At 30.0% G+C, this 72,089-nt stretch overlaps 3 protein-coding genes and 1 pseudogene across 3 annotated transcripts in view; 1 reads left to right on the forward strand and 3 right to left on the reverse strand.

Moving 5' to 3' along the window:
- Window positions 1-8,149: 8,149 nt before the first annotated feature.
- On the reverse strand, window positions 8,150-11,963 carry LOC100248236 (LEAF RUST 10 DISEASE-RESISTANCE LOCUS RECEPTOR-LIKE PROTEIN KINASE-like 2.1). The gene is made up of 6 exons (XM_002272095.5): window positions 11,182-11,963; window positions 11,049-11,096; window positions 10,901-10,924; window positions 10,451-10,504; window positions 9,961-9,981; window positions 8,150-9,450 (listed from the first exon to the last, which is right to left on the reverse strand). Exons 1-6 carry the CDS (start codon window positions 11,912-11,914, stop codon window positions 8,327-8,329), a joined length of 2,004 nt encoding a protein of 667 aa, XP_002272131.3. The 5' UTR covers window positions 11,915-11,963; the 3' UTR covers window positions 8,150-8,326.
- Window positions 11,964-13,323: 1,360 nt separating this feature from the next.
- LOC100243119 (rust resistance kinase Lr10-like) lies at window positions 13,324-16,982 on the forward strand. The gene is made up of 3 exons (XM_010648309.3): window positions 13,324-14,133; window positions 15,576-15,602; window positions 15,715-16,982. Exons 1-3 carry the CDS (start codon window positions 13,461-13,463, stop codon window positions 16,824-16,826), a joined length of 1,812 nt encoding a protein of 603 aa, XP_010646611.1. The 5' UTR covers window positions 13,324-13,460; the 3' UTR covers window positions 16,827-16,982.
- Window positions 16,983-22,496: 5,514 nt separating this feature from the next.
- Window positions 22,497-29,681, reverse strand: LOC132255332 (rust resistance kinase Lr10-like; annotated as a pseudogene).
- A 42,007-nt stretch (window positions 29,682-71,688) lies between these two features.
- Window positions 71,689-72,089, reverse strand: part of LOC100853615 (LEAF RUST 10 DISEASE-RESISTANCE LOCUS RECEPTOR-LIKE PROTEIN KINASE-like 2.1) — a 3,687-nt gene continuing 3,286 nt past the window's right edge. Inside the window, exon 6 of the mRNA XM_019218257.2 lies at window positions 71,689-72,089. This exon is cut by the window's right edge and continues 900 nt beyond it. Within this exon, the coding sequence (XP_019073802.1) occupies window positions 71,866-72,089 (224 nt within the window). The 3' untranslated portion in view covers window positions 71,689-71,865.

Below are 72,089 nucleotides of genomic sequence, written 5' to 3' on the forward strand. Positions count from 1 at the left end.
CAACTTAATCTATCTAGGTCAATGCATTAACGATGCCATGGATTATTTTGAAGGTGTAAAATTTTATTTTTTATCCTTTCCTCTATAACGATGCCACTCTTTTGATTCCAAGACAAAAGGCAGTTGATGTAATTTAGGGTTTGGGGTTTGTTCTCCAATACTGAGATCTCTAGTCAATCAAGTATATTGAAATCTCTAATCAATCAAGTAAAAGCAGGATGATTAAGCCGTTGCAATGCCTCCCACTTTTCCACCATGGTAGTGTTCTTTTCCTAAGGCAAAGACATGATATTTTATTTTCTTAAATATGGATATAATTTTATTTTCTAGCATGCTTCTTTCTCATGAATTTATTTATTTATTTATTTTTAAGTTGATGCCACTAGGACTGACATTATAATTAAATATAAGAAATATGTCCAGCAAGAGTATAGTGATTATTTTATGTAATCAACAACCTTGAATATAGCAAATGTTTTGTTTCTCTACATTGATACATAAATATTAGTCTAACAAAATAAATAATTTATTTTTTTATTCTAAAATATTGACAAATAAATAAACATGTCACATGGTGTCGTCATTGTTTTCTCTTGGGGTACATAGCTAACATGATATTTTGTTAATTGTGACTTGCGATCACCAGAGCAAGTAATATAATATTTTATCTATATGAATACAATTTTGTAAGATGACCTATTTTCCTATGCAATTATTTTCTTGCTAGAAACAAACTACTTTTCGTAGTTTTCCCTTTGGAATTCACTTCAGAAAATAAATAAAAAAATAAGAATTTACTTCACAAATCAGAAGATGTACGATGCCTTATTAGCATTCAGCAAACTCCTCCCTACATTTTGTTCCAATGCATCTTGCTTTCTTACTTTTAGGTTCTCCCTTTCGACTCATTTGCCCTACTCCTCCCTGTTGAACAGACTCAATTTTCAGTTTCTTAAGATGACGTCTCTAGAATTGGAATGCAGTATCATGTTGACCCATAGGCTGGCTCAGATTTAGCCTAACCTAACATGTTTGAGACCTAGCATCAAAGCCCAATTGGGTTGAGGAAGCAATTCTAGGCCCAACGCAAAGCTATTTGGGCTATAGCATGAGGAATTATGCCATGGCTAGTGGTGAATATCACTTTTAAAGAGAGACAAAAATGTGTCTCACCTTAATATAAACTAAGTGTACATGGTTACCATAATAAGCCTAACTAATTCCTGAGTACACTAATCCGTGTTTTTCCCCTCTTACTTTCTCTAGATTGCTCAAACATCATTGGATCATCAAACATCATTTTTCCAGATTTGGACCGGATTTGTGAAGAACTGGTTGAAGTTGTAGCTCGACCAGTCCACCTTTTGCTTCTCCTTGCACTTGGATGATGGTTAAACATGGGAAAATACAAGTTTGAATCACAAGTTCAAAATCAATTAAGCTAAATGTTCTATTAGCTAGGTTGTGTTCAAGGCATTGGGGCTCATTAGTGGAAGTTAAGATTCAAAACACCACTCTATAGTTCTTAATTGGTTGTTAAATGCTTTGATCAAATTTCTCCTAGTGTTTGATTTTTCTATAGCATTGAATATCATAGTCAGTATTAAATTATGAGGGTGAATGGGTACATCAACTCAACTTGCCCACAATGTTTGATTTTTCTATAGCATTAATTATCATGGTTAGCATTGAAGTATGAGGGTGACTAGGTGCATCAACTTGTCCACAATGTTTGATTTTTCTATAGATAATGTTCTGTAGCTAGTCAAGCACGAGGAGCTATCTAATTACTAGACATACCCACATGCTTATGAAAGGAGGAGGCCTTGCAAGTTGTTATCCTATTTAATAGGTAAAGGATTAGAATTACTGAAAATAATTGTCTTAAGTATGTGTGTATGTATTTTTTTATCATATTAAATACATGTTTTAGATATTGTTACTAAATATTGGATTAAAACAGGAATTTCCTAAGTAATTAAAATGACTTCTCTTGAACTTGAATTCCCTTCTTTCCCATTTTAGCAAAAAAAAAAAAAAAAGACTCCCTCTTATAGATGATAATTACTGCAACTTGTTAAATTGTTGGAAGATGCATGTTTTAGGGTTTTGCTTTGATATTTTGTTGCTACTAAATAGATTGAACCAATTTAATAGTCTTTTACACTCTCCACCTAAGACAATTATATGTTATTTAATAGGGATTTAGGGTGGAAATTTCATTTCAAAGCATGATGGAAGGTTTTTGTATTTTTTTTTTCAAAGAACTGACATAACTAAAGTTGATCTCAAAAGCAAATCCAAAAATTTATTAAAATCAAATCTGAGATTTAAAGGAGGAAAAAAAATAACAAAGAAAAAAAAACTCATATTTGGTAAAAGTACATAATATAACCATTACTTATGAATTTATGAACCTCCAAGCTAGTTTAATAGGTTCTATCTTATCTATACACCTTTCTCCACGGATTATTAGGTATCAATCAATTCTGTTAGTAGCATGTTACCATTTCTACTTCAAGTCATATTTATGTCTGGACATCTATGGATAGACCTTCTACCAATGCAAAGCAAGTGGCATAGCAAAATTTCTTAGTCATTGTATGACAAATCTTATCATCTTTTTTCAACTCTAATTATGACAATGAATGACATCCAACACTCAGTTTCTCAAAACTTGACTAGTTCCTATGGGGCCAACGAGGAAATAAATTGATTCATGCATCATTTTACATAAGGGACTACAACTTGGAACCATGAGAGATCATTTTTTCTTTTTTTCTTTTTGTAATTATATATCTTTCTTGATGCATCCACCTTCAAACTTTCAAATAATTCTCTTTTTTGTGAGCTTCAATTGGAATTTTGTCTTTGTGGAATTTGCTACTACATTCCTAATGAAACCTAAGTTGGTATCTCCTACGTTGTCCAATTCGAAAAAGGACGCCTTTATTGACTAACGTAAGGCTCTCCAAAATCTGATTTTGATTTTATTTATTTCTTCATGAATCATATGATTAGTTCTTCTTATGAAATTTCTCTTAAGAATAAGGAAACTAGTAACTCTCTAAAGCACCTCATTTCTTAATAAGAAAATTATTGGTAAAAAGGGAAATTGATGTTGTGAGCCTCAATTTCTCAAATGAGATTTGTTTAATTTATCTTAAAGCTAAATAAAATTTAATTTGACTTTGGTTTAAATAGAACTTTATTTTTTATTTTATTTTATTATATTTTAAGACTTTAAGTTTAAAGATAAGAATGACCTTAAAACAAAAAACGAGCCTAAATAGAAGCATATTATATAAAGATCACATTAATCATGAACCATTGATTAAAACATTAGCTAACTACATATTAAAAAAGAATAACAGAAAAGAAAATGATTTTTTTCTTCACTATAATTATGAGATGATTGTGAAATTTACATGTAATTAGGTGAATAATAGCACAACTTGTTCTTGGTAGGTGAAACATTAATGATCGTTGTGCATAGGTTATCAGCTTTAAAATTTCATTGAAATTATTTACTTGGAAAGGGGGTGGTACCACAACTAAACATAACAAAACTATTTATTTAGAAGGGCGGAAGGAAAAACTTTATGGAGAGAAAACCAATCTATGAAAACAATCAATCGAGAGATCTGGATTTAGATTTTGCTTTAATTACTATCTTAACTAGTTAGAGGTTTGAGTGAAAGTTACCACTTATAATCACAAACAAATGATGTACTATATTTTCATCCATGTTGATTGTGAAATAGGATATATGATAACCATAAAATTATGAAAAATTTTATTTTACCAAAATATATTTTCTATTGTAAATTATTGAAAAAGTGGTGTATATATAATTAAAATAACAAGTAATTTTATATTGTAAATTAGATTATAGAAAAAAAAAATTGAACAAAAATTGAAATTTGTAAGTTTTTGCTTATATATTTTTATTATAAATATTTTTCTACTAAAAAATAAAGTTTATAGTAGAAAGTCAAATATTATATAATAATTATTCTTACGATAGTTTAAAAAATGAAATGTAAATTCATGATTGAAAGTGATATTTTGCCACAAATAATTTTGAGGTAAAAAGTGGAGTTCATGGCACAATGTTATATACTATGCAAAAATTATTCTCACCATGTTTTTTACAATAAAAAGTAACTTCTTAGCGATATGTAATATTTTCAAAAGAATTTTGGGAAGTATATTTTAGGAAGGCATCAACAAAGACACATTAAACATTGTGGCGCAGTTAATGTATGTAACAAGAGTATAAACAAAGGTAGAAAAGTTTGATTAATTCTTTTGGTAATTTCTTATTTCACATAGCAAGTAGGCATTGAAAAATTTTCCACAAAATTTATGAGGGAGGAATAATGTCCAAAATGTGTCAATCAAATAGACTAAACACTATGTATATATATATATATATATATATACACACACACAAACACACACATATATATTGTTTTCCATAAGAAAATGGGTGCCATTATTTTTAAAAGAATTATTGAGAAGGACCTTTTGGGAAGGTGTTAATATAGAAAGATTAAAAATTGTGGGATAGTTGATGTATCTTACAAGGATTGAAATGATGGTGGAAAAGCTTGACTGATGGTTAGATGGTTTCTTATTTTCCATGGAAAAACTGGCTTTGAAATTTCCCCACAAAATTTATGAGGGACGAATAATGTCCAAAATCTGCTAATCAAATGGACTAAACATGGTGGAGATAACCAATATATATATGTCATCATTTTCAAAAGGATTATTAAGAAGGACCCAACAAATTCTAGGATACCAACAAATTCTTAACTAAATTCGTATAGATCAAGCTTGACTAATTCTATAATGGTTCTTCTTTTCCATGAAAAGTGGGAGTTATTGTTTTAAAAACAATTAATGGGAAGGCCATAAAAAATATCAAAGATATAGAAGGCAATTTTAAAGTATAGTTAAGGAACAAAGAGATTTACTAATTTATTTTATTATGTTCTTCAATTGTACTATGCATAGAAGAATAAATACATGGAAAAATATATATAGAACACTAATTCTACTATTTTTCTACTTTTATTTTTTTTTCATGGTATCAAAGTCATTTGACTGATATCCTCTATAATTTTTTAACAACATATTTAAGTTTCTTTTCTTCCACTCTCTCCTTTTCAATTAATAGTGTTTCTCATCCCATTTTTATTGAGTTAGATATGAAGGATAAGGTTTCCTTGAAGCATTCATGTATCCAAATACATTCCTTGACATGATATAATATGATGCTTTAGGCGAGCCACGTCATATGACTTTCTTGATACTTAAAAAGCGTCATTGTTTCCTTTTTCCTTATAGTGGTTTCTACAAGTTCTTCGTAGATGTGACTTATTAGCTATTGTTTATGAATTGAAACATACCCATCTAAGCTCATCCAAGACTATAAGGGAGAAAAAAATAACATAACCACAATTTATAACTCAAATAAGTAGGATTATAGTACATTCTTTGTTATCTTAAGAACACTGTATATGAAATTTATTTCTTCCTAAAGATATCATGTAGTTGTGGTTTAATTGAGATGAACTTTATTCTTCCTAAGAGGCTTAGGGTGCGTTTAATAGTGTTTTACTCAAAGTGATTTCTCTAGAAGTGTTTTTATGAGAATCACCCATCAATTGCTTCTCCAGAAAACACTAAAAATGATTTTTTAGATTTTTAAAAAATTTTCATAAATTTTTTCAAACATTTGTTTTTTCTAAAAACACTTTTTACACTGAAAACATTTCCTATAATTAATTACTACCAAATGAATTCTTAGTGTTGTTTTATAGTATATGCTATGACTGAATTATATTGGATATATTGGAATGCTACAAAACGATCTATGTATATGTTCTTATCCTCTTCTATTTTTACCTTATCCCAAATGCAGCGCATTAATAATATTGATTACCATTTATTGAGAAGAGGTTCTGTATGCTGACATTTCTGCAAAATGCATATCAGCTGTTGATCAAGTGGCCTATATTTTTATGAAATGCCTTACTTTCTATCTGCATGTTTACTTGAGGAGGTTCTTCAGGAAGAAGTAGCAGACTGAATACATGATCCTAAGTCAAGAGGGTTCAATGAAACAATCCCAAATTCCTTACTTTCTATCCATTTACTTGAGAAGGCTCTCAAGGAAGAAGTACCAGACTGAATACATGACCCTAATTAAGTTAAAGGGTCGGGTTAAATTAAACAATCCCAATGACATAACATCTGACTTATCAACTCTACGAATGGATCAACAAGTCTATAGAGACTAATTTATGTCAAAATACGAACAAATAAAATGAAATTATGTCAAAATTTCCATTACCATATCAGGGTGCAAAGGAATATGGCATGGGCTAATATCCTCTATCGTAATTTCTCCTTTCAAAATGATATGGAATATTGTGTAGTACGTACCTTTTGTTGGCTTCTTTATGCACTTGATTTCAGGTTCCGTGTCATTACTCATCTCCAGCCCGCCTTTCCCACCTTCTGCTTTGCAATTTCCACACAAAGGTTTTGACCAGTTCATAGAAAATCTAGATTCCCCATATGCTATATTTAATGGGAGTGAAGCGTCGGAAATCTAGCAAGCAAAATAAATTTATAAATAAATTAAAATAGACATTATTCCTCATGCATATGTTTGGAATACAATGCATGGTATTATCGGCATAATTCATATAGTATTATGGCCTTATCACATCTAGGGCATTGCACATTTATGAAGATAAAAGAAATGAAGTCCTCTAAATGTAAGGACCAACTTTCTTTTAGTGCCAAGAAAAATTAGAAAAGTTGTCTTGGTGGTTTTATTTGTAAAGTCATATTCAATAAATAAAGCATCAAAATCGACCAACATTTGTGTTGCTAAGAGGATTTGAACCTGGGACAAAAGACTCAAATTAAATCTATAGCAACCACTAGAGCATGGTACCCCTTATTAGAAAATATGCACCAATATATATATAGGAATACTAAAGATTATTTTATTAAATAAATTAATTTTAATTATTTTATTTTTGCATTTGATATAATTTATTGCCAAAAATATAAAAACATAATTTTCTATCTATTTTATATAATCTATATATTTATTAAAAATAAAAACTATGAATATTAAAAAAAAATTATACATATTTTAGTATTAATTTGATATCATTGAATACATTTAAATTAAAATGGATCATATTTTTAATATTAAATATATTTTAAAATTAAACATGCTATCATAATATTGTTCTAAAATAATACATAATGAAACTTAATAATAAATGTACACTTATAAAATTTATATATATATATATATATATATTTAAAAATAACTTTAAAATGTTACTCCTTATATCATTTTTTTTTAGTTTTTTTTCTGATATTTTTAAAATTTTCATTAATTTTTATGTCATCGATATTTTGTGTCAAAATATCTTTTGATATATCTCCGATATGTTCACAAAATCAAAATACCGATATACCATAATTATTGATATTTTTATCTTTGTGTGCAATGAATTACAAAAATTATTAGAGTGTGAGAGTTGTAGGAGACCATTTTAAAATTTTGAATATTTATTTGCTCCTACAATTTTATGCTTATAATTAATTATAATAATAGACATACCATGGAAAGGTTTAAGCTCTCAAATTGTTGCATCTTTGTTAATTCTCTCTCTATTAAAATGCAACTTTTAATTTGAGAGACTGATTTAAAGTGTGAAGAGTGAGATTAGAGTCCTAATTAAATTTCAACGAGTAGAAATCTAAGAATGGAGAAACCAAAGCATCCATTAATCTAAAGAACCATACATGGAATGGTGCAATCCAATGTCCAAGAATGTTATTGAATTGTAACATTTGGAGGGGGCAAGGATATTTCTCTAACAAAAACTATAAGTAATTACTTACAAAAAAATTGTTGTAATTGGCACTATTGATCCTTGAAAGCCCATATTACTACTGGCAACAAATTCATAACAAAATAGCTTACTTGAACATCTACAACCCCAATAATTATTTTTGTAGAATACCTGGAAAAAAAAAAAATAGAACTTAAAAGGAAATGAAGGATTTTCTTTGATAATTTTAAGGGCAAGCAAGAAGACTTTTCAAATTACATCTAAAATGATATTTTATTACTTGTACATAGCCTCACTTACAAGGAACCAAACTATTGTTTGAAGAAGAAACTTTATCTTATTACATAGACCGATCTCATAGAAACCTTACACATAAGACACAATCACACATTATTATTGGATCACAAAATAAGTAATTAGATGGTGTAGTACTACCTTCCATTTAAGGTAATTGTACCCATGGAATTGGATGATGAAGTTGATGCCTCTACCATGAATTGCTCATGATTATCAATAGACCATAGAGTTGGCTTAGGAGGCATTTTCAAGAGTTCAACCTCTCCTTCAAGCATCTCCAACGCTTGGCTCATTGAAGGACGATCTACAGGCTTCATTTGTATACACCATAGTGCAACTATCACCATTTTCCTTACATACCTTTTTTCATCCTCAGTGGCATCTCCCATTTCCATGTCCTCTTCTTGATCATAATTGTTATAAATCCACGATGTGAAATACATTTGACTTGAATGTTCTGCAAATGTGTTAACATTTTTCCTTTTCCCTACCATTTCCAATAACAACATTCCAAAACTATAAACATCAGCCTTAAATGATACACCTCCAATGTTTTTGTAGAACAATTCAGGAGCAATGTAGCCCAAGGTTCCTCTAGCAGCAGTGATGGATACGATACTATCATTTGTTGAATATAATTTTGCAAGACCAAAATCTGAAACTTTTGGTGTGAAGTCTTCATCAAGAAGAATGTTGTGTGGCTTGATATCAAAATGGAGAATTTGCATGTCACATCCCTGATGTAAGTATTCAATCCCACGTCCCACTCCAAGTGCAATCTTGTATAATCTTTCCCAATTCAAGGGAATGTTGTTTCCTTGGTCAAGAAAAACAAACTTATCAAGAGACCCATTGGACATGAAGTCATATACAAGAGCCCATTTTGATCTCTGTATACAAAATCCAACAAGTCTCACAACATTAACATGATGAATCCTTCCAATTGTAGCAACTTCATTGATGAAATCTTGCCCATTAGCTTTTGACATAACTAACATTTTTACAGCTACAATGCGACCACTTTGGAGTTTTCCTTTGTACACAGAGCCAAAACCTCCTTGACCTAATTTATTCTTAAAATTATGAGTCATCTTTTTTAGCTCCGAATATGAGTATTTGATTGGCTGAAGATTTTTATGGCTATGTAGAAATTCTTCAATACCATCATCCAATGATAAGTGTCTTCGTCGAAACTTGTAGATTAAATAGACAAGCAAACACAAAATACCAGGTATGGCCCTCCCGATGATGATCATGCCTATAAATCACGTGTTAAAAATATCAATAAAAAAAATAAAAATTAGAGGAAGGTGTATCATCATCTACATTCAATTATCAAATCCAAATAAGATTGTTTAAAAAGTCATTTCACCCATATAATTGCTTATTGGTTGACTCAATAGAAAGATGTTTTTAGGTTTCCAATCAATATTGTATGGAATGAAAGAGAAAATTTGTTTAGTTGCTTAAAATTGGGAAATGGAATTGGATGCCCAATTGTCAATTTGGTTGTACTCTAAATAAATTTAAAATTCAATACATAACAAATTTGCAAAAATATATAATTTCATTTGAAATTAAAATTCTGAATTTCATAAAAATGGAATTCCAATTTATATTTGTACAACCAAATATAGAACAACAAAACTAGGCACCTTTACACAATCTTCTTTGAAAAAACTTCTAAAAGACTAAGGCAAAATGAGTTCTAAAAAAAAAACATAGTATCGTTTGCAGCAATCTATTTATTGAGATTTGAAAGACTTACCTATGTATCTTATTATCCAACCTGCAAAAATAAAATTAAAAAAATGATTAAATTAAAAAACAAAAGATTTGCATATATTACATATTAAAGATGAGCAATAGACCAGTATAAGACAGTTATTTTTATTATTATTTATTGATTGAAAAGCAAGAGAGATGGATATACAAGAAAAATTATTACGATTATTATAGCTATTTAAAAATCATCTATACTATTATTAAGTGCGCATATAAATTATGTGTATTATTAATTATCAAGTTGACTAAGAGATTTTCTCCTTCATCTAAACATTTATTATACTAACAGTTAATAATAAAAATAAAGTAGCAGTTTACTTACTTGGATTATCATCAATAAATAAAATAAATTATTCAATCACTACATAAATGAGAATCTCAATTATATATATATAACACATGGGATTATTATTATTATTATTATTATCCAATTTATGAAAATCATATGATAATAGAAACTCTAGAAACCTTACCAAGGTAAAGTGCAGTTTCATAGTGGTAGTAGTAGTTGTATCTTTCTCTTACATCTGCATGATGAAATCAAGTAATTAAATTATGTTAGTGGTAAAAGTTGAAGAATCTTATGCATTTTGTTTTCAAATCCTGCATATTGACCAATTAGATAATGATAATTTATCTTGAAAAAGGAAGAAAATAAAATGGAGAACCCACAATGGTAATCACCAACTAACTAAACCGCATAATTTCACCCACTTGGCTCTCCCTTTTTTTTTTATTTAACTAAAAAGTGATTAATCCTCTGTCTTTTTGAAAAAAATGTCATGACAACAATTCTACTTTTAACAACACTCCTTTATTTATTTCCAAATTGGAAAATCCAGTTTAATGGCATGCTTTATTCAAATTCAATTTTACACTATCAAAGCAATGCTTCATTCAAACAATTGTTAAGTAGGCCTTACCGTTGCTTGAAAAGGTGCTCCGATCTGTTAATTAATAAACAAAAAAAACACAAATTAAATTTAACATGAAAAAGATATAGGACAATAAAAGATAAATTTATCAAGAAATAAAACATAAAAGATAAAAACTTGACTCCCGGAGTCTCACCCCTTAAAGATTCCAAATATTCAGAGAACCTATACCCAAAAGAGTACCCTGCAATATTAAGCCAATTAAGCCTTTTTGTAGGAAGCAAAACAATTAAATAAAATAAAATAAAAAACATTTTTCATACTCATACATTTTACGGTATTTTTGGTCCAATCTAGATCGCAGTATGGCCCTTTCATATGGCATTCGCTTTTGCAACGGAAGGGCAAGAATGAAATATCAAGCCCCTGAAGAAGTATTTCTTGCAAATCTGACCTTGAAAGATTGCCGGGCTTCAAGAATTGAGTAATAATAGTCCTGCTAATGGTGCATGAATACTTAATATCATTCACCAGCAGGGAGTCTCCTCCGCCGACTAGTGCATAAACATATGCTTGTGAGGAAGATGAAGTCACATTGCTTCTGTTGCAAGGAGTGATAGGAATATAGTTGCCATCACTTATTGGCTGCTCGCAGTTCATCAAAACCGTGGTATTGGTCGCTTCATGCGGATTCAAAAAATATGCTCTCTTATCCGAACGGAATATTTCTCTTGTCAAGGAATACAGAGGAGCGGAGAAACAGTTGCCCTTTTCCACCCCTGGATCCACTACCCGAATGGTGTAGTTAACGTAGTTGATATCGGCAACATAGTATTTCCCATGCTCCAGGTTTACCACAGTACGATTGTTTTCGCAGACCAATTCATAGTCAGGATCACCACACCCAGACGGATCACCTTTCAATCGGAAAGGGTTGCTGATTTTTTTAATATCTCCACAAGAAGAAGGCCTGCATGTCTGGTTTCCATTAGCAGCACAAATTGCAAGCAAGAAAGTGTGGAAGACTGTTAATGCCACAACTTTTGTTTCTCTGAGCATCATGACATTTGAGAGAGATACTGAGTTGGAATTCTTCTGCTTTTATGTTGAATTTAAGAGAAAGGAGACTTATTGACCGTCATAATCAAGTGCTTTGATTTTTCTGTATGTGGATAACTGCACATTGAAGTAACGGATAGCCACCCCTTGTTCATGATAAGGTTCACTCTACTGCTTTGCAAGTTGCATTTTGACACCTTCAAGCATTGCCTGTTCAACAGGGAAAGACCTCTAAATATGTCCACATATTGAAAACCAAGAATCACTATATTTGATATAGTAATATTTGAAGTTAATTTCAAAAAATAAAAAATAAAAAGGATCTTATAGCTGAATTAGCAACTTTCCTCGAAGCTTAAATGGACCATAATGTATACCAAATTAACTTTATATAAATATATGAATAATGAATTATGCATTGTATCATGTTAAGTTACCACTTCTCTAAAAATTTGAACCTTCTATAAGTTTTAGATACACAATATATACCAAGTTAGATAAAATTTTCTTTATAGAAATGACTTCGCATTTGATATTAATCATAATTATTAGAATAATCTTTTGTAGTTTTTTATTATTTGTATTTTAAGTTGTATTTCTCATCAAATTCCTACATCATATCAAAATTTGATTTTTTTGAAAACATACAAAAAGAAATTAAGCAAGACAGTACATTTAGATTGAAATTATAATAAATGAAATATTATTAAATTTTAGAATAGGTTCTATGCTTAGGTAAAAATGTTTTTATATTTTTTTGTTGGTCTTGACCATTATGACATTTGAGAAAGATACTAATTTGGAATTCTTCCATTTTAATTTATGTTGAATTTAAGAGAAATGAGTTGCAATTATTCAGCCAACTGGCTAAACCACCTTTTGGTCCCCATTTTGGTGCAATTTGAAATAAGGGTAAAGCATACCAACCTTTGGTTCATGATCAGATTCACTGAATTCCTTTGCAAGTCATGTCTGACAACTTCAGTCATTAAAGACTTTTGGCTGAGAACAACGGGAGACCTCTAAATATGGCAACATAATGAAAATTAAATATCATGATGTATAACCAAAATTAATTAGAAGTTTTAATCAATGTCATCCAACAATCTTTAGTTATTACAGGTTTGTTATTTGAAAATTCAAAATCTTGACTCTAAATGTGTGGATACAAGTGAAGATGGCAAGTAGGAATGGAGTTTCCAAATCTTCTATCACTTGAAAAGTTCAAATCTTGATTCTAAATGCATGAATAAAAAAGTCTAGGTGATGGCAAAGTTATTATCTTCCTAGATCCTCTATCCATTGAGAAGTAAAAATCAATTACATATCATATAGAAAATTATATGTACAAATTAAATGGAATACTTAAATTTGAAAGAGAGAAGATGATTGACTGAAAATGTAACACCACAGTAATTCTCCTTCCTAGAATTCTTCTCTATAAATTTTCAGGCTAATCTCCTCTCAATATTTGTATCCCCCTTTCCACTTTCTTTCCTATCCCTGAGATTTCTGTTCTTGGCAAAAGTCACAACTTCCTTCCATAAAAATGGATCGATCTCTCTCTTTATTTTTGTTCTCGTTTCTGACCTTGTTTGTGGAGATGAGAGGGGGCCGAGGTGAGTGCCCGACATCAAATCGTTGTGGCGACCAGGGTCCACTCATCCAGTTCCCTTTCCGTCTAAAAAGCCAGCCACACCACTGTGGATACCCGGGATTTGTTTTATCTTGCACTGAGAATAATCAGATCATGCTGGAGCTGCCAGATTCGGTAAAGCTCTTGGTGAAGAATATAATCTACAAATCCAGGGAAATCATTGTCCAGAACCCGGATAATTGCCTTGAGAGACAGCTTCGAAACCTTAGTTTAGCTTCGTCCCCCTTCCAGTTCAAATTTGAGGGGGACGTCACCTTCTTCAATTGTTCCTTACTTAAAACGGCAGAATCATTTGCTGCTCACTTCATCCCTTGCCTTTCTATCCCTGGTAACCCAGTTTATGCCGTTGACTCCTTCTATCCTCTCCAAAATATGGACCTATCGTCTTGCCGCAGGCTTTACAACGCTTCAGTTGGATATCATGTCTTTACGGATTATACATTCAATGGAAGTGCGTTTTCTTTGAAGTGGCCGAAATCAATATGTGGAAGCTGCCTACGAGGAGGACACATATGCAGACTGAAAAAGAGTAATAGCAGGGAACCAGAAACTGAATGTATTAAAGGTACTTTATGTATCTCAATTCCCTATTCATCTTCTTTTCATCTTTCATTCCCGCCTCATATCCTCTACAATGATCTAATAAACAAATACTCCATTTTGGAATTAAAAAGCCATTGCAAAGGATATGAGCTGATAAATTCTACTGATCGAGTTTCTAAGCTATGGAAAGTAGAACTAAAATCTTGGATGGAATTTACTTTTTATTGGGATTCTGAAAGTCTGAAAGATAAAAAATAAAAAAGAAAAAAAGAAAAAAAGATCAATTTGATTACAACCAATCAAAGTACTATATGTTTACTTACTATTTACATGAGGATTTTTTTTAAGTTCTAATCATTTTGCCTCTTTCACCGAAATATTTTGTCTATATTAGGTCATAAATTGAAATAATAATTAATTAATGAAAATAATTTTATACATTTTTAAACTATTGTCTTTATGCAAAAATGGTAACAAGAGTAAAGAAATTATCAACCATGAATTTTTGGGCTAAAGTTTTATATTGTTTCTTTTCTTTCTTCAAATTTTTAGAGCCCTGAAAAGTTATAAGGAAATAATTGGACAAAGAGCTAAATGTTTATTTTGGAGTTAATTTTTTGAAAAATTAAAGAAATATAACAACAATGTTAAAAGTTCTTTTGTAATGGATTCTTTTCTAACTACTTATGACAAGTACTTTTTTTTTTTTTTTGTTTCTCCATACTTTTCCAACAATGTGAATGTAAAAATGCAAAGTAATATAATTGATATTCAACTATTCATTTTGGATTTTGGAGATGTTTAAGGAACTAAAAGAAAATTACTAAAGATTGTTTAAAATAGATTATTTTCTCATTTATTGTTTCATATCCAAGTAGAGAATACTAACCTCCTTGGTAATCCATCTTTGTTGCAACTCCCAATAATGACAATTGTGTAAAAATTTTCATAAATATCATTTTCCTAATTTTAATGGGTATCCACATGCATGGATACCTTTGCCCTCTTATCTAACATGAGAAGTTATATGTTAATGGTCAATCAAATTGCCAAGTGTCATAGAATTCACCAATTGGAATCTCACTATATATAATGTCATAGGATAAGAGTAGAGATTTGTTTGAGATAGAGTTTTATTTTTATTTTAGTTTTTTTTATAAAATAAGGTGAATTAGTGTTGAGGGCTTCATTACGACAGTAAGTTATTATGAAACAGAATAGTTTAACTAAGATACATAATAGATATTAGAAGGGTAAGTTTTAATCTCCACTACAAGTTAGAATGGAGTTACCAGTAGAATTGGTACTCAACATGTAGACTATAAGAAAGAGACCCAAAAGATAGGGTTGAAGCCTAGAATAAAATTAAATTAAAATCATATCATATGCATGTAATTTAGCATGATTTTGTTAATTCCAAGAGCACAACAAGATAATTATTATTATTTTTTAAATATTTTACAGGTGTATCAAAGCAAGCAATGGTAACAGGTAATATTTTATTTATGCATTTTTATTATAGAAATAAGGATTCTTAACTTGGTTATTCTATCTATTTATTTAAATAAAAAAAGTTTAAGTTTTCTTCTTTTTATGTTTGTAGGCACAATCTTTGGTTTCTTTCTACTTGTGTTAGTAATTGCTATGTTTTATCGTCTCTATAGCTCAGATAAATTAGAAAGAGAGAATGGAATAAAGGTTAAAAGGTTTCTGGAAGACTATGAAGCTCTCAAGCCCTCAAGATACTCCTATGTTGATATTAAAAGGATTACAAATCAATTCAAAGATAAATTAGGCCAAGGAGGTTATGGAACAGTGTACAAGGGAAAGCTTTCACATGAAGTTTTTGTTGCAGTAAAAATCCTTAATAATTCTCAAGGAAATGGAGAAGAGTTCATTAATGAAGTGGCAACGATGGGTACAATCCACCATGTTAATATAGTTCGCTTAGTCGGATTTTGTGCTGATGGATTTAAACGAGCTCTAATTTATGAGTACTTACCAAATGAGTCATTAGAGAAGTTCATATTTTCAAGAGATGTTAAGAACTATTCACTCAGTTGGAAGAAACTTCAAGAAATTGCTATAGGTATAGCGAAAGGAATTGAGTATCTTCATCAAGGTTGTGATCAAAGAATCATCCATTTTGATATCAAATCTCATAATATTTTACTTGATCACAACTTTAATCCAAAGATTTCTGACTTTGGTTTAGCCAAATTGTGCTCCAAGGAACAAAGTGCGGTCTCTATGACCGTTGCAAGGGGAACAATAGGCTACATTGCTCCAGAAGTGTTGTCTAGGAATTTTGGGAATGTGTCTTATAAGTCAGATGTTTATAGTTTTGGAATGTTGTTACTTGAAATGGTTGGAGGGAGGAAGAACATTGATGTTAGTGTGGAGAGTACTAGCCAAGTATACTTCCCAGAATGGATTTATAATCATTTGGATATAGGGGAAGAATTGTATATTCGGATTGAAGAAAAAGGAGATGTTGAGATTGCAAAGAAATTAGCAATTGTGGGACTCTCATGTATTCAATGGTTTCCAATGGATCGTCCTTCCATGAAAATTGTGGTTCAAATGTTGGAAGGAAGAGGCAAGTTAACCATGCCTCCTAATCCTTTTGCTTCAACAACTCCAACAAAGACAAACTTGGGCAAACCAGGAAGTGTTTTTCAACAAGAGTTAGCAATCATTTCAGAAATAGAGTAAAATAATTGCATCAAATTATTATGAATGTGTAATTTTATAAAAATTCATATTGTAGTTGTTCATCATCGTAGCATTTCTATTTATATTTCTGTTAATTGAACAAATGATTGTACACAATGATTATACCAGTGGCTCAATTGATGTTAGATTCTAGAAGTTCTTGTTCCCATGTAATGTATTTATCATGTATGATATTTTAATGAATATGTCCAAGAATATTCTCACAATCCAAATTATAGTTTAGCTACACACAACTCTAGAGATCACCTTTCAATCAAGAATAACTAATGTCCATCACATTCAAGATAGATAGTATTGCACGAAATAGCAATAGAATAGATCTAGGAAACTTGAAAATAAGTCTCATCCACTATGTCTATATGGAGTTTCTTTTGCTTTTTTTTTTTTTTTTCCTTTTTGCCTTTATCACTTTTTTATTGGATTGAGAAGTAAGACGAATAAGTTATGTAATGACTAAATAAAGTTGCTCCTTGAGCTAGATTATATTACCCAATAACTTGATAAAGTATATAATCTTTTGCTTTGCACTAAGAAGCAAGAGTTTTCAAACAAAAATTTGGCCTTTAATTTATGACTGCAATTTAAAAAAATTAAGCTTAATTCTCTACCATCATTTCCGTACAAAGCAAGTGGCTTTACCTTTAGAAAGGTCTCATATGGATGCATTATCAAAGACAAAGTTCATTAATATTGAAATTTGGGGATGATTGATCATCTCCTTACCTCTATCACAGTTCTAATGCTAATGGAATATCCTCAAAAGGCAAAGGATCAACCTCTTTTTAATGCTAAGAAAATTTATTTAGTGGCTATTTAAAATGAGATATTTAACCAATACAAATTACCAATGGATCATATGTACGGTAGACCATGAAATTAACCAATGAGAAAAAAGGAAAAAAAAAAAGGACTCAATAGATTATGTAATAATAATAATAATAATAATGGACTCAAACTCTCTCAATATATGGTATATATTGTTTAACCTAAACAATAAAAAGTCCAGTGGCTTAGGACGTTGATGCAAACAAGCTTGTCTTAGCCGAGGGGTTTGAGGGTTCCTCCATGTGTTTAAGATCAACTGCATTTAGGGCAAAACATCAAATCAATGGAACAATCTACTCTATCTGATTGGGCCAAGCCCAATGGAAGGTCCATAGGCGGAGCTTGGATCATGTGCTACTCAGGCTGGGTTGGGCTTGATACGGGGTTTGATTCCAACTTTCTATTAGTATACAGGACATAATTTGACCATGAAAGCCCAATAAGATATTTATTTTCCTTGTTTTGTGCTTTTATATTTTTTATAAATGTTTATAGTAATTAATTATACTATAATCATATCAACCATTATAACTATTTTTGTTTTTAAATTTTTTGTCCCACTATTTCAGTATTTCTAATTTTATTTGATAAATTAATTCTTCTTTATCATCTATAAAATCTTTACTTAAACTTATTTCATTATAAGTTTATTTATCTATTTTTCTTCTTGTTTATTTTTAAAACTTTCATGTCCTTATTTATATTTTTCATAAATATAATTGTAATTTAAACAAAAAAAAAAAAAAAACTTAGAGATATACCAAACAAAACATACACTTCTTCAATGGAAAAGTGACACAAAATTAAAATATAAATTCTAAAGAATTAGACTAAATTAAAATAAATTTAGAAAAATTTAATTGATACCAATGACTAATAGTTAAACCACTTAGATAATTTTTTGATAAATTTTATTTTTATAATATAAAAATTATTTATATAATAATGAAAAAAACTTTGGAACGTTTTCTTAGTTCTTTTAGAAAATTTTTTATTGAAAATTATTAAGGTAATAATGAAAACTATAAATTATCATTCTTTCTTTTTCTTCTTTACCCTACTGCAAGTTGCTACCTCCATATCCAGTTAGTCAATTCTTTTGAAGGTTTTTCTTTGCATTTGATAGACTTTAAATTCTTTTGCAACGAGCAATGTGGAATGGGCAAGATGTAGGAAGAGGTCATGACCTTCTCAACTAAGCTTCATCTTTATGGAAGAGTAGGTCATTTCCAGAAAGGGAGAAGGAAATTTTTTTGGTTTTGTCTTTCTTGACTGACCACAAATGCCACCAAATTGAAAAATGAAGTACTATCTTTGATGATGGGTCATATTGAGGCCTTTTTAAAATGTAAAGCTTTGTAGGAAAAGGATAGTGGGGAATTAAGTTAAATTTATCAAAAATTATATTCAAAGCTTAAATCCTGATCTTCCTATGATCAAATAATGTTTAAGGAAAACAATTTTTTTATATTTGATTTCATTATTAAAAAAAATATAAAGAAAATCAAATATAATTAAAATTAATTTAAAAATTATTATATAATTTTAAGTTATTTAATCATTATATAAAAAAAATTGTGTAAAATTAATTTGACCACATAAGGTTTAACCATTTCATGCTTTTTATATAAGGGGATCCTTTAAGTTGTCTTATTTCCATGAAAAGACTATCAATTAAGCTAACTAATCTAAGACTACCTACAAGTGCTCCAAGCTTGAGAATTTTCAGCACAAATACAATTTAATTAAACCTAGAGCTACGTACTTATTAATTGGACCTCCTTGTGAAATACTTAAAACTCTCACTCCCCATTTGCTTGCCAAATTGTAGAATTGAGGGCTTAATAATGGTTCTCTCAAGTCAAAATAGTTTTAATTAAAAATGAAAAGGTCCAACTTACAAAATGATTAAATCATTAATTACCCGAAATGAGGGGATCATTTTTTGGGTAAAGAAGAGGTCCAAAGGGCCCCCCTTTCCTTAGCCTAATCCACTACTCAAAAGGCATGAAGATTGAATCACAATTAAGAGCATAAGAAAATGAGTATTAAAACCTAAGGTTCCAATTCAATATCGCTTAAACCAAAGCTTATAAACAAGTTTGTTCGGACACAATCAAAGAAAAGGATTTTAGGACATTAAAAAACAATTACAAAGTCCCAAAAAAGTAGGCAAATGAATGTGGCAACCCAAGCTCCAGCTGCAACAAGGTTTTCTTCCCTCAGGCTCTCCCAAAGGAGCAATCCATGAACAATTGCAAAATAGCTTTTTATAGGTTCTCCAATGATGACCTAGGTAGTGTACCACATGGAGACATAAAAATAAAATGAGAGATCCAATGGGGTCTTGGGAAAAATATTGCATGTTAGTGCCTCAAGACAATATTACATTATATATTGGACCTTGCAAGAGGAGTTACAGCCCATGCATAAATCTATGCCAAATTACAAACATATGATATCATAGGAGAGAATGCAAGTAGGTAAAATGCTACATATCCATGGAATTGTATAAGGAAATATGATGCTTCTATTGGATTGTTGATATGATACTCAATTGACATTTCTTCAGGGTATAGAGTAGGCTTAGGAGGCATTTCTAACAACTCAACCTTTCCTTCCAACATCTCCAAGGCTTTGCTCATTGAAGGGCGGTCTATCGACTTCATCTGTATACACCATAGTGCAACTATAACCATTTTCTTTACAAACTTTTTTTCATCTTCAGAAGCATCTTCCAAGTCTATATTCTCTCCTTGATCATATCGGTCGTAAATCCATGATGGAAAATATATTTGACTTGAGTGCTCTGCATTTTCATTCACATTCTTTCTTCTCCCTACCATTTCCAAAAATAACATTCTAAAACTATAAATATCAGCTTTGTATGAGACACCTCCAATGTTTTTATAGAACAATTCTAGAGCAATATATCCCAATGTTCCTCGTATAACAGTGAGAGATACTATACTTTCATTTGTCGAATATAATTTGACAAGGCCAAAATTTGAAACTTTTAGTGTAAAGTCTTCATCAAAAAGGATATTGTGTGGCTTGATATCAAAATGTAGAATTTGCATGTCACAATCTTGATGTAAGTATTTAATCCCACGCCCCACTCCAAGTGCAACCTTTCCAAGTTAAAAAAGGTGTTGTTTTCCCCTTTAAGAAAAATAAACTTATCAAGAGAGCCATTGGACATGTAATCATATATAAGTGCCCATTTTGATCCTTGTACGCAAAATCCAATAAGTCTCACTACATTAACATGATGAATCCTTCCTATTGTAGCAACTTCATTGATGAAATCATGTCCATTAGCTTTTGACATAATCAAAAGCCTTTATAGCTACAATGTGACCGCTTCGAAGTTTTCCTTTATATATAGAGCCAAAGCCTCCTTGGTCTAATTTATTCACAAAGTTATGAGTCATCTTCTTTATATCTGAATATGAGTATTTGATAGGTTGGAGATTTTTGTGACTTCGTAGGAAATCTTCAATACTATCATCTAATGATAGATGTCTCCTATGGAACTTGTAAACCAAATAGGCAAATAGACACAATATCCCGAGTAGAGTTCTTCCTATAACTAAACACAAATCAATTGTCAAAGCAATATATATTTTCAAAAAAGAAACAAGATATCACAAATAAAGTTAAATCCATCAAATACAAATGGCAGGAAAAACCATTCTACCTTCGTACCAAGTAAAACATGTGGTAGTGTTGTTAGAGGGGCAAGTGAAGTAGCTACTTTAACAATCACTTAATGCACCTAAAACGGATTTTTCACCAAGCTTTTACAGCGTATTGTTGCTTGGGGAGCAATTTGATGGAATTACTAATGGGTTGAGTGGCAGAAAAAAATAATATATTGTTGAATGCATAGGACTGAGGCCTTGGATAAGAAGATCCCAATTTCAATTCAATTATTTTGACTTCTTTAGATGTTAGTGGAGTTTAATTACACTTAAATTAAGTTCACCCTAGTCAATATATAAAAACAATTTGGGAGCAGAATTAATTGAATTTACAAATTTTAAAATTGAATTCACACTCAATTTAATTTGTACGGTTAAACAAAACAAATGCAATTTAGAGATCACTGAACATCCTTTGAATGCAAGAATTCCAAGAATTTTCATATCAACTCTTTTTAATATTACTTCATAGAAAATAAGGAAGAAATGCAGCAAATTAAAAAGTGGGCCAGTATAAGTGAGGGACACAAATAACAGTAAAGTAGGAGACACTTGAGTGAAGAAAGACTTACCAACCTTCAAGCATTTGCAGCAATAGTAGCATTCCGGACAATTATAATATTCTTTTTGAAGTCCTATATGAAACCATCCAAGCCATGTTAGTCACAAGGAAGAATGCCCTTGACAGACCAAATAATATTTTTATGAGAAGCAAGAATGGGAGGGATTAATTAAGATGAAAGAACTCTAAATAAATCATTTATCTTGTTCTTTTCAGAAATTGATGATTGCAAGTAGCAACCTTACCTCGTAATGTTAATGTGTAGGGAGAAAGTAACCCTTCTGTTAACAATGGAAGTCCAATTTGTAAAAGTTAGGAAATAATAAAATAAAGATTTAACTTTTTAAAAAAAAAAATTGTAGTTTGAAGCCTTACTCTTAAAGGGCAGCAATAGATTAATTGTTATAAACTTCCAAAGCGCTGAAAGATTAAACCAAACCAGTGAAATTAGGGATAGAAATATTGAAGACTCATTCAAGGAAGATAAAAGCAGGTCATCATGTATCCTACTCACATTTTTTGTACATGTTGCTTGAGTTGTAGCATTGAAAGGTATTCTCATCCATAGCTGTATAGTTGCAAATTTGCCCCTTTCATTTTGCATTGGCTGCTGCAGAAGTGAGGCAAAAATGAAAGCTGAAGCCCCAGAAGCAGATAATCTTGCAAATCTGACATGGAAAGATTGATGGACTCTGGAAGTGCCTTCAACGGCTGAATAACCATGTATGTGCTGATGGTGCAGGAATACGGCATATCTACCACGGACACGTATTCTCCGACTATTGCATAAGAGTATGTTGGTGATGAGGAAGAGGAATAGCCTGTCGTGTTGCATGGAATAATGGGAATGTAGTTGTGGTCGCTGATTGACTGCTCACAGTTCATCGAAAGTATTGTATAGAATATCGGTCCAGAACCCGAACCCTGATAAAAAGTTTTCCATGCATAAGGCAAATGAGATCGAAATCCATTCATCCTGTAATATGCACCAATGGAATGAAGAGGACTGGAGATCCACTACCCGAATGCTATAATTCTGGTAATTGATATCTGCAACATAGTATTTCCCACCGTACGATTGTTTTCACAAATAAATTCATACTCAGGTTAACCGCAACTGGGGGCATCGCCTTGTAATCCAAAAGGGTAGGAAATGTTCCAAATATCCCCGCAGGAAGAGGGGATGCATATCTGGTACTTGTGATCCTTAGCAACACAAACTAAAAGGAAGCAGGCATAGAGAACTAGAGTAATAAGGCCTACTCCCACAAGTTTTGCCTCCTTCAACATCATCAACTTTCAGACACAGAGAGAGAGATGCTCCGTTCTTGGGTTAGTTCAGATCAAATTAGTCACTCACATGGCTTGGTAGGATATCGATCTCACAGACCATAATTCTACCAATTTAAATAATATATAAGTAATTTTTTCTAAAAAAATTCAAGTAAATTTTCATTTATAGTTTTTTTTAATTTAATTTTTTTATTTTAAAATTCCCTAGAAGCACCTACTTCGTAACTTCCTTCTTTAAAGTTCATATTTGAAAAGTCATATTCAATCAATAAAGTATCACAATTGACCAAATGTATAATGGACCGTAGAAATTATTGAAAGAGTACAATACTTGGAGACCATTTTAAAATTTTAAATATTCATCTGCTCCTACAATTTTATACTTATAATGAATTATGATAGTAGACATATACCAAAGGAAGGTTTGAACTCTTAAATTGTTCTTTGTTAATTTTCTCTTTATCAAAATACAACTTTTAATTTGCAAGCATGATTTAAACTGAGAAGAGTAAGATCAAAGTCTTCGACAAGGAGTAGAAATCTAAGAATAGAGAAACCAGAGCATCCATTAATCTAAATAAATGTACATGGAATGACGCAATTCAATGTCGAAGAATGTTATTGTAACCTTTGTAGAGGCCCAAAGATACTTCTCTAATAGAAACTATTTGGAATTAGTTATAATAGAAATGTTGTAATTGACATTATTGATCTTTGAAAGCCTAGATTATTGTAGATAACAAATGCATAACAAAATAGGGAAATCTATTTGATAATTTTAAGAGCTTCAAAGAAGACAACTCAAACATTCGAAATGATATTTTATTACCTATACACATACTCACTCATAAGGAGCCAAGCTATGGTTCAAGGATGAAACTTTGTCTTATTACATAGACCAATCTTATAAAAACCTTATACCTAAGACTATCACACATTATTATTGGATTACATAATATGCAACTAGATGGTGTAGCAGTACCTTCCATTTAAGGTGATTGTACCCATGGAATTGGATGATGAAATTGGTACCACTACCATGGATTGCTCGTGATTCTCAATAGACCATAGAAATGGCTTAGGAGGCATTTTCAAGATTTCAACCTCTCCTTCAAGCATCTCCAATGCTTTGCTCATTGAAGGATGATCTACAGGCTTCATTTGTATACACCATAGTGCAACTATCACCATTTTCCTCACATACTTTTTTTCATCCTTAGTGGCCTGTCCTATTTCCATGTCCTCTCCTTGATCATATCGATCATAAATCCATGATGGAAAGTGTGGACCCGCATTTTTCACGTGCGTCCCCACTCGATCGGCGAGACTCACTTTTTTTATTTATTAGTGAAAAATTGATTTTTGAAAAAAAATTGGAGTCGTCACTTATTTTATTTTTATTTTTGAAGGGAAAATAAAACAAGAAATAAAACCCTAAAAAAATGACTCCATAATTTTTGGAAAAGCGTGTCTTTGAAAACCCAAGTCTTGGTCCAGGGATCAGGTTACTTATTGGGAAGGTACCTCTAGGAGGTAGCACCCCTCTAAGCCCTAAAGAGGTCTCTATTGACTAAGTTAAGGGAAGCGTGGCAATTAAATGGTTGATCTCGGATACCTAAGTAGGCTAGGTGATTCCAAAAAAAACATAACATATCAAACAAAATCAAATCATAATTAAGGAGAGTTAAAAATGCATACCTGGACTACCTCTCAAGCGCTATCATAAAACATCAGAGTTAGTATAGAAGTATAACACACAACATATATTTAATCATAGTGAATCAAACATACATCTAAGCACCTAAGGATTATCAAACATATGCATACTTCACAGTGACACGATTGTTTACAAAATTTAGAAAGTAGGCGATAGGGGGGGCGTACCTGGATAGCATAAATAACTTACAATGCGCTCCCATAAGACATGAGGGATTAGATAATAATAAAATAAAGAAACCCTAGCATGCTTGTTATCTAATTAGCATAACAAAAATTATCAAAGTATATGAAAACATTAATTATCACACACATCTTATATACAATTCCTAAAAAAGATAGACATAATTTCAACAAGTGACAAAAATGGCAACAAAAATAATTTTTGAAAAGATTTTCTTATGTAGGGGTTTCACCAATTCCCCAATTGATATACACGAGTTTAGCCCAGAATCATCCCATTATTTGGGACCACAAGTTTTGATTCGTGTTTTTGTTCAAAACCAAAATTTTTGTTGAAAACCGAGAAGGATGCAAACCGAACAAGATATGGTTGCATATTATTTTTAAATAATAAAAAAAAAGAGATTTTGATCCTGAGGACTCTAAATGAGTTTTTTTGAAATAGATTTTTAAAATGATTTTTTTGAGAAAAGTATTTTATTTTAAAATAAAAGGAATTAATTTGGAAAAAAATAAAATATAAGAAATAAAATACCCAACAAAACAAAAATGAAACCTCAAAGTAAAATTTTTTTAGTAATTAACAAAAATGATAATGGTGATGGTAGAGGCCAATCTTCATGATTTTCCAATGGCCTTTGAACAAAAAGGAAACTATCAAAGCAATAAATTATTAATATTTAGATCAAATAAGCTAATGAAATATCCATCAAGAATTAGCAACAAGGATTCAAGAAGCGCATAAATTGAGAATAACAATCCATAATTAACATAAGATTAACTAAACACATAAATGCCTCTAGACTAAAAAAAATAAATTAAATCAAGATTAAACTTTATCTAACGGGATTAATTAAACTAATGTATTCAAATCACAAACACATACAAGTGAAGAACAAATTAAAACTAAATTAAATTGTAATTAAAAACATGAACTTTATTTAATAAGATTAATTAAACTACTAAATTACAATTACAAACACATCCAAATTAAAAATAAATAAAAGCTAAACTACATCGGAATTTCAAATATGAACTTTTTCTAACAAGATTATTTAAACTAATGAATTAAAATCACAAATATACTTAAACTAAAAGATAGGTTAAAACTGAACTAATTTAGAATTAAAAAAATATAAACTTTATCTAACATGATTATTTAAACTAATAAATTAAAATCACATACATATTTAAACTAACAAATAAATTAAAAATAAACTATTTTGGGATTAAAAACATGAACTTTATCTAACATAATTATTTAAACTTAAGAATTAAGATCAACTAATGCATTTAAACTAAAAACGAATTGAAATCAAACTAATTGAGATTAAAAACACAAACTTTATTTAACGTGATTATTTAAAGTAAAGAATTAAAATCAACAAAATACATTTAAACTAAAAACAAATTAAAATCAAATTAATTGGGATTAAAAAATACAAAATTTATTCGATATGATTATTTAAACTTAAGAATTAAGATCAACAAAATGTATTTAAACTAAAAACGAATTGAAATCAAACTAATTGAGATTAAAAACACAAACTTTATTTAACGTGATTATTAAAAGTCAAGAATTAAGATCAACAAAATATATTTAAACTAAAAAAACGAATTGAAATCAAATTAATTGGGATTAAAAATACAAGCTTTATTTAACGTGATTATTTAAAACAAAGAATTAAGATCAACTAATGCCTTTAAATTAAAAATGAATTGAAATCAAACTAATTGGGATTAAAAATACAAACTTTATTCAATACAATTATTTAAACTTAAGAATTAAAATCAACAAAATACATTTAAACTAAAAAACAAGTTAAAATCAAACTAATTGGGATTAAAAATACAAACTTTATTCGATATGATTATTTAAACTTAAGAATTAAGATCAATAAAATGTATTTAAACTAAAAACGAATTGGAATCAAACTAATTGAGATTAAAAACATAAACTTTATTTAACGTGATTATTTAAAGTCAAGAATTAAGATCAACAAAATACATTTAAACTAAAAAACAAATTAAAATCAAACTAATTGGGATTAAAAATACAAACTTTATTCGATATGATTATTTAAACTAAAGAATTAAGATCAACAAAATACATTTAAACTAAAAAACGAATTGAAATCAAATTAATTGGGATTAAAAATACAAACTTTAACACAAAGAATTAATCAAAAACTAAAATTTCCAAAAAAAAATCTAGGCTAAATAAAAGTACTGTATAGAAAACTAACCTTTGAAGTGAAAGAGAAAATCCTCTCTTGATGATTAAATGATAGCCCGATCTCCGTCCGAAGTCCCTTGCTTTTTTCCAAAATTCCGTGTGCTCTGCCCCCAAGAAAAAATCTCCCCTTTCTTTTCCTTTTCTCACCTATATATATCACCCCTCAAGACCTAAATTTGTTTCCAAAAAGGAAAATTCTCCTCTTTCCTTTCTTCTTCTCTTCTTTTTTTAAATCCTCCAATCAAAAGCAATCTTCCCAATTTCAAATTCCCCTCCAAAACCTTCCAAGGAGAGTCCCGCCTTCCTTAAACTCCAATGGTAAGTTTCCTTGCAAAAACATGAAATTTTTGAAGTTAAATAATTGCATGAATAGATAAATAAGTAAATAAATTAAAAAATGGTAAAAATAATAAATAAATAAATAAGTTAAGGAAAATAATATAAAGAGGAAGATAACCAATAAAAAGTGAATGATAATCATAAAATTAAAACTAAAAACAAAATAAATAAATAAATAAATAAAATAAAATAAAATAAAATAAAAGTCTTCGTAGGCCTAGTGTGCCTAAACGGGCCTAAGGTGAGACTAAGTGGGCCTAGGGTAGTGCCTAATGGGCCAAGTGTATCTAAAAGCTATCCTAAAAAAACAAGAAAAGCCTAAGTCTAAGTTAGGGCTGCCAAGGGTCACAATAAGGGATCAAATAATCCCTCAACCAAAATCTCCGAGGTGACTCAGAAAAAGGTAAGTGGTATGAGTAGCCATGGGCCACCAAGGAACTATTGTGGAGCATTGAAAATGAATTTTAAAGACATGTGCTAAAGGGACAAAATTGAGGGTCTACAGAAAGTATATTTGACTTGAGTGCTTTGCAAATGCATTCACATTCTTTCTTCTCCCCACAATTTCTAACAATAGCATTCCAAAACTATAAATATCAGCTTTATATGAAACTCCTCCAATATTTTTATAAAACAACTCTGGAGCTATATATCCCAATGTTCCTCTAACAGCAGTGAAAGACACAATACTTTCATCTGTTGAATGTAATTTTGCAAGGCCAAAATCTGAAACTTTTGGTGTAAAATCTTCATTAAGAAGAATGTTGTGTGGCTTGATATCAAAATGGAGAATTTTCATATCACATCCTTGATGTAAGTATTCAATCCCACTTGTCACTCCAAGTGCAATTTTGTATAATCTTTCCCAATTCAAAGGAATGACACGTGGAAATTGGCAACCTAAATGGATCGCTCAAGTGATCCTCAACTGGCATTTCCATAGAGTATAGAGTAGGCTTAGGAGGCATTTGCAAGAGTTCAACATCCCCTTCCAACATTTCCAATGTTTTGCTTCGAAGGACGATTGATAGGCTTCATCTATATACACCATAGTACAACTATCACCATTTTTCTTACAAATTTCTTTTCATCCTCGGTGGCATCTCCCATTTCCATGTCCCCTCCTTGATCATATCGATCATAAATCCATGATGGAAAGTATATTTGACTTGAGTGCTCTGCAAATGCATTCACATTCTTCCTTCTCCCCACAATTTCTAACAATAGCATTCTAAACTATAAATATCAACTTTATATGAAACTCCTCCAATATTTTTATAGAACAACTCCGGAGCTATATATCCCAATGTTCCTCTAACAGCAGTGAGAGACACAATACTTTCATCTGTTGAATGTAATTTTGCAAGGCCAAAATCTGAAACTTTTGGTGTAAAATCTTCATTAAGAAGAATGTTGTGTGGCTTGATATCAAAATGGAGAATTTTCATATCACATCCTTGATGTAAGTATTCAATCCCACTTGCCATTCCAAGTGCAATTTTGTATAATCTTTCCCAATTCAAAGGAATGTTATTTCCTTGGTCAAGAAAAACAAACTTATCAAGAGACCCATTCGGCATGAAGTCATATACGAGAGCCCATTTTGATCCTTGTATACAAAATCCTTCAAGTCTCACCACATTAACATGATGAATTCTTCCAATTGTAGTAATTTCATTGATGAAATCTTGTCCATTAGCTTCTGACATAACTAACATTTTTACAGCTACAATGCGACCACTTCAGAGTTTTCCTTTGTACACGGAGCCGAAACCTTCTTCACCCAATTTATTCTTAAAATTATGAGTCATCTTTTTTATTTTTGAATATGAGTATTTGATTGGTTGAAGATTTTTATGGCTATGTAAGAATTCTTCAATACCATCATCCAATGATAAGTGTCTTCGTCGAAACTTGTAAATTAAATAGACAAGCAGACACAACACACCAGGTACGGCCCTCGCAATGATGATCATGCCTATAAATCATGTTAAAAATATGAAAAACATCATAGGAAGATTTATAATCATCTATCTACATTCAATCATCAAATCCAACAAATAGAATTAGTTTTAAAAAGGCCATTTCACTTATCTAATCACTTGTATTTTGGATTTCCACTCAAACATGGTCATGTGACTCTTTTTCTTTTGGGTGACAGCATGGTATATATAAAGGATGGAATGATCAATGGAGAAAATTTGTTTGGTTGCACAAAATTAAGGAATGGAATGAGATGCCTAATTCCAACTCTATTTTTCAATTTCCTTGTAACAAATTTGGGAATAATTTGAAATTAAATGCATCACAAATTTAAAAAAAAAAACAATTTTACTTGAAAGAAAATTTTGAATTTCACAAATTTGGAATTTCAATTTATTATTCATTTTGTACAACCAAATGTTTACAAAACTTGATTGTAGTGTCTAATCTTGAATGAAAGGATTCCAAAAGTGCAAGGCGAAAAGAGCTATAAGATGTGTGCAATGATCTACTTATTGAGATTTGGAAGCCTTACCCATGAGTTGTAATATCAAGATTGACCCAACTGCAAATATGAGAGGAACAAAAATTATTAAGTTAAAGAAAAGAAAGATTCACACATATGATAGATTTAAAATGAGCAAAAAACAAATATAAGAGATATTATTACTACTATTCTTTTGATTAAAAATTAGGGAAAAAATGGATAGAAGCGAAAAGGTAATAATAATAATCATCATCATCATTATTATTGTTATCATCATCATTATAGTTATTATTAATTAAGTGGATGAAAAATCCAATCATTTATTATACTATTGATTAATTTAAATATATTTTCTTTATTTAATTATGACCTCAATCTCAAATGCCTTATAATATTTTTTAAAGTTTTAGATATTTATTATATATGTTTAAATTAAAAATAAAATTAAGCAAATATAACATATTGACTATTACGAGATTGAATGTGTAATTTAAAATATTAGTTCTTTATTTTATTTATTTATAGTGAACTTCAAAAATAAATTATCATTTCATTTTATCATCAAATTAATAATTTTAAGGGACATGGAGTCTAAGGGTCTCCAAAAAGCCCGCGGCCCGACCTGAGCCCATTTCTGGATGGGCCGAGCCATGGGCCCCAATTTAGGCCCTGCCCGGCTCGGCAGGCTGGCCCGCCCATGGGCCCGCCACTTCAAAAAAAATATATATAAAAAAAATATATATATTCAAGAAATAGAAAATGCTACATTAATAAAAATATTCATTGCTAACTATTTTATTCATTGAATATATACATTACATTTGAAAATGTGGGAAAAGTTTACATCACTACAAAATAAATACATCCCAACTAGGTTGGCACTTACTTATTTATCAATCATTTGTACTTTTCAATCACAAAAATAAAAATAAAAATATGACATACATTTAGTAAAATATTTTAATCATTATCTCTTGGCGGTGATGGCGAACTATCGCAAATCCATGAAGATCTTGATGATTTTAGTTTTTCCATATCGACAAGCATATTTTCTTCTTGAATAGAATCAAATATCCTTTTATCTGCTATTGCCCAGTCTTTCACACATATATTTGCTTCAATAGAATCCGGCCCTAAGCTGCATCGTTTATCACTAACTACTCTTCCACCTGCACTAAAAGCATCTTCTGAGGATTAACAGCTCGTTGCATTGTTCCCGTAAAATCATGAGTTTCCATGAAATTGAAAGGTTGTTCTGCTCTTATTATATAACCAATCATTTCTTCACGACAATAAGATTCATCATAAGAAAATGTTTTTAAATTTCCACTTTCATCTTTACCTAATTGCATATAATTTCTAATATCTATATTATTTTTAGTTTTACAATTTTCATGATGCCTTTTTAAATGACTTGTACCTGCATTTGAGCCACCACTACTGTTTGTTACAAATTTTACATTTTGCTTTTATTTCTTTTTTATTATTTTCTAAATTTATTTCTATTATATCAAAAAAATTCCATATATTTGAAGTAAATTTTTTCTATCACATGCATTAGATGAAGAACAAGAACCATTTGCCATAATTATAATTATTGATAAAATATTATGCTAAAAATAATAAATGTAAAATTTAAATGTAACAAATAAATAAAAGTAAAGGTGAAGTATGTTACTAAATTGGAGAACCGAAGCAGAAATTCCTTCAAATTTGAACTCTTTGAACCACCAATGCTTGTTTTTCACCACCAATAATATTGAATCATTTGAGACAAAATGCAATAGTCGGAAATATTGTGGAATGGGAGAGAGCTTAAGAGTTGAGAGAATAGAAAAAAATTGAGGGTATTTAATATTTATAGGGATTTAAACATTAGGATTTAATTTTATTTTATTTTTTAAATTTCAAGACCGTTCAACGGTCATATATTTGAAACTGAATTATGAGTGGCATGTTCAACGGTCATGTGACCGTTGAACAGCCAACTCACTTTTATTTTTTTTCAAAAATCATGCAACATTTCTAATATATATATAACTAATGTAAAATAGTTACACAAAAGATGGTTAGTTCAGTTGGTGGCTAGCTCCCTTATGGTTCCATAAGGGAAGGGGTTCGAATCCCCTTCCCTTCAAAACTAAAAATTATTTTAATTTTTACCCCGGCCCGGCCCGTTGACCAGTCAACGGGCTCAGTGGCCCGCCATGGGCCTTACTCCTTCGGGCCAGGCGGCCCGGCCCGGCCCGGCCCGTTGGAGACCCTTAAATTGGAGTCTCCATCTATTATTATTATTATTATTATTATTATAAAGAACTTCTCAAAGCCTTAGCGAGTAAAGTTGTTTTGCCTCTTACATATAGAAGAAATCCGAAGTCTGCATGTTTAAATTTAGTAAATATGGTCAATGGTCAATGGTAAAAGTAGAAGAAGCTTTTGCATTTTGCTCTATGTCACTGCTAACTAGACAATGATATTAAGCAGCCCACAGGTATCATCTCGAAATTAATGGAATGAAAATAAAAAATAAATGATTGTGACATTTTGCTCTATGTGACTGCCAACTAAACAATTATTTTCCTTTACATTTTCTTTTCCTTTCATTTTCCCACAACCAAATATACCCTTAAGTTATGTTTGGTTCCGAAAAGTTTAAAGAAAAATACAATAGAATGAAAAAAAAGAAGAGAAAAAGTAGAAAAAAAAAAAGTAAAGGAAAATAAAAATAATAAATTATTTTTATATACTATTTTAAATTTATTTCACCTATTTTTCTTTTTCTATATAAAGATTAAATAACTTAAAATATATATATATATATATATATATATATTTTTAATTAATTTTAATTATATTTAATTTTCTTTCTTATTTTTTATAATGAAAGTAAATATAAGAAAATTATTTTCTTTACCATTTTTTTTTCTTTTTTTAGTAATTTCTGGAACCAAACATGGCCTTAATGTTTGGAACATTAATTGCGCATTCCATCAATGGCCTTCCATTATTTCTTTGGGTCATTTTTCTCCTTACCAAGTCTCACTGTGGGTGGACCTTGTAATGAGATTTAATAAACCCAAAACTCAGGCCCAAGGTCGGCCCAAAGAACTCCGGCCTTTAATAAAAAATATAAAGCCCAGTGGCTGCCATTTGGACCACCCTCATCCTATATAGCCCATCACAATCGTCTTCATTCTTTTTCCGTCTATATTAGAGTTCTGATACAAATTATGGAAATTGATAGCATGAATTTTGACAAGAAAAAGCTCCATGTTCACTGCTCAGGATTACAATGGCGATCGGGTTCCCTACTAGACAACTAGACAAAATGACAATAATTTCAGAATTAGAGTAAAAATAATTGTCTACATGTTCAAATTATTATGAATGTATAATTTGATAAAAATTCATCATCATAGCATTTCTATTTATATTTATGTTAATTGAACAAATGATTGTGCAAAATGAGTTAGATTCCAAAAGTTCTTGTTCTCATGTATGATATTTTAATATGTCCAAGAATATTCTCACAACCTAAGTTATAGTTCAACTACACACGACTCTATAGATCCACCTTTCAATCAAGTAAGAGTAACTAATGTCCATCACATTTATGATAGAGGGAATTGCATGAAATAGTAATAGAATCAAATCCATGAAGCTTGAAAATAAGAGTCTCATCCATTATAAACATATAGAGTTTCTTTTGTTTCTTTTCTTTTCTTTTTTCTTTACCACTTTTTATTGGAATGAGAAGTAAGATTAATTAGTTATGTAATAACTAAATTAAGTTGATCCTTGAGTTAGACCATAGTGGTGAGGGATTGCAACTTGGACTTGTGAGAGATCATTTTTTGTTTGTAATTGTATATCTTTCTCTATATACCCACCTTTGGAGTAACTAAAATAATTCATATCAAGTGACTTTTAAACAAGTTTCTTTTTCTAAGAGTTTCAATTGGGATTCTATCCTTGTGGAATTTGCTTTTACATTTATGGTGAAACCTAAAATGGTATCTCTTGCATTTTCCAATTTACAAAAAAAAAAATTGTCTTTAATTAACTAATGTAAAGTTGTCTAAAATCTTATTTTGATTTTTATTAATTTTTTCATGAATCATATGATAAGTTTTTCTTATGAATTTACTCTTAATAATAAGGAAACAATGAGCTCTCTAGAGCATTTCATTACTAATAGGAAAATTAATGGTAAAAAAGAAAAACTGTTGTAAGCCTCAATTTCTCAAATGAGATTTGTTTAATTTATCTTAAAACTAAATAAACTGTAGTTTGACTGAAGTTTAAATAGAACTTAATTTTATTAAATATTTTATAAGACTTAAGTTAAAAGATAATTAACACGACTTTAATTCAAAATTGAGCCTAAAAGGAGTCTATTGTAAAAATATCTCATTGATCATGAACCATTAATTACAACATTTGCTAACCATACATTCATAAATAATAATCAATAATAATATTTTGGTTTTTTTTATTTAGCAAAAAGTTTATAATAAGTCATAAAAAAAAAAAAAAAAAAAACAATCTAAAGTCTGAAAGCAAATTGCTTTTAGCAAAATAAAAAAAAAAAAACAAACGTTCACTAAGAATGAATAATAATATGAATTTTGACTTGATAGCATGATTTATTCTAATATAAAGTGAAAAATTAAGATTTAAATCTAAAGACCATGAAATGATGCAATCAAACCATCTATGGATGTTATCGTAGCCACCAAAGAATATGAAGTTACACAATATACTTCTCTAAGAGAAAGAATCTAGAATTAGTTACAAAAGAAATGTTGGAATTGACACTGTTAATCTTTGGTAGTCAGGGATTGCTACCAACAGATGCATAACCTACAACATGGCTACTGCAACAGAATATTCAAACCTACAGAATACACAAGAAGTGATTTCTGCCCAACCTCCCATCTCAGGTTAGTCCCTACACATGTTAAGCCATTACAATAAGAAGATGAAGTATCTCTCCACTCTGTCCACAGCATTCTGCTCGCACATGAGCAGCGCCTCCAATTTCAAAACTCCATCACAGAAGAAGAAACTCTATCCGCTCATATTGCCTCTCACAGTCGGACTACTCAATCAAGAACATCCCAGAATAACAGAACTAATTTTTCTCTTCATCAACAAAATGGTTTTTCTCATCCTTCAAGAAGAGGATGCCCAAGAGGTCATGGACAAGAACACCGCAACAATCACAGTAATAACAGACCTCAATGCCAATTATGTGGCAAACTTGGTCATACTGTGATCACATGCTATCACAGATTTGCCATTAATTCCCAAAAATCAGATGTATTGGCATCAAGCTCAGCAAAATCTGCCTCTCATACATCTACTAGCAGTGATGTCCATGCAATGATGGTATCACCCTCGTCAACCATCAATGATTCTTGGTTTCTTGGTTTCTTGATACAAGAGCAACTCACCAGCTAACCTAGAATAGAGATCATCTTGTCAATCCTCATCCATATCAAGGCCATGACAAAGTCACCATTGGAGACGGTAAGCAACTCTCCATTTTTCATGTTGGTTCTACATGTCTTCATACCCCTCATAAAACATTCAGATTACAACAAGCACTTCATGTTCCTCACTTAGCCACAAATTTGATCAGTGTTTCAAAATTCTGCCAAGACAACAATTCATTCTTTGAGTTTCATCCTACTTTCCTTTTTATTAAGGACAAGAACACACAGAAGATTCTCCTTCAAGGAACCATTGAGTGTGGCTTGTATAAATTCCCCAGTCTCGGTTTCAAGTCCTCCTCTGCGTCTGTCTCCAGCTCATTAGCTCTCACTGCTCGGTCCCAAGTTGATTTCAACACATGGCACAAAAGACTCGGTCATCCAGTCGCACCTATAGTGAAACAAATTCTTTCATCATGTAACATTCCTTGTTCATTCAACAAGGGTCAAGTTTGTAATACTTGTCGATGTTCTAAAAGTCATAGATTACCATTTCCACTCTCTACATCAAAAGCTTCACAACCTCTTGAACTAATCCACACTGATCTCTAGGGTCCCTCTCCAACCCTCTCAACAACATGTGCCTAATATTTTTTACTCCCTATTGATGATTTTTCTCGCTTCTCATGGATATATGCTCTAAACTCAAAAGACCAAGTATGTTCTACATTCTGTAAATTCAAAACTTCGGCAGAAAATCAGTTTAATCTCAAAATTAAAAGCCTCCAATCTGACAATGGAGGAGAATTCCAAGCACTAAACTCTTTTTTTCGCTAAACATTGCATTGAACACCGGTAAAGTAGAAAGAGATAATAAAGTAAAGGTTAAAAAGTTTCTAGAAGACTATGAAGCTCTCAAGCCCTCAAGATACTCCTATGCTGATATTAAAAGGAGGGTATGGAACCATATACAAAGGAAAGCTTTCGGATGAAGTTTTTGTTGCAGTAAAAATCGTCAAAAATTCTTAGGAAAATGTGGAAGAGTTCATTAATGAAGTGGCAACAATGTGTACAATCCACCATGTTAATATAGTTCACTTAGTTGGATTTTGTGTTGATAGATTTAAACGAGTTATAATTTATGAGTACTTACCAAATGAGTCATTAGAGAAGTTCATATTTTTGAGAGCTGTTAAGAACTATTCACTTGGTTGGAAGAAACTTCAAGAAATTGCTATAGGTATAGCAAAAGGAATTGAGTATCTTCATCAAGGTTGTGATCAAAGAATCCTCATCAAGGTTGTGATCAAAGAATCCTCCATGTTGATATCAAACCTCATAATATTTTACTTGATCACAACTTTAATCCAAAGATTTCTGACTTTGGTTTGGCCAAATTGTGCTCCAAGGAACAAAGGGCAGTCTCTATGACAGTTTAAGGGGAACAATGGGGGCTATATCGCTCCCGAAGTGTTATCTAGAAATTTTGGGAATGTGTCTTATAAGTTAGATATTTATAGTTTTGAAATGTTGTTACTTGAAATGGTTGGAGGAATGAAGAACATTGATGTTAGTGTGGAGAGTACTAGCCAAGTATACTTCCTAGAATGGATTTATAATCATTTAGATATAAGGAAAGAATTGCATATTCAAATTGAAGAAAAATGAGATGTTGAGGTTGCAAAGAAATTAACAATTATGGGACTTTCATGTATTCAATGGTGTCCAGTGGATCGTCCTTCCATGAAAATTGTGATTCAGATATTGGAAGGAGAATGAGACGAGATAACCATGCCTCCTAACCCTTTTACTTCAACAATTCCAACAAAGACAAACTTGAGCAAGCCAAGAAAAGTTTTTCAACAAGAGTAGGCAATAATTTCAGAACTAGAGTAAAAATAATTGTCTACATGTTCAAATTATTATGAATTTATAATTTAATAAAAATTCATACTGTAGTTGTTCATCATCATAGCATTTCTATTTATATTTCTGTTAATTGAACAAATGATTATACCAGTGGTTCAATCAATGTTAGATTCTAATTGATGTTAGATTCTAGAAGTTCTTGTTCCCTTGTAATGTATTTCTCATGTATGATATTTTAATAAATATGTCCAAGAATATTCTCGCAACCCAATTTATAGTTCAACTACACATGACTCTATGGATAACCTTTCAATCAAGTAAGAGTAACTAATGTCCATCACATTTATGATAGAGAATATTGTATGAAATAGTAATAGAAACAAATCTATGAAACTTGAAAATAAGAGCCTCATCCATTAAACCTATATAGAGTTTCTTTTGTTTCTTTTGTTTTTTTTTTCTTTACCACTTTTTTTTATTTTATTGAATTGAGAAGTAAGACTAATTAATTATGTAATGACTAAATTAAGTTGATCCTAGAGTTAGACCATATCGCCTAATAACTTGATAAAATATATAATCTTTTACTTTACACTAAGAAACAAGAGTTTCCAAACAAATATTTGGCCTTTAATCTGTGACTGAAATTTTAGAAAATTAAGCTTAATTCTCTACCATCCTTTTCCTAAATATTGCATTAAAACTTGAATTTCCTAACTAAAATAACAACTTTTGAATTTGAATTCCCTTATATACCTTTTTAGCCAAGAAAACAAACTTCCTTTTACAGATAATAATTGTTGCAAATTGGTTAAATTGGTTATATTTTGTTGTTAGTCACTAGATTGAACCAATGGGGATGGGGGTGGAATTTCACTTCAAGCCACTATAGGAGTCTTTTTGAAGGAACCTGACTCAACTAACTTTGATCTCAAAAGTAAACCTAGAGATGAATTAATATCTAAGTTTGAAATTTCAAAAGGAGTGAAAAAAAATGAAAAAGAAAAACACTTATATTTGGTATAAATATATAATATAACTTATTTTTATGAAAATCTAATCTCTAAGATAGTTTAACAAAGTTTATCTTATCTATACAAGTTTTTCCATGGAATATTAGGTATCAATCAATAAATTTCTTACTTATTGTAGTATGAATCTTATAATTTTTTTTTTCGATATTGATTATGACAATGAATGGCGATTAGCATTCAATCTCTCAAACTTGACTGGTTTAGCCTGTTGGTTCCTGAAATGAGAAAGAAACTCATGTATGTGTCACTTTTTAGGTGAGGGATTGCAACTTGGACTTATGAGAGATCATTTTTTGTTTGTAATTGTATATCTTTCTCCACATACCCACCTTTGGAGTAACTAAAATAATTCATATCAAGTGACTTTTAAACAATTTTCTTTTTCTAAGAGTTTCAATTGGGATTCTATCCTTGTGGAATTTGCTTTTACATTTCTAGTGAAACCTAAAATGGTATCTCTTGCATTTTCCAATTTAGAAAAAAAATGTCTTTAATTAACTAATGTAAAGTTGTCCAAAATCTTATTTTGATTTTTATTAATTTTTTCATGAATCATATGATAAGTTTTTCTTATGAATTTACACTTAATAATAAGGAAACAATGAACTCTCTAGAGCATTTCATTACTTAATAGGAAAACTAATGGTAAGAAAGGAAAACTGAAGTTGTAAGCCTCAATTTCTCAAATGAGATTTGTTTAATTTATCTTAAAACTAAATAAACGTTGTAGTTTGACTGAAGTTTAAATAGAACTTAATTTTATTAAATATTTTATAAGACTTAAGTTAAAAGATAATTAACACGAATTTAATTCAAAATTGAGCCTAAAAGTAGTCTATTGTAAAAATATCTCATTGATCATGAACCATTAATTACAACATTTGCTAACCATACATTCATAAATAATAATAAAAAAGAATTTTATTTTTTCACTCTAATTATAAGATGATTGTAAAATTAACTTGTAAATAGGTGAATGTTAGCCTAACTTATTTTTGACGGTTGAAACATTAATGATTATTGTGCATAGGTTATTAGTTTTAAGATTTCATTGAAATTATTTGCTTACAAGGGGGTGACACCATGACTAAACAAAACAAAGGAAAGGAGGGTAAACTTTTTGGAGAGAAAATCGATATAGAAAAATAGTGGATTAAGAGGTTTGGGTTTAAATTTTGCTTTAACTATTGTCTTAATTGGTTAGAGGTTTCAATGAAGGATCATACACTCGTTAATTACATACTATAATTTCATCTAGGTTGAGTTGAAGTAGGATATAGGATAACCACAAAATTATGACAAAATTTATTTTACCAAAAAATATTTTTAGTAATTTCAATCCTCACCTTAATCAACTTCCATGACCTATACTTTTTATGGAATAACAGGTTTCTAGGCAAGATGTGGAAATGTGTACTTCATGTTTCAATTGAATCATAACTTATTCATAACTTCATAGAATAAGGCTTTTGATAGAACCTTGACACTAGTTTAATGTATTTTCCCTTTTATAGACTTTTTTTTTAATAGATTTTTCTTCTTTTTGTGTTTATTTGTTTTCCTTTTTTTTTTTTTTTTTTTTTGAATAACAAGTATGAATGTGGCATGTCTACTTTTAGTAGCATTTTTCAAAAATGAATTTTGAGAATAGTCATAATAATAGTTCTTTATTATTTTTAAGAAAAAAAAAATTATTTGCAAACTTAATTTGACCTATACTTTGTGTGTTTTCTTTCTATATCTTGCATTTTCTAATCCAAGACCACGCTTTTGTATGTTAACCTTTCATCCAACTTACAAGGCTTTGGAAATACTCATGGGCACCATATTTTTCAAAATAATTGATTCAAACTTTAGTTTTACAAGCAAATCGTGATAGCCTTCTTATTTTTTGTTTACTTTATCTAAGGGTGCATCCTATGCTCTTAAGGTCATATTAGCTTTATCAATTCTCTTTATCATATCGGAATTTAACAATCTCATGAAAAAAATGGAATCTACATATATTATAAATTATTTCTTATATTTATTAGATCTCTTAGATATTTCTTTCAAAAAAATTTCATGTTAATCACTTTGAATAACCAAAATAAAAAGTAAAAAATAAAAGCATATATATATATATATATATATATATATATATATATATATATATATATATATATATTAATTATCATATTTCATTAATATTTTGTCCTAGTCTAGACCGTAAATTAAATATGACCTTAATTTACATAATTTCATCATTTACATTTACATGTGTTTAACATTCATAAGAAGATTGTAGATAACATTTTGTGTTTTTTGACAATGATAGTGCAAACCAAGCAAATTTAAATATTGAATTTTCCTAGCTACTTAAAGAAGCTGCCAAGGAACCTCTCCAATCAAGATTAATTAATGTCTTCTTTGGTTAGTCAAGCAAGACAAAACCAAAAAAATTATTCATCACCTTCTTGAAATATACTACCCACTTTTCCACTAAAATCCATATTTGAAAAGTTCATAGATCCTTCCCTCGGTCATATTTCTTAATGCAAATGAGTCAAAGTCTTCCAAGTCAAGGTTCATATATCCATTTATTGCTAAGAAAATTCATTGGTAGACATTTTTTTTTTTATAAATTGAGACATGTATAATGGACCATATGACTTATGACAATATAGTGGTCATTGTTAACAAAACCAGTCTTGTTGGCGTAGTTGAAGGAATATGCTGCTATCCATTTATTGCGAAGAAAATTCATTGGTAGGCCATTGTTTGAAATTGATACGTGCATATTGGATTGCATGATTTATGACTGTGGTGGTCAATATCAACAAAGTCGACCTTATTAGAATTATTGAATATCAACAAAGCCGACCTTATTAGAATTATTGAATATCAACAAGGCCGACCTTATTAGAATTATTGAAGGAATATGATGCTTGAAATGGACTAGCTAAGAATTTTGAACCATGTACAAGGGTTGTTGACGTAGTAATGGGCATTTATATTCTTCAAAATAATTGATTTACATTTTAGTTTTATTTGCAAATCATAATAACCTTTTTATTTTTTATTTTTTTGTTTACTTTATCTAAGATACATGTTATGTTCTTAAGATCATATCAACTGCATTTTATGTTTGGTTGAAAAATAGATAAGAAAAATAATTATTCATTTTATTTATCATATCCCTTTATATGAGATTTAATAATCTCACGAAAAAAATGCAATATAGATGTCTTTTATAAAAAGAAGAAAAATCTCAAATAAAAAGAAGAAATTTTTATTACAAAAAGAAGAAAAATAAAGCATCTTTATATTTTAATACAAATTTAAATTATATATATATGAAATACAAATTAATATTTTATCCTAGTCTAAACCCTCAATTAAATATGATCTTAATTTATATAATTTTATAACTTTGTATTTGTTTAACATTCATAAGATGATACATGATATTTGGCTTTTTCTGACTACTTGAGGAAGTTGCCAAGACATCTTCATAGTAAAGATCAATCAATATCTTATTTGGTTAGTCAAGCAAAACAAAACCCAAAAAATTATTTGTTGACTTTTTGAAATATTTCACCCACTTTTCCACAAAAATCCATAATTGAAAATTTCATAGATTCTTCCTCTGTCACATGTCTTACTGCAAAGAGTCAAAGTCTTCCAAGGCAAGGGCTAATATCCATTTACTGTTGAGAAATTCACTCGGTAGGCCATTGTTTGAAAACGGCACATGTATAATGGACCACATGATATATGATTTATGACAATATAGTAGTCAAAGTCTTATTGGAGGGCTATGATTTATGATAATATTGAATTTAACAATCTCATGAAGAAAAATGGAATATACTTATATTTTGGATAGTAAATTTATTTCTCATATTCATTAGATCTCTAAAATATTTATTTTCAAAATATTTCATGTTAATCACTTTGAATAAAAAAATAAATTAAAAAATCTAATTTTAAAAAGATAAAATTTTGGTTTCAAAAAGAAAAAAAAGAAGTATATTTATATCATAATATAAATTAAAATATCACACACACACATATAGATTTCATTAATATTTTATCCTAGTCTAGACCATCAATTAAATATGATCTTATTTTACGTAATTTCATAATTTACGTTTATTTAATATTTATAAGAATATGATAAATAACATTTACCTTTTTCTTGCAATGATAGTACAAACTAAGTAATTTTAAAGACCAAACTTTCCTAGCTACTTGAAGGAGCTATCAAGGCACCTTCATAATAAAGATCAATCAATATTTTATTTGGTTAGTCAAACGAGACAAAACAAAAAAGATTATTTGGCGCCTTCTTGAAGGATATTACCCACTTTTCCACAAAAGTCTCTAGTTGAAAAGTTCATAGATTCTTCTGCTATCACATGTCTTACCACAAAGGTGTTAAAGTCTTCCAAGGTGAGGACAAATATCCATTTATTGGTAAGAAAATTCATTGGTAGGCTATTGTTTGAAATTGGAACATATATAATGGACTATATAATTGATGTCAATGTCAATAGTCTCATTGGAATTATTGAAGGACTATGATGCTTGAAAGGGATCAACTAAGAATTTTGATGGAATTTCTATTTACTCATTCAATTCTATGCTAAAAATGAATAATAATGATAGACATATACTATAAGGTGGCTTGAACTCTTAAACTATCACTTGAAAGGCATTCACTAGATCAACATGTTTTTTGTTTAGGTGCTAGCCTATGCAATCTGCTGAGGGTTGGAGATAAAAAGACAATAATCAAGTAAAATTAGTAGAGTAGGTCATCTCTTCATAAAAGTAATTTATTTAATTATTTGTATGATTTGAGTTGTGAAGATGGAAAATTTAATAATGTGATGTTGTTTTAAACATTACTCCATTTCAGCCAGAACATTAACATAAAAGGCTTATAAACAAGTTTATGAACTCTTGGCTAATTTCATTTTGTTCCAAAATGCCTTCCAGAGGAGCAAGCCTAACAATAGGCTCTTGGGGTAGTCCTAGTGATCAGCCCATACACAACTAGGCTATTTCATTCGATTCCAAAATGCCTCTCAAAGGATCAACCCCAACAATAGGCTCATGGGTCAACCCTAGTGGTAAGCCACAACTTAGGCTGGTCCATATCCATACACAGACTTAGGCCGAGTTAGGATCATGGACTAGTTTTTGGGCTTGTCCCCATAGAAGGTATTTTGGAACCCAATGAAATAGCCTGGAATATTGTTTATGAACTCATTTATAAGCCACTAAAAGTTAAGTGTACTAACTTTAAATGGAGATAATGTTTAAATTATGGAAATAATAGTACCATATTATTGCATTTCGCGAGATAGACTACTTTAGCATCTAATGGTAACATAAATTATAATTGAAACTCACTTTATTTGATGACTATTTTCTAACTATTTCTAATCCTTGGCATATTCCACAGGCTATATAGCATCTAACAATTACCAACTTAATATTGTAATATTGAATGCATAGCCAGCAAAAAATATTTTAATATTGTAGTGATTTTTATATACTATTTGGTCGTGCATGTGATTCTTCTTAAAGCACATGAAATAATGTTTTTCTTAAAAATTTGTCGTATATACTATGTGGTCATCATAGAAAATAAACCATGACTTGTAACTGAAGCATAAGAATTCCAACAGTAGAAATTTCGCCTAACCAACCCCCCAATAATAAGAAAAGAAACAATAACAATTGTTCAATTGCTTCTTGTTTTCTTACTTTTAGGTTCTGCCTTTCCTGAAAGGACTCCATTTGCAGACCAGATTTTCAGTTTTTAAAGATGGGGTCTTTAGAATTAATATGCAGTATTTGGTCCTTAAAGGCCCAGCAGACCCATGGGCTAGCTGGCAAGGCAGGGCTAGCTAGCTTGGATTTGGGCTAGCCCAGCACGTTTGAGGCCTAACATCATCAGTGCCCAATTTGGCCGAGGAGGCAACAACTTTAGGGTTAACACAAACCTATCTGGGCTACCCCTAAACTAAGATTAAATGGCTAGGACCCAAAGGGAGAGCTCAAATAGATCTATATTTGCCATAAGACGAAGAATATATCAGTCATTGCTAGATTCTAGGATGCTATATTCTAGCATGCTATATTTTAAAGATTATCTCCAAGTCTTTTTATCTTTTTTGCTTTTTTCTTTGTTCTCACATCTCCCTAACGTGAAGTGTTTGAGATATGCTTTTTCATCTTAGCTCATGTGTAAAGTGGTGAAGTGGGGTTGTTGCTTTAGTTAATCTTAGGATACGTTGAACTTTGATGATAAACTTTAAATTAAATAAAATTTAATGTGTTGGAATCATGGATAAATCTAATATTTTTTAAAAATAATTTAAAACTCAAATAATAAATTCATTAATACTAAAAATTTATGGATTAAAATTGTTTCACAGTTACTTTATTAATTCTTTTCTACATATAATTATATTTTTATAAATTTTTCTAATTTTCTATTAGAAAAATGAACTTCAGAAGTGATATATTATGAGTTATGACTTTATTATTTCTCCTATACAAACTACTATAGTTTTTTTATTTTTCTCACTAAGTAATAGATTATAAATTAAGATATAATTAATAATTTAAATATTTTAATGAATCTTTTGATTTTTAAGAATAACTTGAAATTTAAAAACCAAACCAATTAATTGCAAATTCAATCAAAACCTTATAGAATATTATATTCATAATTGAGTATTAAATGTGTACATATAATAAAAAAAACTTGGTTTATTTACATGTTTAAAAAAAGTTAAACTTTATTTTTTATTCATTTTAAATAAAATATTGTTAGTAATAATTATTTTTAAATTACGTTTATTTTTTTTAATAATAAAAAAATTTACAAAGATGTTAATATCCTTATGTTTCTAACATAAATAAAAATAGTGTATTTCTTAATAAAAAAATATAACTTATGATTTTATGATAATTTTACTATTTATGTTATACTAAAAGCTATTCATTTTTAATTTACAATGTTTTTATAAAATCAAAACAAAAAAATTATTTTGAAAAACAACCTATCCAAACAAGTATTTTGTTTTTTAAAATTTATGAACATATTAATTCGGTTATGCTTCTAACATATATTGAAATAATGTATTTTTTTCATAAAAATATATAACCTATGATTTTATTATAATATTACTATTTATGTTCTACCAAAAACTATTCATTTTTTTATTTATTTGTAATTACAAAACTATTTTCATTTTTAATAAGATTTGAATTAAATTTTATTATTATTATATAAATTGAATTTATATATATAAAATTAAAACAAAAAAATTATTTTTAAAAACAACTTATTTGAAACAAGTTTTTTGGTGTCTCCACAACAACTAGTTTGAAAACAAGCTCTTAAGTTCACCTTATCAATCAAAGCTTTCGTTAACACAATACAATCTTCTCTTCCTATTTCATGTTCATTTAAAACATTCAAAGGAATGAAGCAAGCATAAAGAGAATAGGGCTTTTACTAGAAAATTCAAAACTACTCTTATAATGAGAGACACCTAACCACAAAGATGATACAAACAATGCCAACAATATTAAATTATGATAAATGTATAATTTTTTAATATTTAATTAATATATTAAAAACACTATAAAGAATATTATAATGATCACTTTTATATTTTTTCTAATTAATTACATAATTTTTTTTTTAATATTTGATGCATGTTATTTAACAAATTAAGAGTAAATTTGCTCTAGTGGTGCTTGTGATATTAGCGAGCGATCATGATATTTTAATAACTTATTAAAATTAAGAATAAAAATATCGATAATTATATATATCTATTAATATTTCGATTTTATTTAATTTTTAAGTCCACCAGGTCATTTGCACAAGGAAGATGATTACATATAGTGTACTTAGGACGTGTGTACTATTCCCATCCCGGGGTGAATGATCATAATTGTACCTCACTAGCCTGAGAAGGCAGAGGGGTCGACAAAGCCAGCTCATGTAGACAAAACGGTCAGCCATTGTGGGCCATCCGACCTAACGACAAACTTGATGATGAAACGAACCTGAACTCACTCATGCCACGTTTCCACATTTCATTGGGTTGACTTGTAAAGACTCAAAAAGTTTGGTCTATTTAAAGGGGGTCACCTCAGCCTAGCCAATTAATACTCAATTCTGAGCTCGGACCCCATCACTCGCAGCTATGGCAGAGATCTCTGTGCCCCTAATCTCTTTACTCCCTTCACACCCATTTGATTTTTTCATCTGAATTTCACATTTTCTCGCTGGTTTATATATATATCAGCCATATATATCATTCTGGAGCTTCATCAATATAATCTGTAAAGTTTAGATTTCCACAAAGTCCTCTCTTTTTAAGCATGCTTAGTGTCACAGGATGCTTCAAATGACCCTCCCCATGGGCTTATATAGGAGGGATTAAGTCCGTGACATTAAGCTGTTCTGGAGCTTGAGTGCAACACTTCAGGTGCCTTTTTAGTTGATCATAACACTTGAGTGCGTGATCTTAAAATCCTGTCTCATAATTAAATCAAACACCTAGTTTTCAATACCCTAAAGTCCTTTTTTTTTTTTTTTGTCATTTTTAAAAGCCATTACCCTTTTTTTAAAACTTGTTATACATACCTATATTCCCAAGGCTGATTCCGCAACAATCTTGAGTCTTCCAAATGGTGTAAGTCACGAGAAAATATATAGAGTTCTAAACCAAGATGAACAAAATAAAAATGCCAACTTAATCTATCTAGGTCAATGCATTAACACTTTCCATGGACGATTTTGAAGGTGTAAATTTTTATTTTTTATCCTTTCCTCTATAACGATGCCACTCTTTTGATTCCAAGACAAAAGTCAGTTGATGTAATTTAGGGTTTGGGGTTTGTTCTCCAATACTGAGATCTCTAGTCAATCAAGTATATTGAAATCTCTAATCAATCAAGTAAAAGCAGGATGATTAAGCCGTTGCAATGCCTCCCACTTTTCCACCATGGTAGTGTTCTTTTCCTAAGGCAAAGACATGATATTTTATTTTCTTAAATATGGATATAATTTTATTTTCTAGCATGCTTCTTTCTCATGAATTTATTTATTTATTTATTTATTTTTAAGTTGATGCCACTAGGACTGACATTATAATTAAATATAAGAAATATGTCCAGCATGAGTATAGTGATTATTTTATGTAATCAACAACCTTGAATATAGCAAATGTTTTGTTTTTCTACATTGATACATAAATATTAGTCTAACAAAATAAATAATTTATTTTTTTATTCTAAAATATTGACAAATGAATAAACATGTCACATGGTGTCGTCATTGTTTTCTCTTGGGGTACATAGCTAACATGATATTTTGTTAATTGTGACTTGCGATCACCAGAGCAAGTAATATAATATTTTATCTCCTACAGTATGAATACAATTTTGTAAGATGGCCTATTTTCCTATGCAATTATTTTCTTGCTAGAAACAAACTACTTTTCGTAGTTTTCCCTTTGGAATTCACTTCAGAAAATAAATAAAAAAATAAGAATTTACTTCACAAATCAGAAGATGTACGATGCCTTATTAGCTTTCAGCAAACTCCTCCCTACATTTTGTTCCAATGCATCTTGCTTTCTTACTTTTAGGTTCTCCCTTTCGACTCATTTGCCCTACTCCTCCCTGTTGAACAGACTCAATTTTCAGTTTCTTAAGATGACGTCTCTAGAATTGGAATGCAGTATCATGTCGACCCATAGGCTAGCTTAGATTTAGCCTAACCCAGCATGTTTGAGACCCAACATCAAAGCCCAATTGGGTTGAGGAAGCAATTCTAGGCCCAACGCAAAGCTATTTGGGTTATAGCATGAGGAATTATGCCATGGCTAGTGGTGAATATCACTTTTAAAGAGAGACAAAAATGTGTCTCACCTTAATATAAACTAAGTGTACATGGTTACCATAATAAGCCTAACTAATTCCTGAGTACACTAATCCGTGTTTTTCCCCTCTTACTTTCTCTAGATTGCTCAAACATCATTGGATCATCAAACATCATTTTGCCATATTTGGACCCGATTTGTGAAGAACTGGTTGAAGTTGTAGCTCGACCAGTCCACCTTTTGCTTCTCCTTGCACTTGGATGATGGTTAAACATGGGAAAATACAAGTTTGAATCACAAGTTCAAAATCAATTAAGCTAAATGTTCTATTAGCTAGGTTGTGTTCAAGGCATTGGGGCTCATTAGTGGAAGTTAAGATTCAAAACACCACTCTATAGTTCTTAATTGGTTGTTAAATGCTTTGATCAAATTTCTCCTAGTGTTTGATTTTTCTATAGCATTGAATATCATAGTTAGTATTAAATTATGAGGGTGAATGGGTACATCAACTCAACTTGCCCACAATGTTTGATTTTTCTATAGCATTAATTATCATGGTTAGCATTGAAGTATGAGGGTGACTAGGTGCATCAACTTGTCCACAATGTTTGATTTTTCTATAGATAATGTTCTATAGCTAGTCAAGCACGAGGAGCTATCTAATTACTAGACATACCCACATGCTTATGAAAGGAGGAGGCCTTGCAAGTTGTTATCCTATTTAATAGGTGAAGGATTAGAATTACGGAAAATAATTGTCTTAAGTATGTGTGTATGTATTTTTTTATCATATTAAATACATGTTTTAGATATTTTTACTAAATATTGGATTAAAACAGGAATTTCCTAAGTAATTAAAATGACTTCTCTTGAACTTGAATTCCCTTCTTTCCCATTTTAGCAAAAAAAAAAAAAAAAGACTCCCTCTTATAGATGATAATTACTGCAACTTGTTAAATTGTTGGAAGATGCATGTTTTAGGGTTTTGCTTTGATATTTTGTTGCTACTAAATAGATTGAACCAATTTAATAGTCTTTTACGCTCTCCACCTAAGACAATTATATGTTATTTAATAGGGATTTAGGGTGGAAATTTCGTTTCAAAGCATGATGGAAGGTTTTTGTATTTTTTTTTTCAAAGAACTGACATAACTAAAGTTGATCTCAAAAGCAAATCCAAAAATTTATTAAAATCAAATCTGAGATTTAAAGGAGGAAAAAAAAAAACAAAGAAAAAAAAACTCATATTTGGTAAAAGTACATAATATAACCATTACTTATGAATTTATGAACCTCCAAGCTAGTTTAATAGGTTCTATCTTATCTATACACCTTTCTCCACGGATTATTAGGTATCAATCAATTCTATTAGTAGCATGTTACCATCTCTACTTCAAGTCATATTTATGTCTGGACATCTATGGATAGACCTTCTACCAATGCAAAGCAAGTGGCATAGCAAAATTTCTTAGTCATTGTATGACAAATCTTATCATCTTTTTTCAACTCTAATTATGACAATGAATGACATCCGACACTCAGTTTCTCAAAACTTGACTAGTTCCTATGGGGCCAACGAGGAAAGAAATTGATTCATGCATCATTTTACATAAGGGACTACAACTTGGAACCATGAGAGATCATTTTTTTCTTTTTTTCTTTTTGTAATTATATATCTTTCTTGATGCATCCACCTTTAAACTTTCAAATAATTCTCTTTTTTGTGAGCTTCAATTGGAATTTTGTCTTTGTGGAATTTGCTACTACATTCCTAATGAAACCTAAGTTGGTATCTCCTACATTGTTCAATTCGAAAGAGGACGCCTTTATTGACTAACGTAAGGCTCTCCAAAATCTGATTTTGATTTTATTTATTTCTTCATGAATCATATGATTAGTTCTTCTTATGAAATTTCTCTTAAGAATAAGGAAACTAGTAACTCTCTAAAGCACCTCATTTCTTAATAAGAAAATTATTGGTAAAAAGGGAAATTGATGTTGTGAGCCTCAATTTCTCAAATGAGATTTGCTTAATTTATCTTAAAGCTAAATAAAATTTAATTTGACTTTGGTTTAAATAGAACTTTATTTTATATTTTATTTTATTATATTTTAAGACTTTAAGTTTAAAGATAAGAATGACCTTAAAACAAAAAACGAGCCTAAATAGAAGCATATTATATAAAGATCACATTAATCATGAACCATTGATTAAAACATTAGCTAACTACATATTAAAAAAGAATAACAGAAAAGAAAATGATTTTTTTCTTCACTATAATTATGAGATGATTGTGAAATTTACATGTAATTAGGTGAATAATAGCACAACTTGTTCTTGGTAGGTGAAACATTAATGATCACTGAACATCCTTTGAATGAAAGAATTCCAAGAATTTTCATATCAACTCTTTATAATATTATTTCATGGAAAATTAGTAGTGGAATTTGGTAGCCTTACCAATAATACGCAGTAACCAGCCTCCTGGAAAGGAAGAAATGCAGCAAATTAAAAAGTGGGCCAGTATAAGTGAGCGAGACAAATAACAATAAAGTACGAGACACTCGAGTGAAGAAAGCCTTACCAATCACCAAGCATTTGCAGCAATAGTAGGGACAATTATAAATTTTCATTTATAGTTTTTTTTTTAATTTAAAATTTTTTATTTTAAAATTCCCTAAAAGCACCTACTTCGTAACTTCCTTGTTTAAATTTTTTTTCAAATCTAATTATAAATATAAAGTAGGTGAGAAACCGTGCAAATTAAAAAATTAAAATAATAATAATAATAATGCTTTAATTATTAGAATTTAGTTCCTAATAAATCAACACATTTTAAAGTATTCCACCGGTGAAGAGCAAACCATCCTTTTCCTAAAGGCGACATTTTCAACAAGCGGTATATATTATGATACTACTTGAAAATAAACCAAATTCACAACCTTGACAAAGTTTAAATCAAAAGGCACATAGGTTCCCCCTTTCGTGAAAGGAGTCCATTTGCTTATTGGGCCTAGAATCATAGCCAACTGGGCCAAGGAAGCAATTCTAGCCATCAACACAAACCTATCTGGGCTTGCTATATTATAGCAAGTTATCTGGACCCAATTAATGGGAGAGCCCAAATGGGTCTTTATTGCATGTCGTACTTACTCTTGAGAAGTTGCTTAAGAACCACCATCAGATCTTCAGACATCATTTTTCCATGTTCGGACAGATTTGTGCAGAAATTTTAAAAACGCTATAAAGAATATTATAGTGATCACTTTTATATTAATATTTCGATTTTATTTAAGTTTGAAGTCCACCAGGTCATTTGCACAAGAAAGATGATTACAAGTAGTGTACTTGGGACTGACATTATAATTAAATATGGATATAATTTTATTTTCCAACATGCTTCTTTCTCATGAATTTATTTATTTATTTTTTTACTTTGATACCATAGGACTGACATTATAATTAAATATAAGAAATATGTCCAACATGAATATTGTGATTATTTTATGTAATCAACAACCTTGAATATAGTAAATGTTTTGTTTTTCTACATCAATACGTAAATATTAGTCTAACAAAATTAATAATTTATTTTTTATTTTAAAAAATTGACAAATAAATAAACATGTCACATGGTGTTGTCATTGTTTTCTCTTGGGGTACGTAGCTAACATGATATTTTGTTAATTGTGACTTGCGATTAGTAGAGTAGGTAACATAATATTTTATCTCCTAAAGTATGAATACAATTTTGTAAGATGGCGTATTTTTCTATGCAATTATTTTCTTGCTAGAAACAAACTACTTTTCATAGTTTTCCCTTTGGAATTCACTTCAGGAAATAAATAAAAAATAATAAGAATTTACTTCACAAATCAGAAGATGTATGATGCCTCATTAGCATTCACTACAAGAAAATGTACTTTTCGTGACAAAAATTTAAGGGCGAATTCTAATTTTGTAGCTAAAAGTAACTTTTACCGATGAAATTTTATATGTTGTCAATAATGCCAATTTTCTACAAACTTTTCCTAACGAATTTGAAATTTTTGTCGCTAAAAGATGTGGCGGGAAAATTTGGCGCTTTTTTTTTTGTGCAAACACTTTTGTGACAAAAATAAACTATTTCCCTACGAAAATATTTATCACTAATTATAATTTTTGGTGATGAAAATAATTTCCTCACTAAAAGTTACAACCTTTTATCTATTTTTGCTTACAAAATGGTTTCGTCGGTAATTATATTATTTCCTGACAAATTAAGTAATTTTGTCACCAAATAATGTTATTAAATTGTGATATTAATAAAGAATATTAATAAATAAGTAGATTATTTATACTATGAAATAATACAATATATATTTGTTGACACTTAATATTTATACTATAATATTTTATTTATATAAATAATAATAAAAATTAAGGATCCACAAAATTAAATACTAGAATGTAGATTTATTTAAATTTAAATGTTCTATTATGTAATAATAGTATTATTATGAAATAACAAAAATGTAAATTATTTAAGCAATTAATATTTATAGTGTAATATGTTATTTATATTTATATATATATATATATATATATATATATATAAATAATAACAATAGATAATCCAAGATATGTAAGATTACATCCTATGATATAAATTTATTTAAATTTCAATATTATTATATGGTGCTACACATACATAAATACTACTAAATGATTTTTATTATATTAGGTAAAAGTTATCCATACAAGTCCAATGTAGTAAATTTATGTTAGCTATGAATAAGTAAATTTATTCAAAATCATACCTTATCCACTCAAGAAGTAAATTTATACTAACATTTAGTTACCTAGTTTAAATTAATAGATTTTTTTTTAATTATTACTTGGTTTTTAAATAATTGGTCAAAATTAACTTTCTCAAATAAATTGTCTAGTATCTATAAAAACATTCTACCTACATAAAATTCCAAATATTATTTATGTGTACGAAGATATCATATATTATTAATAAATAAATAAGTATAAGTTAAATATTATATGATATAATATATTGTAAGTACTATATGCCTAGCTCTATTTTCATATTTACAAAATAAAAAATGTCTGATATATATAGCACATATGAAATTCTCTATAAATATAAAGTTTTTTTAAAAGTTTTCAACCACATCTTTATTAATAATTGGTTATTTCATTTTTTATTGATCAATTATATATTTATTATTTTTAATTATTAATTACTAATTTATCAAAATTGATTAGTTATTAAGAATAAAATCTTAAATTATACCACAAAATAGTAACTTCTATGGCTACTAACTTGTAAAGGAGTTTTTATACTTGTATGCATTTTTAATCAAATATTTAAAACAAATGTAGTTATAAAAATAATTGAAATATATCATAAATTATTATATGATTTATATTTATAGTGTTTCATTATGTTTGATATTTTTGTTTGGAATAGATGAGAAAGGGAAAGAAAAAAAAATGATGTAGAATCCTAATTTCATTTTGATCATTATTTTATTAATGTCAATATGAGTATTACACTTTGGCATTCTCCTAACATTGTCTTTCAATTATACTTTTATTTTATATTTCAAATTTATCACTTTAATCCACAAGTCTGAAATTGAATTTATTCTAGCTATTAATAAACTATAGTCCTCTAATTTGTTCTCATTCAACATTAGGTTTGTTTAGAGGTGACAAAATTTGATATGACTTGTCAATATGACTTGAATCTAATACCCTTTCATGATTTTGGGTTGAGCATAATTGAGTTCAAGTCAAATTCATGTTGACTATGGAAAGTGACCTTAAATAATATAAGGTCCCAATTCTGATCACCAATTGGTTTTCAGAACAAATGGGGCCTTGTCATAAAATATTCTGTGGTTAAGCGTGCTGCAGTCAAAGAAATCTTAGGATGAGTGACCCACTGGGAAGTACGGAGCACCTTGATCTACAAGTGGTATCAGAGCTTGGTCACATGTTTGACGGGTGAGCTAGCACTGTGGGTGAATGGCGAAGGCCTGGGGCGTGGCCAAGACAACTAACAAAGACGGTAGACTATCACCGACGAAATTAATTTGTTACCAAAAATATTTGGCAATAAAAATAAAATTCGTCAGCATTAAATATTACGACTTTTGGGACAAATTTTATTTTTTTCGTGACAAAAATTCTTACTTTTGTCGATGAAATATTTCGTTGGAAAACACCTTCAGTGACAAAATTTTATTTCATCAAGGAAAACTTTGGGCGACAAAATAAGATTTTTGTCACGAAACTTTTAGCGACGGGTCTAGGGCGACGAACAAGGCACGAAAGAATTTTCGTTGGGGAATGTTTTTGTAGACGAAATTTAGACTTTCAATGACAAAATATTTTGTCGCTAAAAGTCAATTTTCTTGTAGTGATTAAGCAAACTCCTCCCTGCATCTTGTTTTTTTACTTTTAGGTTTTCCCTTCCGACTCCATTTTCCCTACTCCTTCTTGTTGAACAAACCCAATTTTCAGTTTCTTATGATGATGTCTCTAGAATTGGAATGCAGTATTATGTCGACCCATAGGCTAGCTTGGATTTAGCCTAGCCCAGCACGTTTGAGACCCAGCATCAGAGCCCAATCGGGTTGAGGAAGCAATTCTAGGCCCAACGTAAAGCTATTTGGGTTATAGCTTTTTGTTTATATGAATTGCTATTATTACTATGTCTATTTGTGTAATTAGAAATCTTGTGCGTGAGATTGATGAAGACTTGATCATTGTTGATATTGGAATATTAATTGAATTTATAGATAAAATAGAAATTTAATGTTGGGGATAATTACTTAGAGCACCTGTTCATTCTTCTCTAGGTAGTTCCATATATTGAGTAAAAATTAAAATATCTAAAATTAGATAAATATTGGTTGTTGAAATCTATGCACAAAAATAAAAAATATTTTTAGTAATTTTGTTTAATTTTAGATAAATTTTGATAATTAATGTTTTTATATTTACAAATGATATTTATATTAACTCAAGAAAAAAGAACAAAATACAATACCAATGGCTATGAATGTTAATTTCTTATTTTAAACTTAAAAATAATTAAAAAGACAACTTAACGCTACAACATTAAGTTATTGGAGAAATACTCAATTTCAAAAAATAGCTTTCAAACAAGTTTTTCATTTTCTTGTTTTATAAAAAAAAAAAAAGGGTAGTAGAGCATATGAATGGAATTTTCTCAGAAAAAGTTCCATGTATGTTGTCAAATGGTAAATTGAGCAAAAAAAAAAAAAAAAACATTATAAATTCCCGCATCATTATGGCTGAGGGAGGAATGGATCGCTACTATAAAAGCCACATATAGTTGGGGAAGGAATGGGTTGCTGCTATAAAACCTCTTATAGCAATGTATGGCCCAATAGGACAACCACATGGGCTGGGTTGCTACTATAAAAGCTCTTATAGCAATATATGGCCCAATAGGCAGAATCACGTGGGCTTGTCCGCGACCATAGAGCCACGATATAGCCACTATCTCTCCTGCTCACTTTAGACTGCTGAACCCACTGAGAGCCATGTCTTTTATCCTTCACTCTTCTTAGCCACCATTAGAGACCATGGAACTCTTCTCCCAAAGCCATAATACCCATCCTCATCACTGTATATTTCTCCGACTAGATTCTTGTCGTCACTGACATCCTCATCACTGAGGGGGCTTAGATCAATGACCAACTCGCTCAACGACCAATTTCTTTAGCCACTTCACCGCCCACATCTTCCAGGTATTCTTTCGATTCCTTCCATGGCTTCACACTCTGTTATTCCTTTCTTTCTTTCTTTCTTTGATTTCAAATTGGGTTTCTTTTCATCACTTCTATTTCCTCCCATCTCTCTTTTTCTGGTTAGGGTTTGTGTTTGGATTCCCTGGTATATATTTACTAATTATTATGAGCATCAAACCCTCACCATACTTTCTCATGCCTCATCTCTGCACTCTTATTCTTCTTTCCATTTTCATGTGCATCGAAGCTTAGCTTGGAATCAATGATTGCTCGTGTCCCTTCTCTTTTGTCTTTTTTTGTCTTCCGTGCATAAGATGAAGTTGAAAATTTTAGTGATATGAAATTCAATGCAGTCTGCTATTATTATAGTGCCTTGTCTGCACCTAATGAAATCAAAGGTTATGGAAGCTTCGGATAGAGCAAAGCTCTTCCTAATTAGGATGCTACACTTTGACTCATCTTAATCTTGTTTCTTTTTTTTTTTCATTTTATTTATCTATTTTTTTATTTTTTTATTTTGAATCCATCAAAGTAGTAACTCCCTTGGACTAATTTTGTTCTTCATGTAAACACTAAGAAGTGGAAAAATGAATATTAAGTTTATCGAAATTAATGGGTATGGACTAGAAGCATTTTGTCAAAAATCTGAAAATTCAGATGTTGAAAATCATATCATTTGATTAGATTTATCTCATGTACAATTGCTATTCAGGAGAAACATTGGATAGGTTTTGGGGTTTATGCAATTTTGGAGGGAAAAGGCTTCCTAATTTACCTTCCTCAATTTTAATTTCTTAAAATTCAAGTGGTAATCTTAAATGGACTTCAACATCTGTTTTTCACCAACCATTCTTTTACTTCTATACAAATCCTGTTATCTCATGTATGGGGCAAATGCAATTTTGTGATTTTCTAACTTCTTAAAAATCAGGAATTGACTTTTTAGGCTCATTTTTACATTTTTAATTCAACTGATTGACATAAGCTTGATATTTGTTCTTTGAGTGGAAATTCTGATGCTTAGAGGAGAGACACTTTACTAATTTTATCTACTAGGTTGAATGCATTTGCTTTTTCTTCCTGCCAATTTACTAATTATCAAATTCCTTTTCTTTCTGGTTGGTTTTTCCCTATCCTTTCTGTTTTCATTTGAGGCCATCATATCTCAGGCAATTCACATCCTGAGAGAGTTAGCTCCAACCAAATTGGCAAGAGAGTTAGCTACAGAACAAGATATAATAGCCAAGATTGGCTTATAAATATTCGAGAATGAAAATCTTACCATTATTTCATTCTCTTTTATTGAGCACCCATTTTCCTTAATGTGGAATATTTGAAACTCAATGGTACAAAGAGATACAAAATTCAGAAGTAGTTTTATATTTCACATATGTCATAGAGTTCTAATTGAAAGACCAATTGAAAGAATCAAACTTTGGATCTTAGGTATTCAGTTATATGTTATAACAGGTCTAACTGGTCTAATCTACCTAATTTGGTAAATAAGATGTTAGCAAGATGAGGGTCAGCTTAGGAAGTCCCACAGCACAAGGCAAGCCACTTGTGAGATTAAGCAGTCTGATTAGGAATACAATGTTTGGCTTCACAAGTCAATACAAGGCAAAATTAAAACATTAATAATTTGATTTTAACCAAAATTGATGTCTTAACCACCATGTTTCCTTTCTAAATGAAGTAAGATGGTTCAATTTGAATGGAACCTAATTGATTGGGAAATTGAAATAAGGTCACTTGCCGTTAGAAATTGTTGTGAAGAGGAACTAACACAATTTTTTTTTATCAAACTTTGCTCTGCATCATGTTTGGCCCTCGAAACCCATATTTCACCTAATTTATTTGGTGGAAGAGGCTTCAATGTATCCACACTAACTATTTGGGATTCATTTTTTTTTTCTTTTGGTTGATTATTCTCTTTTTTGCTTTCTTTTTTTCTTTGTTCCTTTTTGGTTTTCAAGTTATAGATCATTTAATCAAAGAAACAATAACAAAAAAAAAATTACTTTTACTTTAATGTACTTTCATTTTGGGTGCTAGGAGTCTTGTCTAGTGTGTGTGTGTGTGTGTTTTCCAGTTTTTAATGTTTTTGGGTTTTCTCAAAATACAATGTAACTTCAATGTTCCATAAGAGAAAAAGAAAAAAAAATCAATCCCCATCAAAGAAACAAAGATTCATTTAATGATTTCATCTTACTAGTCACTTTAGCCATTTATCTGAAAGGGGTTTACTATTAAGCTTCTTGTTTAGCTATTTGCTAACATCATCCATCTTCTTTATCCATTGACTACCCTATGTATCAATAATTTTAAAAACTCTCATTTCAATGCTTCATTGTGCACATGATACAATGAGCTATAATGCATTGAATTCCAGTCTTCAAACCTTTTACTTTCTTTTATGTCATGTTCATTTGATTTTTCTTTTTCATTCCTTAACTGGATGGGGGCAATAGCCATCTCTCTCATTTGGCCCCTGCATTTTGAAGATAAGGCATTTCCTTTTTCTTTCGTTGTGTGGATGCACCTTCTATGGCTAGGTTTATCTTAAGTTGAATAAAAATCCAGTCCCCCATAGGGCCAATATCATCACTCCAATGGCATGTTTGCTTATTGGCAGGGTGAACAAATTGAGACTTTGGCAAGACAACAGTAAAGAGAAAGCATAGAAAAGTTGAAACCTTTGGAGCAGCTCTATTGTTATCTTGAAAAGAGGAGGAAATAGCAAGATATTAATGAAAAAAAATCTTTCCTATTTTTCTCAGAAAATGTGATAGAAGTTTGATAAAATTAATAATTAATAGTTTCCTATTTTCTTTTTGTGGAAAAGGTAACAACAAAAAACTATTTCAGAAGTTTTACCATTAAGTCTGGATTTTATCATGCAGGGGATTAACCTTAAGCATGATAGATAACCAGTAAACCCTTGACCAAAACAATATGATTGCAATTGGGGCTGCCATCTCTCCAACCTCATCATACAAAGGTGGACAATTTGATATCAGCTTATTGGTCTGGAAGAAACTTATTTTTTTTCCCTTTTGTTCTTTTTTTTTTGTTTTTGATATTGAATATGCTAAAGCTAAATCTGATTGCTATGAAAGCGAATTACTTACAATAAGCATAAGAAATTTTTTAAAATGAATTTGTTTATTAACTTAATCTATTCTATAGAGCATTTTATCTTGCAATGATTTTTCCTTTCTTTCTTTCTTTCTTTCTTTCTTTTGATCATTGTATGAATTATTACAATAATAATAGTAATAAATAACAAGTAATAGTTTTTATAATATAAAGTTTTATGTGAAAAGAAATGCTTAAGAAATTAAGTTTTTTTTAAGAAACAAATGAAAAAAGGACTGAAACAGAAAATACTTTTTTTTCTTCTTGCATTCACATTATTGAAGTATCTTAGAATGATAATTAAGTATATAGAACATCTTCTTGAGTCAATTTTGGTCTTCAAATATTGAACTTGTGAATGTACTTGCTGGCTTTGTATTTAAACTGCCCTGAACTTAATGATTTGAATATGAAATCCTATACAAATTTCTATGCAGGTATTAGTCCGATGCCTTTCTTTGAGGTTATGATCTTTCCAAAATCCCCCCTGGTTAGATCATAAGTAGAATGAAAATTTTAGAGTCCTAAGTATGGCCTTTCTAAAGTTCTCTTTTAAAATACAAGTTAACAAGTTCATAATGTTGCATCACTAGTTTGTAATCTCTTAAATTCTATTATTATTATGTCTACATTCCATATTTTGACAAATTGAAAAATACCAGTAGACGTTGCTTTATATTTTTATTATAAAGCAACCAGATTTTTTATTATACTAAAAACAATCTTTATATTTTGGTTTTTTAAAATTAGGTGTTTATTACATGTTCTAGGCCTAAGTAGTTTAGTAATTTATTCTTTAAAGATAGTTTGTACTTATAAGTAGCAATCCAAGTCAAATAATCAGCAAATTAAGCTTAAGGTGAAAATTTTCAAATTACGAAAATTTTACATTTGTCAAAAGAAATGAAAAAAACCAAGTTCTTATGTGGAATGTTTATTTTTATTGATCTTAAAAGCTAAGTTCTTGGCTTGATTGCTGAAGAAGTTGTTGGACAGGTCTAAGCAGGTGAAGTTTGAAGCATTTAAAATAAATTAGAATGCATATAGAATGATAATTATTTGCTAGTGATAATAGTTGTAACCTCAACTTTCTTTTGTTTCTGATATTAAGACAATCAGTTTTTTTTTGAAATGGCATTTCCAAAAAATGGAGTTGGCACTTCGTGGAAGACAATGGGACTCTTTGGAAACAAGTGATAAGTAGGAAGTATGTGGTAGAAGAAGGGGGGTGGTATACCTGAAAAGTGAGGGAAAGGTATGGTGTGGGGTTTTGGAAGGAAATTAGGAAGGAATGGCCTTTAATGAGGGGCAATTTCATTTTCTCCATGGGGGATGGAAGAAGAGTGAGATTTTGGGAGGATAGGTGGTGCGGCGACGACACTTTAAGCCATTCCTTCCCTTTGTTGTTTGAGCTGGCCGCTTCTAAAGAGGAGTGGGTGGTTTCGGGGGAGGAGGGGGGTTGGAATCCTCATTTTTCTAGGTCGTTTAATGATTGAGAGATGGAGATGGTGGAGAGATGGATTTCAAAAAAAAAAAAAAATGGAAGACTCTTGTTCTCCAAAGAGAGTAGGCTTTGATGTTAGGTAAGCAACTATAAGGGAGTTTATTAAACAACTAGCCTCAAACAAATAGCCTTAGTCATTATGTCTTACTTTCTTGGAAGAAGCTTCAATACTATTAAGGTGGCTAGGAGGAGTTGAGAAAAAATGGAAAATTTTATGTGGACAAGTTTTCATCTTGGAAACTAGAGCTTTGCATCATGGAAAGAATAAAAAGAAACATTGAGAAGTTTTCGTAGACTTGTTCTCATGTGATTTGTCACCTTGTTACTTGTGAAGATCTCGTAACATTATTTTGCATCTTGCAAATTAGACTTGGGAAACTGCAAGGTTAGGTTCTCATAAGAAATTTTGAGGCATGTTAGATAATATTTTCAAAAATAATTTTTAAAAATAAGTTTTTGAGAACAATTCATAAAAACAATTTTATATCATTTTTAGGAATAAAATTCTATTTGAAATTCTAAATAATGGTTTTCTTCATTAGTTCTTGGTGAATGTAATTTACCATGCAAAATGCAATAATATTAAAAAAAACACCAACCACTCTATTTTCATGATATTTTTATTCTAAAATTTGTTAGATATATTTTTTAGATTGGAAAATTATGTTTGTTTAAAAAAATAAAAAACTAATTTTAAAAATATTTGCAGACAAACCTTCAATGTTTCAGTTGAAAGTACGTCTTTCCTTATCGGAAACCACTTAGATTAGTTCTTTGGAGGTTAGGGTTTGTTATTAAAAAGTTTCCTAACACGATGGTGGAGATAACTACATTGTTGAATCATGTAAATTCTATTGCTACGTGTCTATTTTCTTTTCTTTTTTTTAAAGTTAAAATTTTTAAATCATCCCCACAAGCAGCATCATTTCAAGGAGTCTATGAATTTTTATAATTGACTATTTCTTAGTAATGGTCGTGGACCATATAGTCCATTGTATGTATGTGACCGATTTCTCACTATGTTTCATTCTTTGTGTGGTCCATTATAAATAGGGTCTATTTTCAATTTGTGTGGTTCATACGGCAATATAGTCCATTACATATGTGTGATCATTGTCTCACTATGATTCATTCATTGTGTGGTCCATTGTATGTTGAGTCTATTTTCAATTTGTGTGGCCCATTGTATATAGGGTCCATTGTAAATAGGGGTACTTGTCGAGTTCATTTTCTTGGCACTAAATGAAGATTTTCCTTGCACTTGGAGGGACTTGATTCCTTTGCCTTTTGAAATATCCAATGAGTTGGATGAGATAAAGGGAAGAACCTATGAAACTCTCAATTATGAATTTGTATGAAAACATAGGAAATGAATTTCAGGAAGAGGATAAATTAATTGATTTTTTGGTTTTGTCTTGCTTGACTGACATTAAAGCCACCAAGCTAGTTTATAATATGTCTAATTTTGATGAATTTCTAAACCTCCAAGCTAGTTTAACGGGTTCTATCTTATCTATACAACTTTTTCTATGGAATATTAGGTATCAATCAATTCTTTTAGCAGCATGTTGCCATCTCCATGGAATATCTCAGTCATTGTGTTATGAATCTTATCATGTTTTTTGGATACTAATTATGACAATGAATGGCAATTGGCGTTCGGCCTCTCAAACTTGACTAGTTTAGCTCCTTTGTCCCTATGAGTCCAATGAGAAAAGAAACTGATGCATGTATCATTTTTTAAATAAGGGACTACAACTTGGACTCATGAGAGATCATGTTTTGTTTGTAATTGTATATCTTTCTCTACATGCCTACCTTTAGAGTAATTTAGATCAAGTGGCTTTAAATTATTCTATTTTTGTGAGTTTCAATTAGCATTCTAGTTACCTTCATGGAATTTGCTTTTAATAGTGAAACCTAACTTGGTATCTCTTGCATTTTCCAATTTGGAAAAGGATGCCTTTAGTTAATTAATGTAAATTGTATGATTAGATTATTTTTTCTTAATAATAAGGAAATAATAAGCTCTCTAGAGCATCTCATTACTTATTAGGAAAATTAATGGCAAAAAAAGGAAAGTTGATGTTGTAAGCCTTAATTTTTCAAATGAGATTTGTTTAATTTATCTTAAAACTAAATAAATTGTAATTTGACTTAAGTCTAAATAGAACTTAATTTTATTAAATATTTTAAGATTTATGTTAAAAGATACGCATGACCTTAATTCAAAAGTGAGCCTCAAAAGTAGTCTATTGTACAAAAATCCCATTCATCATGAACCATTGATTACAACATTTGCTAACTACACGTTCATAAATAAAAATAGAAAAGAAAAATATTTTTTTAAGTCTAATTATGAAATGATTATGAAATTAACTTGTAAACAGGTGAATATTAGCCTAACTTGTTCTTAGCAGGTGAAACATTAATGATTCTTGTACATAGGTTATTAGTTTTAAGATTTCGTTGAAGCTATTTGCTTACAAAGGGGGCGGCACCATGACTAAACAAAACGAAGGGAAGAAGGGAAAATTTTATGGAGAGAAAATCAATATAGAAAACCAGTTGATCAAGAGGTTTGGGTTTAGATTTTGCTTTAACAATTGTCTTAACTTGTTAGAGGTTTCAATGAAGGATCATACACTCATCACATAATATAATTTCATCTAGATTGATTTGAAGTAGGATATAGGATAACCATAAAATCCTAACAAAATTTATTTTACCAAAAAATATTGTTAGTAATTTCAATCCTAGCCTTAATCAACTTGCACGACTTATACTTTTTATGGAATAACAGGTTTCTAGGCGTATACTCCATGTTTTAATTGAGTCATAACTTGTTCATGACTCCATAGAATAAGGCATTTGTTGGAATTAATGCATTTGTCTTATGTATAGACTTTTTTTACTAGACTTTTTGTTTTTTTTTTTCTATTCATAGAATAACATGTATGAATGTGGCTTGTCTACTTTTAGTAGCATTTTTTAAAAAATTAATTTATGAGAACAGTCTTAACATATTTCTTTATTATTTCTAGAAAAAAAAACTATTTGTAAACTTAATTTAAAAACAATTTTCTTATTCTATGTTTCCTCAAAGTACCATACTTTTATGTGCATTGCAATATTTTGAGTTCAATCTTTATATATATGTCTCTCAAAGTGGTTTTGAGTTTAGCATAATGATCTTTTGAGTAATAATTGAAGGAAGCACCTGACAAATTATCTTTTATTTTATTTTTAGTAATTCTACATCTTTATGATATGTATCCCATCTCAAAGTAATTATAATGATTTCCCTCCCTTCTTTGTGTGTTTTCTTTCTATATCTTGCATTTTCTAACCCAAGACCACTCTTTTGTATGTTAACCCTTATCCAACTTACAAGGCTTTGGAAATACTCATGGACGCCATATTTTTCAAAATAATTTATTCAAATTTAGTTTTACAAGCAAATCATGACAACCTTCTTATTTTCTGTTTACTTTATCTAAGGGTGCATTCTATGCTCTTAAGGTCATATTAACTTTATTAATTCTTTTTATCATATCAGAATTTAACAATCTCATGAAAAAAAATGGAATCTACATATATTTTGGATAATAAATTTATTTCTTATATTTGTTGAATCTCTTAGATATTTCTTTCAAAAACATTTCATGTTAATCACTTTGAATAACCAAAATAAAAAATAAAATAAAAAATCTAATTTTAAAATGATAAAATTTTGGTTATATATATATATATATATATATATATATATATATATATATATATATATATATATATATATATATATTATATTATATTATATTTCATTAATATTTTGTGGGTCTAGACCGTCAACTAAATGTGACCTTAATTTACGTCGCATGCGTTTAACATTCATAGAAAATTATAAATAACATTTAGTTTTCTCACAATGATAGTGAGAACTAATTAACTTTTAAGATTGAATTTTCCTGGTTGCATGAAGAAGTTGCCAAGGCACCTTCACAATCAAGATCAATTAATATCTTATTTGGGTAGACAAAGCCAAAAACATTATTTGTCACCTTCTTGAAATATACTACCCACTTTTCCACGAAAATCCATATTTGAAAAGTTCATAAATCCTTCCCTTAGTCATAGTTCTCAATGCAAAGAAGTGAAAGTCTTTCGAGGCAAGAACAAATATCCGTTTATTGCTAAGAAAATTCATTGGTAGGCATTTTTTTTTTTTAAATTGAGACATGTATAATGCACCATATGGTTTATGACCATATAGTGGTCAATGTTAACAAAATCAGTCTCGTTGGAATTGTTGAAGGAATATGATGCTATCCATTTATTGCTAAGAAAATTCATTCGTAGGTCATTGTTTGAAATTGACACATGTATAATGGACCATATGATTTATGACAATGTAGTGGTCAATGTCAACAAAGCCAATCTTACTAGAATTATTGAAGGAATACGATGCTTGAAAGGACCACCTAAGAAGTTTGATCCACATACTAGGGTTGTTGATGTAATAATGAGCATTCATAATCTTCAAAATAATTAATTTATATTTTAGTCTTATTTGCAAATCATAATAACCTTTTTATTTTTTATTTTTTTGTTTATTTTACCTAAGATACATGCTATTCTTAAGATCATATCAACTTTACTTTATGTTTGGTTTTAAAATGGATAAGATAAATGATTATTCATTTTATTTATCATATCCCTATATATGGGATTTAACAATCTCAGGAAAAACATGCAATATATATGGCTTTTAGATAATAAATTTATTTCTCATATTCATTGGATTTCTTAAATATTTCGTTTGAAAATTTTTTCATTTTAATCACTTTGAACAAAAAACAAATAATAATAATAATTTATTCCAAAAAGAAAAAAATAAAAGTGTGTTATAATACAAATTAAAATTATATATATGTATATATGAAATGCAAATTAATAGTTTATTCAAGTCTAAACCCTGAATTAAATATGACCTTAATTTATATAATTTCATCACTTTGCATGTGTTTAACATTCATGAGATGGTGATACATAATATTTCACTACTTGATGCCTTTGCCTTTAGAAATATCTAATGAGCAGGAAGAGATAGAGGGAAGAAGCTATGAATTTCTCAATTATGGATTTCTATGAAAAGATAGACGATGAATTTCAGGAAGAGGATGAATTTCAAGTTGAAATGAATTTCATTAAAGCCACCAAATTGAAATGTCAAGCACTGTTACGCAAGTTTTTTAGTCTACCTATCCCTAGATTTAAAAATTAATTAATTAATTGATTTTGAATGCTAGTGGGGCTCAGACCTTCTTGAAACCTAATTTGAAAGATGTAACTTGAAAGATAAAGTCACTCGCTCTGGAGGAAAAGTCATTGACTATGCAAGAAAAGGCTAATAGGGAATGGAGCTCAATTTCTCTATAACTAATTAATTAATTATATATGTAATATCATATATATATATATATATATATATATATATATATATATGATATTATTTTCAAGAAAATATGATATTTAAAGATGTGGATATATAGAAAAAAATAATATTTTTATGTTTATTAAAATATATTATACTATACTAATATTTGATGTATTGAAGGAGTAAATAATAGAATAAAAAACATATCCTATCCTAATGTTTCAAAATTTTTAAATAATATATGAATTGCATCCAACATTATTATTAAACAAGATATAATCTCTCTTATGATTCAATATTATTTAGAGACTTCTCCATCATTTATTTTAAATTTGTTAACTATATCTCATCCTAATGTTTCACAATATTTTAAATAATATATGAATTGCATTGAAACATTTGTTTTTAAAAAAGATGTGATCTCTCTTACAATTCAACATTATTTAGAGACCTCTCCAATCTTTATTTTAAATTTGTTAAACAATCTCATCTTGATGTTTTACAATTCTTTAAATAATATATGAAATATTGCATTCTAACGTTTATTATTAAAAAAAGATACAATCTCTCTTACCATTCAACATTATTTAGAGACCTCTCCCTTGTTTATTTTAAAATTGTTATTTTAGAGTTTATACTTATGAAATTATTACATGTTGTTATATGATATATATTAAGTTTATATATGATATATAAAAACATTTTTATATATGTATTACAAAAAAAAATTTATGATCCATTAGATATGCATCCCATCTTTTTTATGTGGTTGTTAAATATCATGTGGAGGAGATACTGGGAAGAGGGTGAATGTATTATCTCACCTTTTATCTTTATTCTATATTCTATCCACCAAGTTAAACATTAATTAAAGGGCATAGTATATATGGTTGAATAAAGTTAATAACAAGCCCTTTCAAGTAATATGATTGAAGGTTTAGCTCCTCCAAGATCAGTCTTGAACAATGGAAATGTGAGATAGAGATAAAGAAAGGCGTAAAACCAATCAAAAGTTAGAGAAAAAATTGTTTATAGTGTTTGATTCTTCTATAGCATTGACTATCATAGTCAGTATTGAAGTATGATGGTGACTAGGTACATCAACTTGCCCACAATCTTTGATTTTCTATAGCATTGACTATCATAGTTAGTATTAAAGTATGAGGGTGACTAGGTACATCCACTTGCCCATTGTGTTTGATTTTTCTACAACATTGACTATCATAGTCAGTATTGAAGTATGAGAGTGACTAGGTACATCAACTTGCCTATATTGTTTGATTCTTCTATAACATTGACTATCATAGTTAGTATTGAAGTATAAGGGTGACTAGGTACATCAACGTGCCCACAGTGTTTGATTTTTCTATAGCATTGACTATTATAGTCAGTATTGAAGTATGAGGGTGACTAGGTACATCAACTCGCCCACTATGTTTGATTTTTCTAAAACATTGACTATCATAATCAGTATTGAAATATGAGGGTGATTAGGTACATGAACTGGGTACATCCATTTGCCCACAATATTTGATTCTTCTATAGCACTAATTATCACAGTCAACATTGAAGTATGAGAGCGATTAGGTACATCAACTTGCCCATAATTTTTGAATTTTCTATAGCATTGACTATCATAGTCAGTATTGAAGGAAGAGGGTGACTAGGTACATATAGCACTGACCATCGTAGTTAGTATTGAAGTATGAGCATGACTAGGTACATCAACTTGCCCACTATGTTTGATTTTTCTATAACATTGACTATCATAGTCAGTATTGACGTATGAGGGTGATTAGGTACATCAACTTGCCTATAGTGTTTGATTCTTTTATAGCATTGATTATCATAGTAAGTATTGAAATTATGAGGGTAACTAAGTACATCAACTTGCCCATAGTGTTTGATTTTTCTATAGCATTGACTATCTTAGTCAGTATTGAAGTATGGGGGTGACTGGGTACATCAACTTGCCCATAATGTTTGATTTTTCCATATAGAATGTTTTGTAGCTAGCCAAGCATGGTGAGCTATTTAATTACAAGACATACCCACATGCTTGTGTGAAAGAAAGGAGGTCCTTGCAAGTTGTTATCCTATTTAATAGGTGAAGTATTAGAATTATTGAAAATAATTGTCTTAAATTATGCGTCTATGTAACTTTTTATTATATTAAATACATGCTTTAGACATTGTTACTAAATACTGGATTAAAACATGAATTTCCTAAGTAATTAAAATGACTACTCTTGAACTTGAATTCCATTCTTTCTCATTTTAGCAAAATAAATAAATAAAATCCCTTTTATAGATGATAATTGTTGCAAATTGTTAAATTGTTGGAAAAGGCATATTATAGGGTTTTGCTTTGATATTTTGGTGCTACTAAATAGATTGAACCAATTTAGTAGGCTTTTACACTCTCCACATAAGACAATTATATGTTATTTAACGGGGATTGAGGACGGAGATTTCACTTCAAGGCATGATGAAAGTCTTTTTTTTTTCTTCAAAGAACTGACACAACTAAAGTTGATCTCAAAAGCAAATCCATAAATGTATTAAGATCAAATCTGAAATTTCCAAAGGAGGGAAAAAAATAACAAAGAAAAAAAAAACTCATATTTGGTATAAGTGTATAATATAATTGATTTTTATGAATTTCTAAACCTCCAATATAGTTTAATAGGTTATATCTTATCTATACACCTTTCTCCATGGAATATTAGGTACCAATCAATTCTATTGGCATCATGTTTCCATCTCTACTTCAAGTCATATTTATGCCTGGACATCTGTGGATGGACCTTATACCAATGCAAAGCAAGTGGAGTAGCAAAATTTCTTAGCCATTGCATTATGAATCTTATCATCTTTTTTGGATTCTAGTTATGACAATGAATAGCATTTGACACTCAGCCTCTCAAACTTGACAAGTCCCTGTGGGACCAATGAGGAAAGAAATTGATTCATGCATCATTTTATTGTGGGGGACTACAACTTGGAACCATGAGAGATCATTTTTTTGTTTGTAGTTGTAGATCTTTCTCTATGCACTCACCTTCAAACTTTCAAATAATTCTCCTTTTGTGAGTTTAGATTGTTATTTTGCCCTTGTGGAATTTGCTACTACATTTCTAGTGAAACCTAACTTGGTATCCCCTGCATTTTTCTAATTTGAAAAAAGTATGCCTTTATTGACTAATGTAAGGCTCTCCAAAATCTGATTTTGATTTTGTTTATTTCTTTATGAATCATATCATCAATTTTTCTTATGAATTTTCTCTTAAGAATAAGGAAATTAGTAACTCTCTAAAAGTACCTCATTTCTTAATAAGAAATTAATGGTAAAAAAGGACATCAACTTGCCCACAGTGTTTGATTTTTCTATAGCATTGACTATCTTAGTCAGTATTGAAGTATGGGGGTGACTGGGTACATCAACTTGCCCATAATGTTTGATTTTTCCATATAGCTAGCCAAGCATGGTGAGCTAGTTAATTATAAGACATACCCACATGCTTGTGTGAAAGAAAGGAGGTCCTTTCAAGTTGTTATCCTATTTAATGGGTGAAGTATTAGAATTATTGAAAATAATGGTCTTAATTATGTGTCTATGTAACTTTTTATTATATTAAATACATGCTTTAGACATTGTTACTAAATATTGGATTAAAACATGAATTTCCTAAGTAATTAAAATGACTGCTCTTGAACTAGAATTCCGTTCTTTCTCATTTTAGCAAAATAAATAAATAAAATCCCTTTTATAGATGATAATTGCTGCAAATTGTTAAATTGTTGGAAGAGACTTATTATAGGGTTTTGCTTTGATATTTTGGTGCTACTAAATAGATTGAACCAATTTAGTAGGCTTTTACACTCTCCACATAAGACAATTATATGTTATTTAATGGGGATTGCGGACGGAGATTTCACTTCAAGGCATGAAGAAAGTTTTTTTTTTTTCTTCAAAGAACTGACACCACTAAAGTTGATCTCAAATGCAAATCCATATGTGTGTGAATAGAAAATCACCAATAATTGTTAGTTTTTCTTTTATGCACCTGTAAGAGATAATAATAAACTTAGTAGCTTGTTATGCTTTTGAAATTAATAAATCATAATCTATCACGTGATGATGCCATACAGATTAATTTTAGGTGGTGTTCTTCGACTGAAGCCTAGGACTTTGTGTTCCTTCCCATGGTTCCCACAGGGTTTCTTTTTTTTTTTTTTTGGGAGGGGGGGGGGGGGGGGGGTGTCTTTGATGTTTCCATATGAAGATACGAATAGATAAAATGAAATTATGTCAAAATTTCCGTTTCCATATCAGGGTGCAAAGGAAAATGGCATGGGCTAATATTGTGTAGCATGTACCTTTTTCTGGCTTCTTTATGTACTCAATTTCAGATTACATGTCATTACTCATCTTTAGCCTGCATTTCCCACCTTCTGCTTCACAATTTCCACACACAGGTTTTGACCAATTCATGGAAAATCTAGATTCCCCATATTCTATATTTAATGGGAGTGAAGTTTCGGAAATCTAGCAAGCAAAATATATTCATAAATAAATTAAAATAGACATTGCTCATAGATACGTACTGAAATACAATGTATGGTATTATCGGCATAATTCATGTAGTATTATGGTCCTATCACATCTAGCACATTTCACATTTCTAAAGATAAAAGAAATAGAGTCCTATAAATATAAGGACCAACTTACTTTTAGTGTCAAGAAAATTGACTCGATGGTTTTATTTGAAAAGTCATATTCAATAAATAAAGCATCAAAATTGACCACATGTACAATGGTCCACAAAAATTATTGAAGGAGTGTGATGGCTGTAGGAGACCATTTTAAAATTTTGAATATTTATTTACTCCTACAATTTTATGCTCATAATGAATTATAGTAATAGACATATACCAAGGAAAGGTTTGAGCTCTCAAATTGTTCCTTCTTTGTTAATTCTTTCTCTATTAAAATGCAACTTTTGATTTGAGAGCCTGATTTAAAGTGTGAAGGGTAAGATCAAAGTCCTAATTAAATTTCAACAAGGAGTAGAAATCTATGAATGGAGAAATCAAAGTGTCCACTAATTTGAAGAACCATATATGGAATGGTGCAATCCAATGTCCAAGAATGTAATTGTAACCTTTAGAGGGCCCAAGGACACTTCTCTAACAAAAACTATATGGAATTACTTACAAAAGAAATGTTGTACTTGGCACTATTGTTCCTTGAAAGCCCAGATTACTACTAGCAACAAGTTATAACAAAATAACTTACTTGAACATCTACAACCCTAATAATTATTTTTGTAGAATACTTGAAAAAAAAAAAATAGAACTTCAAAGGAAATGGAGGATTTTCTTTGATAATTTTACGGGCAAGCAAGAACACTATTCAAACATCTAAAATGATATTTTATTACTTGTACATAACCTTTCTTACAAGGAACCAAACTATTGTTTGAAGTAGAAACTTTATTTTATTACATACACTGATCTCATAGAAACCTTACACATAAGACACAATCACACATTATTATTGGATTACAAAATAAGCAACTAGATGGAGTAGGACTACCTTCCATTTAAGCTGATTGTACCCATGGAATTGGATGATGAAATTGGTACCTCTACCATGGATTGCTCATGATTCTCGATAGACCATAGAGTTGGCTTAGGAGGCATTTTCAATAGTTCAATCTCTCCTTCAAGCATCTCCAATGTTTTGCTCATTGAAGGACGATCCATAGGCTTCATTTGTACACACCATAGCGCAACTATCACCATTTTCCTTACAT

The sequence above is a fragment of the Vitis vinifera genome, chromosome 16 (assembly GCF_030704535.1).
Source record: "Vitis vinifera cultivar Pinot Noir 40024 chromosome 16, ASM3070453v1".
Taxonomy (NCBI): Eukaryota; Viridiplantae; Streptophyta; class Magnoliopsida; order Vitales; family Vitaceae; genus Vitis; species Vitis vinifera.

Bases quoted from the DNA above. Each gene is read 5' to 3' on its own strand.
- LOC100248236 (XM_002272095.5), bottom strand. From the start codon at position 11,914: ATGATGCTCAGAGAAACAAAAGTTGTGGCATTAACAGTCTTCCACACT. The intron at 10,925-11,048 runs GTGAGACTCCGG...ATTAATTAACAG, and splicing joins ATATTTGGAATCTTTAAGGG to ATCGGAGCACCTTTTCAAGC. The intron at 9,451-9,960 runs GTAAGTCTTTCA...CGTGATTTATAG, and splicing joins TTGGATAATAAGATACATAG to GCATGATCATCATCGGGAGG.
- LOC100243119 (XM_010648309.3), top strand. From the start codon at position 13,461: ATGGATCGATCTCTCTCTTTATTTTTGTTCTCGTTTCTGACCTTGTTT. The intron at 14,134-15,575 runs GTACTTTATGTA...AATATTTTACAG, and splicing joins AGAAACTGAATGTATTAAAG to GTGTATCAAAGCAAGCAATG. The intron at 15,603-15,714 runs GTAATATTTTAT...TTATGTTTGTAG, and splicing joins AAAGCAAGCAATGGTAACAG to GCACAATCTTTGGTTTCTTT.